Source organism: Lissotriton helveticus, chromosome 8 (genome assembly GCF_964261635.1).
Source record: "Lissotriton helveticus chromosome 8, aLisHel1.1, whole genome shotgun sequence".
NCBI classification, from domain to species: Eukaryota; Metazoa; Chordata; class Amphibia; order Caudata; family Salamandridae; genus Lissotriton; species Lissotriton helveticus.
Window position 1 is genome coordinate 1281956257 of NC_136069.1, and position 72089 is coordinate 1282028345.

Consider the following 72089-nt stretch of genomic DNA (forward strand, 5'->3'; position numbering starts at 1 on the left):
GACCATCTCAGACTAAATTTAAATGATGAACAAATTAGATCGGATAAGAGAGCATATTTCCCCATTATGCATTTTGGGTGTGCGTACCCAAAGACGAGCCTTGAGACCTAAAGTTCTCTGTTTGAATAGCTTCAACAGAGAAAATCTTGTTGCTGCCATTGCAGGATGCTGGGCTCTGTTCCTACATCCTAAAACATATGAAGGAGACATAAGGAGACATGGCTAGCATCAGAAATCAAAATATATTTAAAAAAAGTAGATTATGCTGCCCGGTCTGCACACCCACAGCAAGGGCTCTTGAGTACTTGTTGGACCTCTCATGGGGCTTGCAAACATGGGACTGGGCCCGCAAACCTCACCGGAGGTCCAATAAGGGCCAGGGAGTACGTATTGGTTCCCAAACGCAAATCTCCTAGAAAAAAAGATAGCAAGCTTACATTTGGCTGCTCAAAGTCCATTAACAGCATAGGTTAGCTATCCCTGGCATGTTGAATGTCTGTAGCAGCTTGAGTGCAGGACTTGGCCCTGTGGCGAGACCCTGTGACCACACACTGTTATGTGCTGTGAAAGCCAGGTATGCTGGGGGTTGTTCAGCCATGGGGCTTTGGCAAACTTCCAGATGGCTCACACCCATCTTGCAAGTCCAAAGGAAATTCAGAGAAGTGTGAGACTGCAGACGGTTGAGCTCCAGGTCCTGTGCCCAAATGTTGAATTTTAAATAAGATTAAAAAAACGAACTTCACGGAAGAAAGCAAGTTAAATAACCAAAGTTAAGGCACATTTGTGGTTATAAACCAAAACTGAAAAAACACTGAGATTTGGATATCATGAAATATTATTTAGTAGTTGGTGTATGTGCTGTTGTTTGACTATGCTACGCTTTTAGATGTGATTACTTAAATATTGTGAGGTCATAAACGTCACAGTTGGTCTGTGAGTTATGGAGCCAACCATAACTTGAGAATTTCATTTATTTTCATTTTGAATTCATACCCACGTTATTTCTGTTCTTTGTGACTTTCAAAGTATATTGCTGAGTTTCTTTTAAAACATAAAACTTACTTTATGGTCTTATAACCAAAGCTAACAATAACTTAACTATGTTTTTTTTTTTTAGTGATACACACAGGTACAGACAGGTACACACATGCACACACATGGGCATGACATAGTTGAAGCGGCTTGTGGGGGCATGGGCGATGCATGTCGTGGCACAGGTTCTAGTTGATTTACCGAACCTCAGCAAATGTCAGTGGTTTTTGTATTTGTTTTGTAGTCATTTCTGCACTTTGATTGTGTTTTTCATTGTGAATACATATGTACCTATATAGATATTGTGTGTTTAATGATGCTTGAATTTTGTATTTCTAGTATGAGATGATCTGCACTACTCAGGCTTTAAGTGGGATGGAAACTCTGTGGGATCTTTCATAGGGGCGTGGCCGCTGTAATTAAGGGATCTTGGAGGCGGGTTTCTGCAAACCTGTGGGCTCGGGTGATTGAATCGCATGCACGCCGAAAATTGAAGAAGGATTCAAAACTTCTAATAAACGACAATGCCATTAATTATTCTGGTCTAAGCTGTCTATCGTTTTTAACACCATCTACTCTTGGAGTGCTTTATTCACCATATTGAGATTGTTAGTCCTGAGGAGAACTCCGCATTGAGGAGTTCGAAACGCGTCGACTGGTTGTGTGGTCATTTTGTCAAAAATTGAAATTATTTCTTTAAATAGGTCCAATTAAAAAAGATGCAAATATCTCATTTAAAAAAGGAAAAAACGTTGAAATGTGAAAATTGTACATATGTATATTTGAAGAAATTGATATATATACTTTTGTCTTTTTTTGACATTAGACCTTTAGGATTTGTACTGTTTGTGTTGGATGAATGGTTTGGCCAGTGTGCAAGTTTGGATGTGTTTAAAAGCTGTTGGGAAATCGTTTCTGTATATTATGATTCACTTGTAAATATGTTATTGTACTAGTTTTTTGTATATACACCAAAAATTGGTTACTAATGAAAATATAGAAAAAAAAATTCCACTAGTGTTTAAATAAATAAATAAACTAGTGACGTAAACTAAAAAACGGACCTTTATGTTTCTTTCGTACAGGTTATATTTAAAATTGATTGAACAATATCCAGTATTGGCATTTGTTTTGTTGTTTAGTAATTAAGGGTGTGGCATAAAACACTTAAGAAAAAATCTGTATTTAGCATAATGTGCAGCCCCACTGGTATTTTGCTGCTTCTGTCCATTCATCCAGACATATAACACAACAAGTAACATTACACCTACAACAAGCCAGGACAATTGGCTTTGTCAATGGTTGTAAGTTGCATAAGATAAATAAGCAACAACTATCACTTGGTTGTATATAAATATTGAAAATGTGACTCGCTCTTGTAGGCGAGGTTGTGGCATAAGGCTAGAGCAGCCGACCTTAGTGCTGTGAAAACAGGTTCGAGCATGACGTCCTGTGATTCAAAAAATGAATATGTCCTTGTGTAATGTAACTTATGCTCATGTAAAACGTTCCAAATTTGCGTTATATAAAACTGAAAAACAAGTCTCTTTGAAGTTACATCAAAGGCATTGACGGGTTGTACTATTGCAGAGTTAAGGTTTTAGTTTTTTTTTACCCTGAGGGAAAAATGGAGAGACCGATAGGGACCCATCTGGGCACCTGCTTTTAAAAAGCAGGACCCGGCCCACTTAAAGCCCTCGCGCTACTCACAGTAGCATACGCCATTTTCTCAAATTCTAACTTCTCTCTGTCTCTCTCTCGTTTTCTCTGTTATCCCATACCCGTTTCCCTCATATAGGCCACTTGCATCATTATTACAAGTAGCGATTACCTAATTGCAATTTTTTCCGAATCGCCACTAATCCTAATGTATGAAACTGTTTTCAGTTTCATTAGCTATTCTTAATGGGTCGCAAATAGACCTGCCTCATGCATATTAATGAGGTAGGTCGCAATTTGAGAGCCTTTAGGAATCTACGCAATCACAGGGATGGTGGCCTGCTGAGGTCAGCAGACCACCATGTCTGTGATTCCTTATAAATAAAGCAATATTTGTTTTGTAAAGCAGCCCATTTTCCTTAAAGGAAAACGGGATGCCTTAGAAAAAGAAAAATTAAAAGGTTTCCTTTCCTTTTTTTTTAAGAGCAGGCAGTGTTCCGTGGGACCACTGCCTGCCCTTAAAAAATGCTTTTACAAACATTCAATAAGCGGAAGGGATCCCTTCGGCACTTCCCATTTGCGAACGGGTTACCACCTACTTGAAGTAGGTGGTAAAATGCGAATGTTTTGCAACCGCATTTTGGTCACAAAACATTCCTGCATACCGATGCGATTCGGTATTAGGAAGGGACACCTTAACCGCATGCGCGCTAGCGGTTTTCCCGCTGCGCGCTGCGATTTGAAAAACCCCGCGTTACGTGACAAAGTCAGCTCGTCATCCGCGTAGCGCAGGTTACGCCCATGACCAGCTGACCTTGTCATGAGCGCTGAAGGGGTTAAACACGCCCCTTCCTCATAGCGAATCTCAAACCCATTTTGCGATTCTTATCGAATCGCAAAATATGGTTTTCTGCATCAGAAAAGCATTTTTTTGCATTCGCAAACAGGCCGATTTTTTTAATCGGCCTGTTTGCGAACAGAAAATTGTTTGATGCATGTGCCCCATAATCTTACATTACTTTTTGTGTTGACTCTGATATTTGTTGTGGTTAAAGACGATCTCCTCGTGCAACCAGACTGTTTTTAACCTTATTCCATTCCATGTTTTGGAAAACTGGCTGGTGAGGTGAAGCAGGAATGTGTTAAGAGTACAGACTTAAAGAGAGTAATTTATCTTCACTAGGCAGACACTTTAATGTCCTCTTTCTGCCCAGTTCAAAGATAGCCTCATTGAATTATAAAGTCGAGCCAAGATGATCTCTTTCTTAACTGTGATGTACATTTTACTTCAGGCCTGCCCTTCCTCTCTTGAATATGTGCCAAGGAGGCTGGGTGAAGCAAGGAAGTCTGTTCTTTGTATGTCACACTTTAATACCTCGATCTCTAACGTAGCGTTATCGGCTCATGCCTTTACTTACAAAGTCAATTTTACAAATATGTGTTTAGCAATCAGACTTAATAAAGATGGGTGGGATTTGCAGGCCTCTTTGTCTTATTCCAAGATAAGTGTTACTACTCGAAATAACTGGGGCTTGTTTGAAACAATGTCGCAAATGCCCCATTTTGATTTAGCATTCTGCACATTGAAGTTGGCAGGCCTGCATGATAATTTACTTTCTCCCTGTAATTAAACTCACAATTAACAAAACGGTAATTGTCATGTAGATAGCTGCTGGAGAAATGATTTAACAAAGCTGCGAGACACTGGGCTGAAACGGAGCTGATGGGCTGCCCTGGAAATCTGAATAACAATCAGTCACAGGCTCAGCAAGGTCCTAAACGTGTCTCGTTGGGGTCCACGCTTTGTGGGCCAGAAACTCGATCAAATAATAACCGGGTTTCCATGCTTCTGTTAAATTATTCAAAAACATCTGCATATTAATGCTCCGATTCACAAAGATTTTCTACGCTCAAGTATTACTTTCAAATGAAACAATGTGTAACTTTCAGATACAATATTCTCTGGTGATTCACAGAGCCACCGCGGTCTATGTTACGCTTGCAGGGAGGTGGCATCAATACCTATATGGGTTTTGCAACATGGCCATGATTCACAAAGCTTCTTCAAGGTGAAGGTGCAAATTCCACTTGGAAAAGGTCACAAAGTCTGCATGCAAAGAAACTCTATAGAGTCAGGATCCTATCTGTTTTGAAGGCAGAGATAATTAACAAGAATTCCATTGTTTTAGATGTTGCATTGGCCAATACCTTCTGATTTTACTAAAATTATATGTATAATATAGTATAAGACTTTCATCAAGTCCTTTTCATCTATTGATCTCTCATTGTGTAATTCACATTTATTGGGAGCCCACTACAACATACAGCATGGGGCAATGTGTCAGCTCACATCAGCCATTGGCTGATTTCACTGTAACTAGAATTCTGCCCTTCCACAAGGAGCACTCCTACACACAAGAATATTTCCTTAAGTGCTAATGACTATGGCAATGCATGCTTTTTAAAAGCCAAAAATATGTATGCTTTTAACCAATGTTTTTTTTCCTTTAATTGCAATAATAAAATTTAGCAAAAACCGTGACCAAACAAAACAAGTCTTGAAAAAGCCAAAAGGCGGGTGGCCAACGCAAGACCTTTTGGCATTCCTAATGCTTGTTTCAACCACAATAGTATGAACGAAGGAGTGTACCTTTTCATATTTGAACCTCTGGCCTTCAGGTTACAAGCAGCTCTATAAAACAGATTAAGTCATTTGAACATGAAGCTCAATCACCAACAGATTGTTTGAGTGGTGAAATTAGTAACTTAAGTATGATACTGCTGCATTTGGTTCATTTGTAAATTACAGGTCACGTGTGGGCTACCCTAAGTTAAATGGGTATGCCTAGACATCTTTTCTATGCTCACTGTGTCACTGGACAAAAGCTGCACCACTCTTGTTTTTTTAAGTTGAAAGTTTATTGAAAATTAATGAAAGAGAATACAGAAAACAAAACATCATATATAAAAAAAATGACAATATAAGTGAATATATAAACTTCATTAAATAAATAACCATTATTGATAATGAAAGGGGGATAAGAAGGGGGAAGTAATGAGGAAGGAAAAAAGAAAAAGGGGAGGGAAGGGGAGTACACATTTATAATGAAAATAATGAAAAGGAGAAAATATCTAAAACTTAGTCTCTATCAATATAAAAAGACATTTGCGAATACAAGTAACCATGGGAATTCAAACCAGTGAAAGGAGTAACATTCGAAATAAACTGAGATCTAGAAATAAAGATAACGAGTGCTTCAAGGAGGTTTTCTAACTTCATCAGTAGTATCAGCTGTTTTAGCAATGGCTGAAGCAGTACGAGTTAAGTAAGAGGACAAAGGGAGCCATAAAAGTTCTCTTTTAATCGCTAAAGCTATGGGTTTGACATGACTAGCATCAAGTCTGTGATGAAAGCAAGTAGCATTCCACCATGCTCTAAAAGTAACTTTGTCAGCTTGTTTCCAATTGGAAGTTATTAAATGGAGGACTATTGCTAACAACACATCAATTAGTGAGGGACTGGAAGCAGGGTGTGGCCAAGAAGGAGATAAGGAGCCTAAAAAGATGATAGAAGGAGAAAAAGATAATTGAGTTTCAAAAATGTTATTAATTTGGGACCAAATTAGTGACCAAAAAAGGGTAATGGAGGGGCAATCAAAAAGCATGTGTTTTAAGTCCGCTGAGGGGTGTGAACAGGACCAGCAGGATGAGGAAGTGCCTACAGAAAAGGAGGCTCGTTTCGCAGGTGTGAATAGTAGGCGTTTGTAAATAAATTAAAGTGTTTGGGAAGTATTAGCTGCTCTGAAGGTTTTATGAATCTTTATCCATAGTTTATCCAAAAAGGGGATAGACCAACATTCTGCCAGATCCTTTTCCCGAGCCAATTCAGCTTTCTCCTTGCCTCTATCAGAATAGAGAACAAGTTTTGTAGATATAGACGAAGCTGAGGGACTGGTAGATAATAAAGGAAAAATATTGGAACATCAGGAACGAAGAGTGGGAGTAGAGGGTAAGGAAAGAAGATATTGTGAGAGAACTGAATGAAGTAAATCATATTGAACTCTACACGAATAGGGCAAAGAAAATGTTGATCGAAGATCAGAGAAGGATAAAGGGACTTTATCAGATACTAATTGTGAAATCCATAGCAGTCCTTTGAGTCTCCAGGTTTTCCAATAAATGGTACGACCTTTAATACATTAAAGGTGGTTACGCCATATGGGTTGTTGATCCAAAGAGGAAAATGAGGGATAAGTTGACGGCATAAGTGGTAGCAGAATTTTACGGGTATGAGAGATGACATGAAGACGAAAGGGAGAAATATTATTAGTGAAAGTAAGAGCTTCTTTAAAATTGAAGGGAGCCAGAAAGTGTTTTTCTATATTCAACCAGATAGGAGGATAAACACATTGAACAAGAGAAAGCCAACGTGAAGATTGTTTAAGAGAGAAAGCATAATGATATGATTTAAAGTCAGGAAATTTAAGGCCTCCAGAGGTCTTGTCAGCTTTCAAAGTAGACAGAGCTATTCGAGGAGGTTCGTTTTTCCAAAGGAGTTTGTTTAGAATAGAGTCGATTTTCTTAAAATGAAATCCAGGAGTATGTACTGGAATCATGGATAAAAGATAGAGAATCAAAGGAGAAAGCATCATCTTAATAGAATCTAGCCATCCCCACCAGTAGAGGAAAAGAGGATGCCATCGGTCAATAGAATCAGGTAAGGATTTATTAATATAATCAAAGTTTTCCTTTAGAGCTTCAGAGATATTTGGAGAGAACCGTTTTCCAAGAGAAACCGGAAGAAATAAAATCTTGTTTTAGACAATGTATATTTAAGGGAAGAACCTCACATATGTCTAAATTGACACGATATCCAGATAATTGGGAAAAATATCAACTTGGGATAGAAAAGCAGGGAGGGATGTGGATGGATTTGTACAGTATAAAAGAATATCATCAATGTATATGGACATTTTAACATGGTAGTGTCCAGTTGAAAGCCAGTAATCCTAGCATCTAACCGAATTTTCGTTAAAAAGGGTTCTAAAGCTATTATAAATAAAAGTGGAGATAGAGGACACCCTTGACGAACCCCTCTAAAAAGCTAAAAATAATCAGAAGATGCTCTAGGACTAGAGTAAAGTAATGAAATAAGAGAAATCAATTTAATAGGAAATCCTATCCACTTTAGCGATTGGAACATAAAATCCCAACCGATCCTATCAAACGCTTTTTCAGCGTCAAGGACAATTGCAGCAATAGGGTTATCAAGAGAGGGAGCTTTACTCAGAATATTAAAAAACACTCTAGAGTTATCGGAAGATAAATGGCCTTTAACAAAACCAGATTGTTCCGGGCCAATAAGGGAAGACAAAAAGGGGTCAATACGAAGGGCAACATTTTTTGCGAAGATTGTATAGTCTAAATTAACTAGGGAAATCGTACGATAATTTTTGCATAAAGTGGGATCTTTATTTTCTTTAGGAATTAAACAGATCATGGCCTCTTGAAAGGTTCCTGATGAAGACCCATCTTTTATAAAGGTATTATAAAGTGATAAGAGCTGGAGGAGTATCAAAGAAGCGAAATGAGTGTAAAATTCAATAGTAAATCCATCAGGACCTGTAGGTTTCCCTCTTTTAACACCGATACAACATGGGTGAGTTCAGAAAGAGAGATATCAGACTCTAAAGGAGTAAAGTTGGTGTCGTGAGAGGGAGGAGAAGAAATCATCTGAAGATAGTTGTTTCTCTGGCGTGTAAAGATTCTTGTAGAATGAAACAAATTCATTCAAATTATCATTATCCTTTTTTTTTTTTACTTTATTTAGCATTTTTGTGTAAGACAAAGCAATGCACTGAACCCAAATAATAGACAGCTTGGTTACAGTCATGTGGCATTTCGATATCAATTAACTTTGTTGCACGGCAGGAAATTCAAAATGAGAAGTAACATACATACAATACTGTAGAGGCCCAATTTGAGCGATGATACACTTATCTCTCCCATAAAAACATCCGTCCCCTCCACCCAACTGTCTTTTCTCAAAATAGAGATGGACCAAAACCGTAGGCAGTGGGTGCGCCATACAATTGAATCAGAAATACTGCGTTAGTGTCAATTTAGCCCACTCCAATTGGGACAATACCCTGCTCATGTTGTGTGGGGGTCCTGTTGTTGTGCTATGAGGAAGGCCTTAAAGGGGCCCCAGATGTCTCTAGGTCTGGAAGTGGGATGGATTGTGTTGGCATATTGATCACTTCTCAGAGAGCAGGAGGCTAAACTTTGGATCCAGCCCCAGCCATAGGCACCCTCCAAAGCTGCACCTGTCTGATGAGGCTCAAAAGTGCAAAACCAGCCTGGAACTTCTTTTGTTTCCGTCTAGAGGGGAACGGATCTTGCAGGTCGGCAAGGACTTTCCCTCTTGGAGCAGGACCAAGTCTGATTTGCATATAGATTGTTTGGTGGAGGAAAACATGCATTAGAATATGGCCTGAATAATTGCTAGATGTGATATTCATATATGGGACTGAGGCTACCTGGCCAAACAAATATGTGCAGATAACCATGATTCAGGTTCAGGAGGACCATATGTGTCCCCCTTGTCTCCGCTCTATTTCCCCTTTGATTCCCTCACTCCTCTTTATTTCCACCCCATCTTCACACTTATCCCTGGTATACTTCCAGTCTCGTCTACAGTGTGCAGTGGTTAGGTTGACTACTAATCTGTATGGCTGTTGTCCTTCTACAAGCTCTATTATACTACTGACTGGAATTATTTAAAGGACTCATGAGATAAGTTTTTGTTTTTCTAAGTGAGATGGGTATGCGCAGGCATGGGACAAGGGTACCATGGCACTGTGTAATTGAACGAAAGGATGACCTCCCTGCTTGTGCTCCCATCTATGTGATGTTTCCCAGGTGGAGTTCTGCTCTGCATTTAATAGTGGTTCGGTGTTTCAGCACCTAGATTTCCTGCATGTGAGAACGCGGAACACATTACTATTGGTCCAAAAAACACACAGTTCTATATACAGGTTACATTTGACTGGTGAAAGGAGGGATCATTACATTATGCCACTGATCACAGGTATGCACAATGACTTTGAAGTGTTAATTTGAATGAAACAGAAGTTTTTTGGTCTGGTTCGAGAGGCAGACCAACTCATCGTCATGTCATTGAAAGCATTTATAATGTGAAGCTATTGGACAGGGCCAGATGGTCAACAATACCAAAAGCTGCAGAAAGGCGAATGAGTTATGTTATGTTATCTTATCTTATGCAGATTTACAGAGTGAACTGTCACCAGGGAGGGTATCCTGGCCCTGAGCAGGTGTGAGTTTAGGCACACCGATGGCCTAGTAGAACTACTTAAAATCCAGATCTTCAGCTTCTTGTGGAATTCAAAGAAGTGAGGAGGAGGCTCCTATGTGTAGAGGCAAGTCGATCCATGCTTTATGAGCACTGTAGGAGAAGGTTTGCACAGCGTATAAGGTTTTCCATATGCCTGGGATTTGTACAAGTAGGTGTCTGGAAGGTTTTGAAAGAAGATGTGATTGTTGAGGTATGCTGGGCCAGTATTATGTAGTGCCTTGAAAGTATGGGAGAAGAGTTTTATTTGTGCTCATTTGTGAATGGGGAGACAGTGGAGCTCCTTCAAGTGTGGTGTGATGTAAGTGCATTGTGGGAGGTTGAGAGTGATGCTTTCTGCTGAGTTCTAAATGGTCTGCATATTTCTGGTTAGTTTTATGCTGATTTCGGAATAGAGGGTGTTCCCTTAGTCCAGCATGCTTGAGACCATGTAGCGCATGACAGTTTTCTTGGTGCTGATTGAGAGCCATTTGAAAATCTTTCTTAGCATCTTCATGGTATGAAAGCATGAGGAGGTGAGTGCATTGACTTGGGTTGTCATGCTGAGTTTGCTGTCTATGATGATCCAGAGGATCTTGGGGTAGATGGTGGGGGGCAGTTCTAGCTCTTCTGAGCACCACGTGGAGTCCCAGGCTGATGTGCTCTTTCAGAAGATCACAATTTCTGTCTTGTCAGTGGTCAGCTTTTGACAGTTGGTCTTGATCCAGTGGGCAATTTTGGTGATGCAGGCATTGAACTTGATCTGGTTACTGAGTGCCTTTTCCATGAGAGAGAGAATGAGTTACGTGTCATCAGCGTTGGAGAGGACATTGATATCATGAGAGCTGTTGATGCTGGCTAGAGAGATAATGCATGTGCTGAAGAGGGCTGGGCTCAGGGAGGATCCTTGCAGAACTCTGCAGACTAGGTCACAGACATCCAAGATGTACGGTGTACAGTTGATTGACTTGGTCCTTCCAGTCAGGAAGGAGAAGAACTATTGGAGTCCATGTCTTTGGATTCTGATGTCATGCAGATGTTGCATGAGGATAGAGTTGGAGACTGTGTCAAATACGTGAAATGGGTTGTCTTTGACAGTGATGCCAAGGACATCGTTAATCACCATTGGTTGTTGTTTCTGTGCTGCACTGTATCCTGAATTCTGATTGGTAGTTCTATACTGTAAAAGGGTGTTGCGCTTTATTTTATTATATAGTTGATTCATGACTGCTCTCTCTATGTTCTTTCTTTCTAAGGGAGGAGGTGCTACTTTGGAAGATCCGGTTTTGAGAGTGTTAGCAGAGGGTGTTCGCGATGATGCTTTGTGTGAGTATTGACGATGTTCAGAAATAGTTTTAGTGATTCTCCTATGATAAACTTCACAATTAATGATGCAATGGTTGTATCCTGGAAGGAAGTGCTCTTGAGGGAGTCAAAGAAGCTTACACTGTATGCACTGGTGAAGGTGGTAATGTCTATACATATGCAAATATTGCATGATGGTATAGAAGCAATGGCAATATCATCAATTTGTTTTCTGATCTTCTCTAGTTTTTCCTTGAAAGAACTGTGTATGGCATTGTAACTCTGTTTGTAATGTTCTTTTGGGGACCCCATGTATGGTTGGCACACTGCATGAAGACTTTCAGGTGAACTTTGCTTATATTTGTGGTTGGGTTATTTGAGTTAGTTTAGTCAGTTGTTTTGATTTCTGAGATGAGTTTGCTATCTGCTCTATGGAGTGCTTTTAGAGCTTCATGGTGATCAAGGAGCCTTTACAGTTGCCAGTTTTTCTCTTGCCTTCATATGACACATTTACTTTCTTGGTATAGCAGGGGCTGAGAGCTTAAGTTAAAATGAGCAGCTCAGCCCGGATGCTTGAGTTTCCATATTGATTTGGAGTGTGCGTTTGAGGTTTTGAAGCTGGTTTGGTCAAGTCCCAGTGCATTCTGTCCATGGCTGCCTAAGAGTTCCAAGCTGTCACATTCTCTCAACACCTTTTAACTTCAGATATTCAACATGCACAGGGACAATAGAATATAAAGACAAGGTGGTATAAAATGGGGAACATTTGGAATATGAAGAATAAAGAAATGAAAAGAGACCCAGCAATGCAAATCTGTTGGGAAGAAACTGTGAGTAACTTTATGGCTGTTTCGAATATATATACATTTCATACTTGTTTTCTCCTTGGCCCTAGTCCTGTCTGTGGAGTCTAGCCTCTCTCAACCCTTGTTGTGTGGGTTTATAGAATATCTCAAGTCGTAACTCATACTTTAAACCAAGGGGTCTATTTAGAATAGTCGCGCAGTTCAGCGCAGCAAGTCATCTTGCTGCGCTGCACTATATGACAGGGAAAGGTTAGAAATGTGCAGTATTTATGGCAATGCGACGCATTCCTGCCTTTTCCCCTGTGCAGGCACCCTTACACCATGGTGCAAAGGTGCCTATGTTGCATGCAGGACAGTTTTAGTGTAGGAAGGGACATCTTCCCACAAAAAAACAATCCTGAGAGGCATATTCCTCTTTTTATGTGTTCTGCATAATGCAGCACATCTAGAAAGAGGAAGTAACAAGGACAAATAAAGATATTTCTCCTTTTTACCCTTGACCTGAGTAGCCGTATCTTTTTGGTGCATTATCCAGGTCCACCAGTTCTAGTAAATCTAGGAATGTATCCAAAACCATAAGAGTTGTCTGGGAACACTCTTGCAATGCCCATGAAACACCTTCTCAGGGCACAGTAAGGCATTGCAGCGACTTGCGCTTTTTTGCCTTATTCCAGCTTTATGGAGTCACTCAGGACCACGCAAAGTGGTTGCAAATGTGTTCTCTATAGATGGAGCGTTAACTGTGGGGGTCAGTTACTGGATTTGTGACCACCAAGCCTTGACAGTGGTAAGCACAACAAAAAGCTTTGGGAACTTCACTGGATCCAGGGGAGTAATGTAGTGTGCCGAAACTTCAGGCAGGTGAGACTACAACTCCCATAATGCACTGGACCACCTGGATTTAGGTGATCCCTCAGAGGGCCCGATGACCAGTTATTCTTTCAATCCAGTGACTGCTTTTACCTGTAGTTTGCAGGGAACTAGGGTCTCTGGACCAGGGGAGACCGAGAGTTTTTCTGGCTTCTGCAAGTGTCTCTCTCTTCGGGAGTGTCTAGTTTTAGCAAGGGACAAGGGTGTTCACTCAGTTCCAAGTCTGTTATCTCACGGACAAATTATCCCTCTTTTGCTTTGTGCTGGTGGGCAAAGTCCTGTTGCCAGTGACACAGGAATGCTCTTGGTTCTTCTCTGATGTAAGTTCTGGTGCCAGAGCAGACACTTAAATACTAGATTTAGGGGAGTTAGGGATTTGGGAGATAGTAGCCCCTGAGGTGACCACATGCGGTGGTGTAGGTCACCCTTTCTACCCAGAACCCACTATTTTTGCCCTGTTAAAGATGGTAGAATTCAATTTTAGGTGTACAGACCAGGCTATCCACCTTAGAGGGTGGCCAGCCTTCCTGGGCGTGTACACATTCTTCATTGCTAATTGTGCAAATTGCCTGGGTGCAAGGGCCCCTGGGGCAAGGGGAGGGCTGTTTCATCTCAGAGGGACAGCCCAGGTATTATCAAAGGAGGTGCAGCCTTTGGAGCTCACCGCTCTAATGTGCTAATTCACTAGCCTGCTAGGGAGGAGGGATGTGTGCCCTCCTTACTGCGCAACCTTTGTTTCTGACTCCTGGGAGTGATCATACTGCCTGGCAGGAGTTCAGAATCTTATCTTGACGGCACCAGGTGCAGGAATGCATGGGCTGGTCAGCTAGAGCACAGTAAAGCTGGAGGCAACTAGGGGGCAACCTCTACAGTGCCCTCTGGGTGTATGCCATGTCACCCAGCGCATGAGAATCATATCACGGTTGAGAAGGCACGTTTTTTATATCAAACATGACATATTTTTGTGGTACCATAATGAGGCTGCCAGTCGCAAGAGTGCCCGGTTGGCAGCCCATGTTATCCTATGAACTGCTAACACATATAGTAGTTTCCAAAGGGGAATGCCACAATAGAGACATATAGGCTTGCACTTATATGTCCACACCTTTAATATTATGCACAGTACCTCCTGGGCAGATGAGGTCTACCTTAGGGATGCCTTACATACGTGAATGGCAGTATAGGTGACTGTGCAGGACAAGGTGAAGACATAGTCGAGTTTGAGCAGTTTGCACTGCTCCTGCAGTCTGCAGTGGCAGGCCTGCTGTCAGTAGCTTGCTTGGGTCACCCAGGGTGGCACAAAACCGTACTGCAGCTCTGGGGACCCTTTACCACCAATGCCCTGGGTACCCCATGTACCACACATTAGGTACTTATAAGGGGGTAAAGCCTTTCCCAATTTGGGATCACCAAGTTTAACATAACCATTTTAGGAGAGAGCACAGGCCCTGGCATCTGGGCAGCAGACTCCAGTGCACTATCAGAGTCATAACCATCAGCATGTGGAGCACAAAGTTGGGGATGACCATACCAAAACATGCACTTTCTACAACGATCAACAATATCAAATTTTCGTATGAGACACAAAGGTGTTTGTGTATTCACATAGGTCTTGATAAAACAACACACATGTAGACACTCCTCAAATTCAGGATACCAGGTGGGGCATACATTTTTTTAAAACATTCTATTGCAGAGCTGTTGGCATTCCGAAAAGGTACGTTTCCTGTGTTGCAGAAAGCTTATTGTAGACAGTCTCGCTTTGAATGCAAAGGTTACAGAGTAGGCACTCTAGTTTATCTAGAGTCTTGCACAGAATAAAGCACAGCATTCTATTTTTCTTAGATCGCCAAAGAAGCAGTATTCATCTGTGAGTCCAGATGTGCCAGACTGGCTCTCTCCTCATTGTGTGTCATTATCCTCTTTGCAAAGCATGCATCTGTCGCACATGTGTATGACGTATTTGCCATTTGAAGTCTTGCCTGACCATGGTCTTATATTTACAAGACATCTGGGCAAATGCTAGTGGAGTACACAGAGGCTGTGCGTCAACTCCTAGTACACAGCAGCATTAGTTACATTTATATTGTGTACTGCTCCTCCCATTGACATTGTAAATGTTGTTCAACCTGAATGCAGTTGAGATTCGTAAGAGCTTGACTGCTGATACATTTCCCTTTACATTTAAAGCATAAAGAGATACATAATTGTACGCAATTGATGGGTCTGTATGTTGGATCCTGTTGGAAACTTGATCACTGGTTGAGGGGAGTGAAGCTCTACTCAAGCAGCAGCCATAATTTCCAATCAGGTGTTGGCGGAGTTCTGGAAAACAATTACTGAAAATGTGCTCTCTTGCAATCATTTCATCCAGCCCTTTGTAATCATTAACAAAACTGCCCTTCACCTAACCATCTACAGCCTTGCAAAAGGAGTTCACAAAATCTACCGAGGACTGCTGGGGCAGCTTCTGGTTATCCCTAAAAATGTGTCTGTATTTTTCTGGGGGGAGGCCATACGTTCTGGCAAGGGTGTTCTTCATGGGGGAGGGGGGACTACCTCATCCTGTCTCCTTTCTCCTGGGCCAGTGGAGCAATAATCTCATCACTTGGAATGTGCCTCCAGAGACTAGCTCCCAATCCTCCGTAGGCACCTTTTTCAACTCCAGAGCAACTCACAGGATTTTTGTTTTTAATTGCTAATGTTATAAATGCAAATTTGACCTGAATCTTTCAGATTGCTTCACATGAGCACAAGTTGCTTTACAGATGGACACATTTATTTTTTAGGCAAAGGGAGATGAAGTGATTTGCCCAGAATCACAGGATGCTTGAGCCTCCCGCCAGAATCTAACCTGGTTTCCCAGCTTCAAAGTTGGCCGCCCTAGCCGTTAAGCTGCACCCTCCCCGCAAGATTCAAACCATTTGCCGATGTCATCTCTCACAACAATGTAAGGCACCAGATCCTTCGGGATGTGGACCCTCTTGTCTCCAGAGGGCACTATGGGAATGCTGCCACCATTACTGCTGAACTCTGCATGTTTTTTTGGGAATGTTCAGCTCTCTGAGGCTCCTTTCATAAGCTAGTCACTCCAAAGCAAGCTTTCCTTCATCTTGAGCTTGGTAATCTGCAGCTGAAACTCCCTCTGCAATTTCCTGTCTACCAGCTCTTCTGGGGACGGGCCTTGTGAAGACACACTCTGCACTCGAGCAGGGAGTTCATATTCCGGGGATGGGTCACCCCACTGCCCTGACTGCTGGATCTCAGGACTGGTATCCTGGTCCTGCTGCTGCTCCTCCATATCATCCTCCTCATTTCCATCTTTTGTTGCTGGCTGCAACTGGTTAGCCTCCGCCCAGGCCCTCACTGAGGCCTCCAACTTCTTGGTGCCTTTCTTGGTTGGAAGTCTCATTTCCTTACAGAATTGTTTGAACTCAACCACAGTCTAGCTTGCTGGGTTGATTAGCTCAAATTCTATTATTGGAGGTATGGTCACAGACAGTCAAGTGAAATTAGAGTGGATTTGGAAAAAGCAAGGAGAGCCAATGAAGGAGAATCCCAAAAACTTGAACATTTATCAAATTAGCTATCTAGGGTTTTATTATAACACAAAATCACTGTATGACACTGCACAAATAGAAGTCCGAATCCCACCACTGTTGGAAATTGGTTTGCTGGTTGAGGGGTTGAACCCCTACACAAGCATCAACCGCAAGGGTGAAGTCACAAGCAAACCCCAAATTAATCTGTGCTTAACCTTCTGGTAGCTTGGCACAAAGCAGTCAGGTTTACCTTAGAGACAATGTGTAAAGTAATTATGCAGCATTTCAAACAGTAATAAAGTGAAAACACAACACAAGAAAAATTCCACAACAATTTAGAATAATAAAGTAAAATGTTATAAACTATTTGACACCAAAACAACGAAAATACAATCAGTAGAACCTGAGATATACCAAGTTTATGTGAAATGTGTGCCAAAAAGCAGAAAGCACCAACTGTGGTTATCTGTTTAGGCCGAACTCAATGGGGGGCATGCCGACTACAGGGACCCGATTAGGTCCAACTTTTTAAATACACTGCACCCTGCCCTCTGAGCTGTTTATGGCCTACCCTGGGGATGACTCGTATGTATGAAAAAGGAAAGTTTAGGCCTGGCAGAAAGTTTATTTTCCCAGATAGAAATGGCAGTTCAAAACTACAAACACATGCTGCAATGGCAGGATTGAGGCATGTTTAAAAGGCTACTTAATTGGGTGGCACAATCAGTGCTTCAGGCCTACTAGTGACAATTAATTTACAGGCCCTGGGTACAGGTAGTACAACTTTTACTAGAGAATTACAAGTACATTAAATATGCCAATTGGGTGTAAGTCAATTTTAATATTCTTAAAGGAGAGAGCACAAGCTCTTTAGCACTGTTTAGCAGTGGTAAAGTGAATGGGGTCCTAAAGCCAATGAAAATGGGTTCAGAGAACAGGAGGCTAAAGGCAAAACGTTTGGGGGTGACCCTACACAAAAGGGCCAAGCCCAGCAGATCCACTTAGCCAGTAGATAGTAATTTTTCATCATCCCTTGTATCATCATCTATTTCATGCCTTTGGCCACAGATACCTGAGAGTGGTGAGCTCTAATGATTTTATTATAAGCAAGGCTTCCAGTTTTCCGCCTTTACTGATTTTTACAGATAAATACAGAAAAAAACAATCTATTTTCTGTCTGTAAATATTTTTAAAAGCATAAAAATACAGAAAATTATGCTTCTTGTGAGTGACTCTCTTTGTTGTCCTTCATGAATTCCAGACCAACTGCTAAGCAGATAGACACCATGGAGATTTAAAAACAGGATGAGATTCCCTTGTATACATATATCCATATATTTGTATATAATGCTAATATTTACTTCCCGGTGTAGTGTTTTGTTATATTTAGCTGCTTAATTTGCTAAAATGCAACAGGCATCAAATGTGTGCATGTTTATCAGTTAAATAAATGTGGAAATATACCATTTTATGACCGCATTTATTCTCAAAACATAAAATAAATATGGATAAATACCAATAAAAGGGCCCAAAAATAAATATGGATAAATACAAACGGAAATGTTAAAAAATAAATACCATAAAACAGGGAGCCCTTCTTAAAAGGTATTCTTGCAGATGATTTCTAGGCTAATTGTTGCTGTTCTGAAGCCTGATACTGGGAGTGATTTTTTGGAATGGAGTAGGACATTTTGATGGATATTCCAGGGTAATCTACCATGTTCTGGAGCACACGTGGGTAGAGAGTATTAAGGGCATTGTGGAGAAGACAAGCTTAGGGGCATTCCCTCTGAAGTGAGTCAGAAATAATGTGTTGTCTGATGTCACTTGTGGTGAGAAGGTTCATGGTTTTGCTTTCTTTATTCTTCAGGAAGATAGAAGTCACATATTAAGTCATAATAGAGTAGAAGAATGATGCTGTAGTGTTTCTGTTGGATAGTTCAGTAGTGAAGGCTGAACTGTGGTAGGTAAATACAAAAACATATGACAACAGGAATTCAAGACAATGGGAAGTGAAAGGTGTGTAGTTAAAATTGCACAAATGGAGACCATTGTGATGGTTCATGACCATGTGAAATTACCGATTACTGCAAATCCTCTTTCTCTCTTGTTTGGATGATCTATATGTTAGACCTCTTTCTGAATATTCAAGGATGTCAATGATGTATGTAAAGGTTATATAGCATAAGGTCATCATGTTAAAGAACACATCCAGAGAATGGGCCATGTCTTATAAAACAAAGGTGGCACAACTCAATGATTACATTAACCACCATATATTACACACACTCTAACCAGATTCCTGTACCAATGCATGACTTCAAGGGTGTCAGACGATCAACAGAAATTATAATTCTTACTTCCAGGGTCCTTGTTTCAATTGGTTCAACTATTTTCTCACTCACAAACAGAAAACAATAGGCCCAAATGCATTCAACTAAATACCCCTCTCCCCATCAATTATTGTCTCCACTACAACACCAGTAATTTTCAACCTATGCATAGAATCCCTTATTGGACAAGAACGACAGATGGCTAAATGTCAAAAATATTGCATGACTTAAATATTATAGCCAAAATAGTATTTAAAAACATATCGTCCCATTGGGTGTATATATATAATTATTAACTTTAAGGAAATATCGTAAATGGTAATTAAGATACAATATATTAGTCAGACAGTATTTAGTGCCCAATATTTTAGTGTCCAACCAAAACATTACCATTATCCAAACAACACAGAGTGTTGCAGAAAGTGACCAAACTAGTCATTACATACAGGAGTAATTGAAGATCATTCAGTACTGGAAATTTGCAATATACCTAACTCATAAACAGATCAAAATTAAGTTTGCACTCATAAGTGAAGGCAAGCCCAAGATCGTATAGAGGAATGGATTAATAATTTGCAACTTAAACTTAAAGTCTTCTCAACTGGTCTGTCTGCCAGCACACATATGTAGGCTTCGGCTAGACTCTCCTTCAATCAAAATATTAAAAAACGAAGCCTCAGACCAACTCAGCCTTCTTCAGAGGATCCAATCCTTCCTGCAAGCCTGCATTGCCCACACAACAGCACAAGTCTAGTGCTCGCTCACATTGACAAGGCGCTGACCTGCTCATTGGATTCTGGGATTCTGCCCTCACCTGCTCGCAACTATACCTAGACAGCCAAGTGGCTGTTCATCAATAAATATAATCTTTGACAATATCAACTAGACTGTCAAGAACATATAATCGCAACCCGACACAGCAAGCTTTTATTGAGGCCACATAAACATTAGACTGATTCCAGGTGCATGGCTGGGCATTGGCCCTGAAGAACGCTCCTTTAAGTTATGGTATGCCACAAAAACATGTTGGCCCATGAGAAGGGTGACTGCCACCCTGCAGGTGGTATGTTTTATTCTTGTGACAAGGATGTTCTAATATATATTACCGCATACTTCATACACATTTTTGATTGTGTTTATTAGCAATAAAGATTGAGACCCCTCATACAGATGTATAGTTAGCTAGATTATATTAGGTTGCAGATGGCAGCTCCAAAGTGGGGTGGTTATTTTGAACATTCATGTCTAGTGTAAAGAGGCTCAAGGGTGTATAATAACCCTTTAAACTCAGTATTTTCTTTTTATTTGACCTAGTGATAAAATCTGGAGAGGTATGGGTTTGAGACATCATCAGAAAGTCTCTTGGACACACCATCTATACACCAGGTGAAAGACATGTAGTCACCTTGAATCTCTGTTCATCGTTGTTCCTCCTTCTCACTCTTGTCTCCCTTCTTCAACCTTTTCCACCTAGGAGTAAAGGAAAGCAAAGTATACATCCACAGAAGGTGTTTTCTCTTTGAGACTATACCAAAATTCTTTGGAACCGTGGTAGACAGCGACTGATTCCCTGATTGCTATTTTACCAAACGTCAGCCTGATTTCGGAAGGAGACTTTCATGTCCTCCCATTCCTCTCAAGATGTACAATAACAGCTGAGTCCTTACTCAAAATACTAAGGGCCATATTGAGGGCCAAGTCACGCAGTGCAGCACAAGAAGTCACCTCGCTCTACTTCCCTGTTTGACCAAGAAAGGGCAGGAATAGGCTGTATTTAAGTCACCTTACGTGGTGCAAGAACAACACAAAGGAGCTCATAAATGTATGCCCCTAGTTCCCTAGATGCTAGTTGGTAAACAGTAACCAGTGGGTACGTTAGGTGTCCCTGGTCAAGTGGGTGTACCCACAGGATTAAAAAAAAAACTCCAACAAGCCATTCAAGAGAGACTCTACTGTAACTGTTGGTGCCCCCTCCTAACCTACTGTGCATGGTGTGTTCTTTCCAAGCACAGTAGGGCCCACCCCCATTTTAAAACTGGTTTCAGATCCAGTTGTAGTTGTAACTGATCCCTCTGAAACTATGCCCGGTCCATCTATAGAAAGAATCAGGAGATCAGTGGTACACCTGATCATTGAAACATTTCTTTGGTTGCCTAAAACCAGCATATTTTATGTTTGGGAATACCAGTTCATTTTATGTGGAATGTGTTTATTTGTAGTTTAATATAGCGTGAACTCGACCCGAAATTATCAGAGCACTTTATATGAGCCCCTGTTGTGTTACGGATGTACCCATTCATTTTGTTAGGCACGCTGAGATTAAGGTCCTAATTACGACTTTTGGTGGCGTGGGGCGAGTGACACGCCACAGCCGCACCCCTGCACTGCCAAGAGTCGCTCCCGCCTGCTATATTACAACTTAAAAGTGGTCCAGTGGACAGGCGGCGTGGCGGTCCCACGACACTGCCTCTTTCAAAGGCGGCAGTGCCTTTCAAAAAGACACCGCAATGAAAATGCCACACATGGTTCCTGCAAGGCATGGACTGTTAAGTCCATGTTGTGCAGGAACTGGTGTACAGGGGAGACATGTTGTGCTCCCCTGTGTGTATCCACATGGCGTAAGCCACCAGGGGACCCTGTTGAGATAGCCGGCCAAACCGTCATGCGCACTTATTGCAGTGCACTACCACTCCCTTCGGTGCCTATCATCCCCTAAGTCCTGCCCCAAGACTCAGCCTGGAAACAAAATAAAATGATAATAAACCAGGGATTATTATCATTTTATTTCCATTTTTTTAACGCTGCTGGAAGGGGGGAGGCACTCCTCCACCATAGCAAAGGAGCTGCAGCAGATGCAGCAGAATAACTGGCCTGTCCAGACTTGCTTGTCGCTGATAAATGAGAGCATGGTCTTTTTGAATGGGAGCAGTTTAGTAAAATAAAAGCTCTGTTTCACCACTGTAACCATAACTTTCTGACCATCATGGTTCGTCCTATTTTTCCCCAGGTTTTTCGTCATAATCGCCTAGTTCGGTAGGGAAGTAAACCTACAGGCTACACATGAGTCCATTTACTGGAAATACCAAAAATGTGCCCCAAATCAGAGACTTATGTTCGAAGAGATATATCACTGAATATGAAAAGGATGTAGCCTTAGGGCTAGAGAGTCGACCTCAAAGCTGGGGAACCGGGTTTGAGTTTTGGCAACGCCGCTCAACATCCTGTGATTCTGGGCATGTCACCAAGGGGCATATTATCAAGAAACGGCATTAAAATTATCGCCGCTTTAGCACCAGGAAACTGCCGCTAAAGCGGCGATAATGGGCTTGATAATATGCCCTTGTGAATTCCCATAGAAGCCCATGTACTGGTGTGAACATGGGCTTCTATTGGAATTCTCAAGGGCATATTATCAAGCCCATTATCGCCACTAACTGCCGCTTAAACTGCGATAATTTTAACGCCGTTCTTGATAATATGCCCCTTAATCTCCCCGTGCCTAACAAAAATGAATGTGTACATGTGTAATACAACTGGTGCTCATGTTCAGCACTCTGATACCTGATATGTTTGGGTCTAGTTCGAGCTATATAAAACTCAAAAAAAATATTTGTGATTTGAGGTTTTAAGTAATAGATGGTCCGGTATTCTTGTTGTGTTCAATTAACATATTTTTTAAACAAATATTGAAAGAGGGAAAAAAAACCTGCAGCCTGAAAGTCTTGTCGGCGCAGATCCTTTGAAATGGCAGGGTGCACTGAATGCCTGCACTATTCACACACTCCTAACATGCATGCAATTACCTCGGGGGTCGGAAGAGGGATTGTAAGGCCTCAGGAGCTTAGATAATGACAAAAAAAATAAATTGCACCGATTACCCGTGTGCGTTTCCAAGAGACGTATTATTTAAAACCTATGTGCACCGTCAAGACTGAACGACAGAGGAATGTCCACTTTATGAAATTGCTATTAACGGATGACCTAGAGTTGACGGCTAGGTTAATTATAGGTTTTTAAAAGAAGTATCATTCTCGCTTAATAACAGTGCCAAGATCTTAAATATTGAAGCAAGCCGCATTTTTCTGGGACAATTGCATTTGAATGAAGAATGACAGGACTCTGATCTGTGCTGACCCGCGCGCCTCCTGCTGTGTAATCCCTAGCAACAACGTTGCTAAGGCAATTCGGCAACACGTGACCAAGAGAGTATACAGACACGAAATCTGATGTCATAGGCTTGCCACATAAAAGATTCCTTAGTTCCTTCTGAACCGGATTGACAAATTAATCATTCAAAGCTAATGTAGCTTTGCAATTCTGCAGTTTATTATAATACACGGTGGTATTGCGGCCCAAATTACCCCTGGTTCATGGCGATCAAGGCGCTATGCTAGTGCTACCTAAAATGCAAGCGAATTGTTAGTTCAAGTTACCACTTAAATTATCGGCACTGCATGACGACTATCAGAAGGTGGGGTCTCTCTCTCTCACCAGTACAGTTCGACTCAGTCTAACTTGCTTGAATTTTGCACTGAACAGCCGGTAAAACAGAGGCTAACAATACAGAAACCAATCACGAATCCTAATGCACTTTTGGTGAGGGCGAAGACCAAGCTTTCTTAATGAGAGCACCAATATAACAGAGATTGGAGAGAAGATAGAGCTAGCTAAGGGGGAAGCAGTAATGCTGGTTCGCTATGTTGTTCGTAGACAAAAACTCAGCAACCCATTGCTGGGTGCTAAATCTTATTCAGAGGGATTTGTGAGCAACAATTATCTTTAAATTACTGCCTCTCTCTACTTATGAGGAAAAATGTGCTGCAACACTTCGGCCTATGTGGTGGATTGTTGCAGTTGTTAAACAAGCATTCCACCTACAAAGCTCTCCGTGACGAAGGACCAGCATACCTGAACCACCACCTCGCGTTCCACGTACCCTCCAGACTGCCCTGCTTCACCCAACTCGCCCTTGTCTCCGACCCCAGGATCCACAAGACCAGAACCGAAGGAAGATTCTTCTCCTACCTCGAAATGGAACATCCTGCCCCTCCACCAGAGGCAATCCGTGTCGCTGACCTAAATCAAGAAGGACCTCAAGACCTGGCTTTTCAAATGATCCTACACTTAGGAGGTTCCGCAGCACCCTCACCCACCCCCCAGTGCCTCGAGACCCTCACAAGCGAGTAGCCGTGCTTTATAAGCCCCTGACTTATTGATTGAAGCATTGGTAAAAGTCAATAGGTCTCACTTTTTCTGTGCAGCATGGCTAAAGTTTTACACATGGAGAGGAGTTCTCCTAAAAAGCTCTGAACCCGGCATCAACATCATGTGCCCTAGTTTGGCCCAGCCAGCAATTAATCCGTGAAACGAACATCAACACTGTGTATGGTCTGGTGCAACACTACTGCAACTGAGTGTAAATATTGAAGAAATCTGAGTGAAAACTTGCCTTAGTTGCGGGGGGTGTCTGCCGATACTGCCCTTCAGATGGTCCAGCTGATGATCCGAACAGTGAAACTATGGCTCAGCCTGCACCGACTGCTCCTGTCGGCAGTACCTGACACATCCCTGGTACCACTGCCCTGTTGAGTCATGCACCCAGTGACGGTGGAGTATACGGAAGCCAGGTGAGCGACCCACAGTGCTTTGAGTGTTTAACCAGCTGAATATCATGGGAACTCAACACCCGTTGCTGTTTGAGGCACCCGATACCACCTTGTGTCCTAGTCCTGCTCACGCTGGTGGCGCTGACCTCCTTAATGCTGGACAGGCTATTTGGCATCTATTGCAGCTGTATTGAGGCATTCCAACTGCCTCCCGGTGTCGGGCATAGCCTGCAGAAAGGTAAGGACTGATGAAAAAAGATGCATCGGAGGTGAAGCTTTTATGGCTCACTGGCTGGGAAGGACCTACTCCGACCTCATTGGTCTCCATGTGCCTCAGCCCCCACATCCACAAAGACACAGGACCTCCATCTACCACAGACGAGAGCACGGTAATGGCGAGGCGCCTCCTGAGGCAATCATTGGCGCTACTGCTGCCTACGCTGCTTTGTCACTCGAGTGCCTGACAGCGAGAGCCCTATTCTACTATGACTTGAGGCACCGGGAGAAGGGAGCCCTGCCCGATGCACAGGAGCGTGTCTTTTTGGGGCTGCACATGCTCAGCCCCGGTCCTCCTCCCTAAAAGAGGTGAGGTGATAAGACTGACAAGGCATGCGCTCCAATATCGGTTTGGGTAACGATGGGTTAATCCAGATACTGTAATTTGGTGTACAGTGTTACAGTGGTGCCTGGATTTATGCAGAGATACCAGGAGCCTGTCTAGATCCAGGGGCCATGTTTGTTACAGAATAATAGGCACCTCCCATCTCCTTCCCCGAAGGATGAGATAACAAAAGAGGACTAGAGCACTATCAAAATTTTAAAAAGGACTTTCCGAAGACTCACACAGCCAGACAAGTGTAATAAAGAAAAGATTAACAAGTGCCAACCATCTGATATGAAGGTTCCCATTATCTCTATATATATATATAAATGAATGTTTGTCTGTCTGTCTGTCTGTTTGTCCTTTATGCATTACTACACCATTCATCCGATCGCCATAAAACTTTGAGAAGTTGTTGAGTACACTGCCGCGAAGGTTTCTGGCATATGCATTACTACACCATGCATCTGACCGTCATGAAACTTTGGGAAGGTGTTGAGTACACTCCCGCGACGGTTTCTGGCATACATTTTTTTTAAAAATATCGCCCCCCCCAGGGCCCTCATAATCTTTCGAATACTGATGTACCCACCAGACGGAAAAACAACAAATGGTGTATCCACAAGCACTCGAATAAATAAATAGAATTACAGCACCATTCATCCGATCGCCATGAAACTTTGGGAAGTTGTTGAGTACACTCCCGCGAAGGTTTCTGCCATAAACATTTTTTAAATATCGGCCCCCCCAGGGTCTTCATAATCTTTCGAATACTGATGTACGCACCAGACGGAAAAACAATAAATCGTGTATCCACAAGCACTCCAATAAATAAATAGAATTATAACACCATTCATCTGATCGCCATGAAACTTTGGGAAGTTGTTGAGTACGCTCCTGCGAAGGTTTCTGCCATAAAATGTTTTTAAATATCGGCCCCCAGGGCCCTCATAATCTTTCAAATACTGATGTATGCACAAGACGGAAAAACAAAGAATCGTGTATCCACAAGCAATCGAATAAATAAATAGAATTAAAACACCATTCATCCGATCGCCAGGAAACTTTGGGAAGTTGTTGAGTATACTCCTGTGAAGGTTTCTAACATACATTTTTTTTTAAATATAGGCCCCCAGGGCCCTCATAATCTTTTGAATACTGATGTACGCACCAGACGGAAAAACAAAAAATTGTGTATCCACAAGCACTTGAATAAATAAATAGAATTAAAACAACACTTGGACAGATTAAAATTAATAAGTTTCAATAAAAATGACACAATGTAAATTGAATGTTATCATGCCGAGTTTCCTTGAATTTCCTTTCTTCGGAGATCGCAGCAACGCGCAACGGGTAAGCTATTACAGTATAAAAAGTTCAACAACATAGGACTTCAAGGGACAGCTGTTTACTCTCCCAGATAGACTTAAACTCATTATATCTATCAAGCTACCACCATTTACCTACCAGATGACACCTTTCCTGGCAAGCAGATTCTATTACACAAATGCCCCCCTACCCCTCTCCAAATACAACATTGTCTGGATATTGCAAACCCATAGGAATCACCGGACATAATCTAACCGGATCTCCCTGCCACTAGTTTTTGCTGTTAAGCCGCTTTTGCATATTATACACAGCACCCCACCCCATCTGGACAGTAACTCGATTGCAAAGAAGAAGCCAAGGTGGCTTCCCCTTAACCCTTTAACAGCACACTAGAGAGGTCTGCCCCAACTCATGGAGCGTAACATTTCCCAAAAATCTCTCAAATAATGTGAAAAAGAATTACAAACACAACCTATTCAAACAACAGAAAAAAGCTAATAGCTGATACCTATGAGAGCACAAGCAAGGGCACCATGAAAACTGACTTCATTTTCTACTCTAATCGCTCCGCAAAATGGAGGAACATCTTCCTCCTATACCTAAAAATTACAAAAAGATCAAACTTCCCTATGGAACTAAACTCACCATTGCCCCCTTCCAATGCCTTAGTGGGGAACATACTAACTCAAGCAGCTGGCCATCACCTCAGCACCTTTGACCCACACTACGCATCTCCTCTAGCATTATTATTACATGTTGATTCTGGTCCCCATCGCCCCTTCTCCACCGTTTCGTTAACCCTGAACCTATTAGCCCCCAGTACTCCACTACCACACTATGTACCATTGCCGCCCCCAAAACACACCCTAGTCAAGAAAGGACTAGTCCATCCTCCACTGTGCCCATGCTAATGGCCACACTGAACACACATATCCTTAGCACACACTTTGGGCTTGATAGCACCAACGCCAACTAAAGATCTTACACCACTGAGCCCCCTTCAAACACAACCCTGACTCTCTTTGTTGGACCCACCCAGCACAAACAAACCCACCACACTTCTGACTTTGATGACACTGCACGATCAACACCCAATTACATTTGCAACATATCCTTCACACCGTAGATGACATCACTGGCCACTTAAGCACAGCGATGACTATGTTCTTGATCAAGTGGATCCTCTCAAACTAAAGTAATCTAGAAAAATCCAATCTAGATCCTGGTTCAACTTAGACTTTAACAACAAGAGGAGACAACTATGAAAAAACAAAAGGATGTGGAGACAGAACCGATCACCGGCACACCTCTCACTCCAAAGATCAGTAGGACTCTCCTACAAGAAATACATATTAAGGGAGCTATCCACTTTCCTTCGCAACCAACTAGACCATGTGAAAAACAGACCAAGGGAGTTCTTCAACATAATAAAACAACAAACTACCCTTACCTCCCGGCATGAAACAACAGCCACCAACGAAAGCTGTGAAGAAATAGCCAGCATCCTCATGGACAAAGTTGCAAAAATTGAGCCATCTTGTTGTGTCAGGCCACCTGGGCCAACCTCGAACACTGCTTTGATCCTTGTCTGCGGGCGGCGATCGCAATGGGAAACTACATTTACCATTAGTATGCGGACTGGAGGCGTGTGACGTCATCACGCCAGGTTACAAGTTGATGCCGGAACTCCAGAGCGGTGCCGTTGATTCCGAATAAGAAGCCGAAGGAGACTGGTAGGGGTGTTCGCACCAACCTTTTGTTATCTTTAAGTTGGTGGAGGTGCGTTGATCTCCACTGCCTGACATATTCTAACCAAGTCTTCCTAGTTGCGTAAGGGGCAGTCCCGTTGGCCGAATCCCCTTGGATTCTTGCGGGGCTGCTGCGGTCATACCTGGTCTAGTACGGTTCCGTAGTAGTGTATTGTGGAACCTCCTTGTGGTTCGGAATTGTCTGTTCCGATCACTTCCTGTGGACTCTGGGCTCGCTGCAAATTGCCTTCTGATATTAAGAAGGACCTTGTGTTGATCGTCTCCTGTAAGCAGCATTGAGTGCACGCTGCTAAAGCCTATCGAAGAGAAACATATACTTTCTGCGATTCCTTGTGGTGGTCAGTCCTGATTACACTCTTCTAATTAGTGGCAGACCTGAGCGCAAGCTGCCATTAGTATTATGAGGTATTATGTTCTTTGATGATATATTGGAACTTACCAAGTGAACTTTGTAAAGAGAATACCTCCTCACGGCTGAGAGGAATTCCGATTATCTATTACCCTGAGTTCTGATGAATCCCCGAGAGGATTAGGCGTGATCAAGATTGTGTGGTCTTGTTCCTCAACTCAGCCTTGTTTTGAGCATCACGGAGCTCTGCTTCCATTTCATTCGTCGGTGTGGTTTAACCAGGAGTGCTGAAGCTTTGTGTATGGATGATGCTTTAACCTTACCCACACTTTTATTTTTAAACAGCAGGGGCTAATTGAGCTATCACCTGGCAGGCTCCGTTCTTCAACCCCTCCCCTGCTGAAGTGTTCCTAGCTAACCTATTGGTACGTCTGAACCTTTACATGTGTATGTGTTCAAGTAACAGAAGGGGTGGATATCTAACTCACTGTTAATCTCATAAGCTCTTTTGACTACACTCTGCAGGATTCCATATTGCCAGGCACTGTAGAATATTTTTCTTTTACAGGTATTAATATTTCTTACTACGTAACGAAACTGTGATATATACATGTGTATCTACGAATGTCTAGGCGGGACATAGTGTATGTTTTTGTCTCATAGTGCCCTGTTCTCGTTGCAGATCTCCCTCCCTGCTGTCCCCTTCCTTTCCTTCCCTCGCTTGACCACTCCTTCGTGTCTGTTGTTTAACCCAGACCTAGGGGCTGTCAAGAGGTGGAAACCCTTTGAGCATCGTACGATTCTGAGGACGCCGGGACCTGACACATCTCTTATCCTTAACACAACTCTGACACCCCAGCCTGCCTGCTCCACTGACACACAGGTCTCCATGGAAATTACCCCCCACTAACTAAAGATCTGAGTGACACAATAAAAACTAAAGACAATAACAATCGCCTAGAACTGAAAAGCGATGCTAAGTGGACAGACTTTGATCCCATGACAGAAGGAGTAGTCTTCAAAATAATCATAAACTTGAAGCCCGCATCCCATTCTGCCGATCCCCTACCCTCCACCCTCGTACAGACCTTAAACCATATCATCTCCCCATTCTGGACTAAAATCATCAATGCCTCTCCATCATCAGGCCATGTTCCTGACACCCTCCAACTAGGCTAAGACACACCCATTCTCGATACACCAGGGGCGGACTCTAATGACCTCAATAATCTAAGACCGATCACCAACCTCCCTTTCCTAGCTAAAACGATGGAGAAGTGTGTCCTCTTACAACTCAACCAACACATAAAGGTATTCAACCTCCACTACACATTCCAACAAAGATTCAGGAAAGGCTGTAGCACAGAAACTGATATGCTGAATATATCAGATGACATTCACAGATCCTGAGATGAAGGTGGCTCCTGCCTTCTAATGCTACTCGACTAATCATAGCCTTTTGATACAGTTAGTCATCTAGCTTTACTTGAAACATCTAAGAAACATACCGGTATCAATTGCATAGTCCTGAGATGGGTCACGTCCTATCAGCAATATCACTGTCAACAAATAAAAATCGCCAGTTGTCGCTCAAAACCTGCACCAGTCTCAAAAGGTGTACCCCAAGGCTTAATTCTCTTTCCAGCCCTATTTAATCTCTTTATGGAACCATTCACAGTAATGTTGAACCAAGCAGGGGTAAAATATCAATTATATGCTGATGATACTCAACTGTACTACAAAATAGAATCACCCAGTGACATCCGGTACCGAAATGCCACACTAATTAAGATACAAACATGACTAAATACCAACCCCTTAAACTGAACCCCAACAAGACTGAACTACTACTCCTCTCCCAAAAAATATAAACATTTGTCCATCCAATAATGGCTCAAGAATTACTTGGGTGCCCAAAACTGTTCTGTATCCCTTTTTAACTCTGTAAAGTCCTTGGGTATCACCCTGGACAAAAATATGTCAATGAAGGAGGACATCAACACCTCAGCTAAAGGAGAGCTCCACACACTAAAAAATCTCAAGAAATACAAACCGTTCATTCCCCCTGACGAGCTTAAGACATTAGTGGTATCACTAGTTCTCTCAAAACTTGACTGTTGCTAAACCATCCTCACTGAATCTCCTAAAAGTCACCTTACGCCCCTAAGAGCAGTTCTTAATGCAGCTGCCTGTCTCCTCACAGGAACTAAACATTTTGATCATGTCTCACCTGCCCTCAATAAACTTGATTGACTTCCCATTGAAGGAAGATGCATCTTCAAGACTGCTTGTATTACCACAAAGCCCTTCACACAAAAAAAATCAAATACCTAGAAACCAAACTTAAGAGCAGCAAAAGACTGGGGGCTGTGAAGCTCCAACTCTCTTCTTCTCATACCTCCTAATCTGAAGAAGAAATCATCCTAGGCACATTCTTTCTCAGGAAATGCTCTTGGGATCTAGAACTCACTCCCTAAGGCTCTCTGCTCCAACCCCTCTTTTTCTTGCTTCAAACACAACCTCATATCTCTACTGCGTAACAACTACTTCAACACGGGCACAAGCTGAACTATATTTCCCAAAGATCTAACCAACATTGACAGTATCGATCAAGACAGTCACAAGAATTTTTCAATCTCTATTCTGCCTTCAACGATATTACCTTAATGTTATATTGTTCTATATTTCCGAGACTATTCTTACCACCTTAATGCTGTATTGTTTATTTATACTTTTTTCTCAGATGTTTGCGACCCCTTGGAATACCCACATATACTTCTAGTAAATGTATGCACATAACATGTAAAGCACTCTGATACCTTTGTGTCTTGCTCTAAAAAACTTAAAAAAATAGAATCAAATTTAGAATAATAAAAACAAAATAAAATCCTTTGATGCACCTGCCCATGTCATTTTGGTGAGTGCACCAAGCAGGTGCACGCCTACAAAATGACACATGCATTTTTCTTTCTTCTTAGTTACTGGTCCAAGTTTGGTCACTAACTAAAAATAAAATAATTGAACAAAAGTGTTTTTGTTTTTTTAAAACTGTGCAGGGGAGCAGAAGCAACACAGGGACGCGAAAGCAAAACAGGGGAAAGTGGGGGATGCCAAAGCAACACAGGACTCGTAGGCACCAAAGGGGAGGTTGGAAAGGGACGTAAAAGCAGCACAGGAGAGATAAGTAGCGCAAGGAAAGGAGGGGTGATACGGAAACTTTATAATCTTTGGATGGAGAAAAGCAATACGGAGGATGTGGGTGGGGAAAGCAAAAAAGAAGCAAGAGAAGGAGGGCATGTGTGGGGGAATCATCACAGGGGGCTCAGAGAAGCAATGGGGAGAAGCAAACTTATGAGTGCAACAGGGATGGGGCGTGGAGAAGCACATAGGCAATAACAACACAGGTAGTGGGGAGAGAAGTACGCGAGGGTGACAGCTAAAAAATGCACTCTGATGAAGCGCGTAACACAAAAGAAAAAGGTAGGACTTGAAAAGTAAGCAGTGGAAGCAGAGATACCAGCCAATTAAAGAAATTGCAAACATGGAATGCTCCACGGGACAGACAAACACAAGAATGATAATTGGGACACAAATACGAAGCAGCCAAACAAGAGTGATAGGAAAGGCAGGCAGTGGTAAGCAATGGGCAGGCCCCAAGCCCCGCTATGTTTTTGATAAACCTCAATATCTCTTGCTGCAGGCAGCCCATGCTCTGTCTAGTAGGCTCAACCTAAAAACAATTACACAAACCTTGCATGACTGGCATATTGGCAACATCTAACTGTGGAAATTTTCAGATTCAGATAAGTAATTTCTTTCAACATCTGAAAACCATTTGTCTCAAACACAAGTCCAAGTACAGTTTCTCAGTTTGTTATGAAAAGAATATATCCTGAGCTAAACAAGTACATCAATAAAAGCAAACAAATTGCAAAAGATGAATAATCTTCATATCTTCTTTTATTATTGATGTTATTCTTCAAAGGACACACTAGCCGCCGCCAACACGTGTTTCGTCTTGGTGTGATTAACTATAGACTTCTTCAGGGCTATAGCTAGGATTAAGCATGAGCGTAAAATCCGTTCCGCTCGTGGATTTTGCGGATTTTCGGCAAATTCGCAATCCGCGAACTCTCGCGAACTTGCCGAAAATTCGTAAAATCCGTGCGAAGCTGATTTTTTTGCTTGGTCGCACTTGCCAACTAGAATACTATACAATTTCGCAGGAGTAAACACTTGCGAACACGTAGATGCGGCGGGCAGCAACAATCTCGCAATTGCGAGATTGCAAAATTTGAAATTTCGCACAAGAAATCCACCAGCAGGCAGCATAAACCTTGAAAATTATGATTTTTATCAGAATAACTCCTCAGGTTGACATTTGCCTGCACTTTTTCTTTGCAAGGAGTCCATTTTGGGGGTGGGGGGGAGGTGGGAGGAAGGAAGTGCCCCACAGTGTCTCCAACTTCCTGTTCCTGTCCAGCAGGCTCCTCCCAGTGCTTTCTTCATGTGCTGGTCACTTTGATTTGGATCTTGACCTGGAAGGATTACTTTTTGTGGATGCTGCTGGATATTTGGATTTTTGCAAAACTGAAAGCAATCAGCAGGTGCAAAAGTTCAATCTTATCATTAGTAACCATTCCCTGTAGTGCTTCCTGAGGGGCCCCTTCAGAGTTCATTTGCCTACTTGCAACTATTCTATGACCCTGCTCTGAGCCTCACAGCAGGCTCAGAGAATAGCTACAAGTATACAACAAAGGTCCTGTTAAAAAAATGACACTGCAACAGAAAGCAATTACAGACAAAACTGAAAGCACTCAGCAGGTGCAAAAGTTCAATCTTATCATTAGTAACCATTCCCTGTAGTGCTTCCTGAGGGGCCCCGTCAGAGTTCATTTGCCTACTTGCAACTATAGGCCACAAAGGTCCTGTGAAAAAAAATTGCACTGCAACAGAAAGCAAATTACAGCTAAGGAAGCAGGTGCCAGCCAGACTGGAAGTTTAAATTCAGTGACACATTAATCAACCCCAAATTAATTCATGTCAGTTGAAGCAGGGCAGGTGTGCTTGCTTTTTTTCACCCCCATAATCTACAGTGATAAACCAACCAGAGGGTGGCAGTGATGTACCAGAGGGTGGCATAGGTGTACCAGAGGGTGGCAGTGGTGAAACAGAGGGTGCTGTGAACCTGTGATGATTAACCAGACGTAGAAACAACATAGTCGTGGCCGTTGCGAGCCGACAAGTAAGTTCGCAATTGCGAACTGGTACACAACCCTCGCGAACTGGCAGAAACCCTTGCGAACACAAAAAAAAAATCCGCAAATTCGCGAGAGTTCGCGGATTTTGCGGATTGCGAATCCGTAAATACGCAAGTTCGCGGATTGCCAATTCACAAAATTCGCCCATGCTTAGCTAGGATTCGTACGTTAGGATCACGCAGAGCTCTCCATAGTTCATGAGAGAATTAAAAAATAATTAGTTCTCCGAAGGCTCCTAATTCAGTGTAGACATTGAGTTTCCAATCTTTTCTCTGTAATCAGCCCCCGGTATCCTTAAAGTATAAGATCAAGAGGTGCATGAAAAGCGAGCCGTGGCGTGTAGCACGTGCTATTTCTCATTTACAAACAGGTACTCTGAGATAGTGAGCATCCACACTTCTCTTTTTCCCACAAACTTCCTGAAGAGGCTGTTTGAAAGCTCTCCAGAGGTGAAACGTGAACACTGATAGAGGTCTATGCAAAATATATAAATATGGCTAATTAAATCATCTACAGCGTGGAACTTTGGAATACACTTATAGTCCCAATTGCTAACACCTAACAGACTGCTCAAGCATTGTTCTTCCCCTTAGGTATATGAAAAATCTGGGTGGAAAACAGATATGTTCTTAATAATGAACCATTGTGAATTTATTTGCCCAGATGCAGAAAAATGTCACACAGGTATTTTTATTTGTAAGAGATTTATTAAACTGTAAACTGAGCTCAAAGGAGTTAGGGCACATTTTTCAAAGAGGGTATTTGTTGCGGTAGAATCTTCTCAAACATAACGTGATGCCCATAGAACAGAGAAATGGTTGATGACCACCAAAATTATTGTTTAAAAAATATTTTGGTCTAACAATGTTGTGTCAAATATTTTGGCAAGTCAAAAATATAGTGGCATAGAATAGAGAAGATAAGAATATTGTTTTTTAGGTATAGAAAATCATTGAAAAAATATTAGTGTAAATAATATTTTTTACTAAAATATTGTATTAAATATCAATATTAAACAAAATTGATACATGGGGGTCATTAAGATGATGGTGAGACTGCCATGAACAGGCTGTCAGTGGCGGTCTTACCGCCATCGGAAGGCCATTCCCCGCCCGCCACATTATGGTGGCTGGCGATTCCATTGCGGTCGGAAACTCTGACTGCCACGCATCCGACGTGCTCCTTGAGCCCGCCGGTGTGGCGTAGGGCCTCCCACTCCCTGCACTGGTAGCAGAGCCTACCAGGCACTGCAGTAGGGATTAGGATGTCCCTCCCCACCAACCTTTCCATGGCGTTTCACCAGCCATGAAAAGGCTGGCGGGGATGGACATGGGAGCCCATAGCGGGCCCCCCTTCACCCCAGGCAAATTTCTCTGGGTGTTTGGTCGCACCTATGGTGCTCCTCTCACATATCCCTGTACCATGTGGCAGGCACCGCATGGTCCCTGCCACAAAGTGCATGGATATGTAAAATGTCCCGTTTTCACATTGTAGTGGGTGCTGTAGCCAGTACCACCTGCAGCAATGTAAAGTATAGGCTTTGCGACCGCTGTGGTGGCGGTCGCATTATAATTGGCCCTGTGGGACTGCTGCCTTGTAGGCGGGCAGTGCCGGTCCCCGATACGATGGCGGACGGACTTCAGTCCATCCGCCATCATAATGAACCTCATAGTTGTTATATTATTTAAAGGTATTATTATTATTATTATAGTTATGTTGTATTGTTTAGCATAGTTTATGTTTTAATGTGTAACAATTTTTTATATTTAATTAGTAATGTATAATTTAGTAGCGATTTGTTGGGTTTGTATAGGTTGGGAAGTTATTTATAATATATATTTTTTTCTATGATAATTATTTATGTTAATTTAATATTTGTCATTTAATTATGTAGACTGTTTCATTTTGTTTGTACAGTTTCATTGCTAATGTATAATTTAGTAGCAGGTCCTTGATTTTTGTAGGGGAATGGGGAGAAGTTACTTATATTATGAATAGTTTTCATTTTAAATTAATTTTTATATTAATTAAATATTGACATTTTTAATTATCACTGGTAATTATTTATTTGGTTATTGTGATTTAAGTTATTTAAGTGTATTTTGTGATTTTAAATATGTAATATTAATTTTCCAAAGTGTAATTACTAATATATAATGTAGTAGTAGGTTGTTAGGTGGGAATGTATTGAATACCGTTATTTTTGTTTTTCTATTTGAAATGTGTTTTTCAGGTTAATTAAAATATGACTTTACAATTTATTATATAAATTACTTAATTGATTATTTGTGTCATTTACTTGTGTTTTTAATTATTTGTAAATTTGTAGATGTGAATTTAATGATATATTTAAACTGTTGCATGCGTCGGACGGCCCCCGGCCGTCTGACGTCACAGTAGGCGTGTGCGTTAGATGGCTGGGGGCCGTCCTATTTGCGCACACGTGGAATTCGTCCGCACGGCGAAGGAATTCTAGCCGCGCCAAAAGGGTTAAATACATTAAATATTTATTTTAATATTATTTGCTGTATTTAATTACTATTTCAATGTTAATAATTTTTTATTCATACATTGTTTTACATTTTTGGGGTGTTTTGTGTATAGTGGGGGCATAGTTCTTTTAAATGTACTAATTTTAGTTTTATTTTGTTGTGTTCTTGTTATTATTAAATGTCATTATTTCCCTTATACTTAATTGAATTTATTTGTAATGCATATATTTGTTAGTTTGAATAGGTTTTATTAAATTTGTTTAAATATGTTTTTTAGGAATTGGAATGGTATATCTAACAAATTTCCTACTGTTCCTTAGATTGGAGTGGAAATTGTAAATCTAACCCCTTCAGAGACCGGTCCCTGGAAGCGTGATTCTAGTCCAGGGAAGACATGGCTTGGCAGTTTTGGCTGGACTGTTCGCATGAGGCACAGGGTCAAGACTGATTTGCATATACCTGTGTCTGAACTGGGGCGGCGAAGTGAGCTAAAGAACGATGATGGATTCAACCCAGATCTGTGACTGGGGGTGAGTGTCTGAAAAGTTTCAGCGCTCCGTCCATCACCTCCTTGTGTTTGCTTTGTTTGCCCTAACTTGGCAGGGTATGCCCAGACGTGGGTCCCATGCTCACATTGCCACTAGATTCAAGCAAGCCTGGCTGATGAGGGCTTTGAGCCCGAAATCGATCTCAGGATGCTATTTCCCAGTCCAACATGGCTTAGCAGTTCGGTCTGGACTTTTCCTATGAGGCACTGCGTCAAGACTGATTTGTACATAGCTGTGTCTGAACTGGGGTGGCAAAGTGAGCTAAAGAACAATGATGGATTCAAACCGGATCTGTGACTGGGGGTGAGTGTCTGAAAAGTTTCAGCGCTCCTTCCATCATCTTCTTGTGTTTGCTTTGTTCGGGGTGAGTGTCTGAAAAGTTTCAGCGCTCCATCCATCCTCTTCTTGTGTTTGCTTTGTTTGCCCTAAGTTGGCAGGGTATGCCTAGACGTGAGTCCCTTGCTCACTTTGTCACTGGATTCAAGCTAGCCTGGCTGATGAGGGCTGTTAGCCTGAAACTGATCCCAGGATGCTTGTTTCCGGTCCAGGTAAGACATGGCTTGGCAGTTCGGGCTGGACTGTTCCCATGGGGCACAGGGTCAAGACTGATTTGCATATAGCTGTGTCTGATTTGGGGCGGCGAAGTGAGCTAAAAAACAATGATGGATTCAACCCAGATCTGTGACTGGGGTGAGTGTCTGAAAAGTTTCAGCGCTTCATCCATCTTCTCCTTGTGTTTGCTATGCTGATGGAATAGACATTCCTGCATAGATTCTGCAGAATTACAAAAAAGGGAAGCATGTTGCCAGTTCTGCATCTCAGCATACATTTTAATCAAATCCTAGATTTTTTGGTTGGTAGTGCCCATTTTTATATGTTTGGACACACATTTTAATTTTTAGCAAGTATAAAATTTGACATTTCAAGGATCACTACATTTAGGGCCTCAATACAATGTCAGGAGGACTCACATCCACCCGACACTGTTGTGGAATTGGGAGCGACCGACCTCCAGTCGGCGATCCCGACCACAGTATTAGGATGCGACTGCACCTGGTGCGGTCACACCCTCCCATTTCCCCATGGGAGCTTGTGATGCGGTCGTAAACCGGCTGCAGCACAAGCGCCCATAGAGAAATGGGAGTGTTTGTTAATCCCTGCTCTGCGAGGCAGGCTCCACACTGTGTATACCACGCGTTGCATGGATTGACAGAGGCCACCATATATGCCCCCAGGTCCCCAACCGGATGGCCCGTTGAAAGGAGCTAGGGGCCTCCAAAGTCGCTTTTCGACAGGCTTTTCATGTTGGTAAGCCCGACATGAAAAGCCTGTGGGACATCGTAATCCCGACGGCGGAAACGCCATCCTTAATGGATTACGTGATGGGTCTGACTGGCCGTCAGGCTCCTTGAGCCCGTCGGAAGCCAGCCGGAATGACCCGCCGGTTTCAGTTCTGACTGCCATATTTGTAATACGGCGGTCGTAATTTGAAACCGAAAGCTTCCGACTGCAGTCCATACGCTTTCCGGCCGTAATCAAAATCAGGGCCTTAATGTCAGTTAAACAATGTATTTTTATCATTTAAATGAAGGACAAAAACTTGTCCAGGGCTGCAAACACTTCCGTGTTCAATGTAGGGAAAGTGCAAGTACAATAAATAAAAACAGTTTCACCATCCCAAAAAATGATTCCTTCAGATTTAATCAAATAGAGCGCACTGCTCTGGCTTGTTATACATTTATTGAAAGTACTTTTCTCCAGCTCTGCAATAGACAACTGACCATCTACTGCAAACTGCATCGTCAAAGCCAATAGGTCGCCTCTTATTGAACAATGAAGAGGATGTGGCGTTAGACCCAAAGCTGTCAACTTTGGAAATGGGAAACCAGTTTCCAGTCTTGAGTTTGTTTCAACATCTTGTGTTTTCTGGCAAATTTCTTAATCTCTCCGTGCTTCAAAAAAAAAAAATGAAGATGACCTTGTGTAATGCAACTGGTGCTCATGTAAAGCACTCCAGTACCTTAAGGTCGAGTTTGCAATATTTATAGAACTGGAAAACACACTATGCTAATTCTGTGCAGCATCTGCAAAAAGCAAAATGCATCATGCCGATGGTGTGTACCATCAGCAAAAAAAAAATGCAAAAAGCATAATAACGTGCCTGATTCTGGTAATGGCATAATTCCATATCTCTGTGCCTACTAATGATGTATGTGCATGCATTCAATTTTTCTTTTTCCAGTTTCGGCAGGCTCACCAAGAGAAAAAAGTTAAATAAAAAAATACTTATTTGAAGGACCTCGAGGATTGGACAGCAGTGGAGCAGTGGGGTGCGTGGAGAAAGAAATTTGGAGTGGGTGGTGGATGAGGACTTTCCCGACGAACTTCATTGGTCATAACCCCGTAATCATACTCCTAGTGAATGAATTTAGATTATACAGTTTTTACGATTTGTGAACAGCCATTATCATTTTCATTTACGACGTTGCTGCTCACTTGCTGCAAATTTGTACAACAGTTTACTGTCACACTAATATCCTATTACTTACCGGTAATCTTCATTACTCCGGGTCCCGTTGTCCTCGTCCCCTTCATTAATAAACCAATGAGATATGTCCATCTCACGACAGAAAAAAAGAAAGAAGGAATGCTGGTACGCCCCTCCCTCTCCCTTATAGGGAGTACATAAGGGTACAGTACCCAGCATGCCTCCTGAACCCCCAAGCCCAAGATGAGGGCCGGAAAGTCCGGGAGGGAAGGAGGGATGTAATGAAGGGGATGAGGACAACGGGACCCGGAGTAATGAAGATTACCGGTAAGTAATAGGACATTACCCCCAGGTCCCTCCTGTCCTCGTCCCCTTCATTAATAAACCAATGAGAATACCCAAGCAGCAACCGGCCATCATCAAACAACAAACCACCAGGACACAGCAGAACAGCAAAACCCAGCAATTTATTGCAAACAACAGCACAGCACAAAAGAAAAACAAGGGGAATCAGGAACACACAGCCCGAAGAACCCCCAAACCAAAGTTAGTGTCATTCCCCAGAACATTCTGAATACGGTAATGCCTAACAAAGGTATTAGCAGAAGCCCAAGTGGTGGCCCTACAAATTTCAGAAAGGGACACCCCACGAACCTCCGCCCAGGAGGCAGCCATCCCCCTAGTAGAACGCCCCTGAACCCCAGCCGGGGGAGGGGAACCATAAAGGGAATAGGCCAGAACAATAACCTGCTTCAACCAACGCCCAATGGAAGAAGACGAAGCACGGTTACCCCTGGAGCCAGCACCAAAAGAGACAAACAGGGAGTCAGAAAGCCGAAATGCACGGGTCCGATCAACATAGACCCTCAAAGCCCGGCAAACATCAAGCAGAGACCAGGGAAGATCACCGACGTCCACCTGATCAGAAACCAAAGCCGGAAGGACCAGCTCCTGAGAACGATGAAACTGGGAGGAGACCTTGGGCACGAAAGAGGGATCCAACCGAAGAACAACCCCATCCTCAGAAAAGGATAGAAAAGGCTCCCTAGCCAACAAGGCACCCAATTCCCCCAGGCGACGAGCCGAGGTGATAGCCACCAGAACAACCACCTTCAAGGTGACAAACTTCATATCCACCTCATCCAACGGCTCAAAGGGAGCAGCCACCAAAACTTTCAAAACCAAGGGAAGATCCAAGAGAGGAAAGGAAGGACGCACCACAGGGCGGGAGAACGCAAAACTGCGCAACAAGCGAGAAACCAACCCATCATCATCAGGAAGGTTACCCCAAGGCGCCCTAAAAGCCCTGATAGCAGCCCATTGAGCCCGGAGAGTAGAGACAGACAAACGCTTCTCGAACCCATCCCAAAGGAACTTTAGAACATCCGGCAAAGGACAAACCAAAGGGGACAAGGCCAGGCCAAGACACCAACGCTCAAAGTTACCCCAATGCCTCCCATAAGATTAAAGGGTAGAAGGCTTCCGAGACCGCTGAATAGCCAAGGCTAAATGCTCCGGGAGACCCCTATGCCTCCACCCCTGCCTCTCAACCGCCAAACCGACAGCCGAAGCCGCCGGAGGGGCAACATCGGAGAGGACCGCAAGGGAGACGGAAGGAAGGGGAAGAACCATGGACCCTGAACAGCCAACAGGCGGAGAGTGGGAAACCAAGACCTGCGGGGCCAGAAAGGTACCACCACCACCACCTCCAGATCCTCCACCAACAGGCGAGCCAGGAATCGAGGAATCAGAACCAGAGGGGGAAAGGCGTACAACAGGTGAGCCGGCCACGGAAGGGACAGGGCATCCACCCCCCAAGACCCCTCCTGAGGAGCCGGGAGAAGAATCGGGGAAGCTGCGCATTGAGCCGGGAAGCAAAGAGGTCCAGAAAGGGAAGACCAAACCTCCCGCACACCAGAAGAAAGGCCGCCGGTGTCAAGGCCAACTCCAGGGAGACAGGAAAAAAACGACTGAGGGCATCCGCCACCCCATTGTCCACCCCCCGGACATGAACAGCCGCCAGGGACAAAAGATGGCCCTCCGCCCAGCAAAACAAGGGGGACACCACCGCGTTCAGGGACCGAGAACGGATACCTCCCTGGTGTTTTAAGTAGGCCACCGTCACCGAGTTGTCCGACCGAACCAACACATGCTGGTCCAACAGAAGGAGCCGAAACCCCTGGACAGCCCGACACACAGCAGACAACTCCCGCCAGTTCGAAGACTGACGACCCTCCAAGAGGGACCACCGTCCCTGAAGGCACTCCGACCCCAAAGTCGCCCCCCAGCCCAAAGCGCTGGCATCCGTCGTAAGGACCACCGGAGGAGGACACTGCAGAGGCAAGCCCCTGTCCAGACTGGACGGCAGAGTCCACCAGCGCAGGGCCGGAAGGATTGACAGAGACACAGGAACCAGAATGGACAAGTCCCCCGACAAGGGATTCCACCGGGCCAACAGGTAGGACCAAAGAGGACGAAGATGGAAACGCGCCCAAGGCACCGTGAACACAGTCGCCGCCATCAACCCCAGAAGGCGCAACCAAAGACGGACCGGAAAGGACCGACCCAACAGAAACCGCCGAGCCAGCGCACACAGGGTCACGGCCCGGGCCACGGGCAGGAGCACACGATTCAAATCCGTGCGGAAACGGGCCCCTGTGAACTGCAAGTCCTGAGAGGGGAGAAGCTGACACTTGGGGATGTTGATCAGGAACCCATGGTCCCGCAAGGCCGCACACACCAACCTCTGATCCACCAACAACTGCTCCGCGGAGGGGGCATGCAGGAGCCAGTCGTCCAAATAAGGATAAACCAACATCCCCTGGAGGCGCAAGAAGGCCACCAAGGGAGCCACCACCTTGGTGAACACCCTCGGAGCCGATGTCAGGCCGAAAGGTAGAACAACAAACTGGTAATGGACCCCCAGAAGACAAAAGCGAAGGTAGGGACTGGAGAGAGGATGCACAGGCACGTGAAAATACGCATCCTGAAGATCCAGAGTGCACATGTAATGACCCTGGAGAACCAAGGGAACAATCCTCTGAAGAGTCTCCATCTTGAACGGAACCCGCAGCACAAATTTGTTCAGGGCCTTGAGATCCAGAACAAGGCGAAACCCCCCAGTCACCTTGGGCACCAGAAAAATGATGGAGTAAAACCCCTGGCCCCGCTCTCCCGAAGGAACCACCCGAACCGCCCCCTTGTCCAATAGTGACTGAACCCCCCGAGAAAGTTCCGCACGTTTGGACGGGCAGGATGGCCAAGGAGTCGGACGGACCCCCGAGACAGGTGGCAGGCTGGAGAACTCCACACGGTAACCCAAGCGGATCACGTCCAGGACCCACAAGTCCGAACAGGAGGACATCCAGGCTGGAAGAAACAACCGAAGCCGACCACCGACCAAGGATCCGACCTCGGACCCCAGATAGTCAGGAGCGAGGCTTCGCAGGCGGGGACTTCGCCTTCTTGTCCTGTCCCCGACCAGGCTGGAAACGGCCACGACCCCGGGAAAACTTCCTGCGAGAAGAGGGCCGAAAAAAGGGCTTAGGCTTAGAAAAAGCAGGAGCAGCCGAGGGCATCTTGAAAGAAGAGGAATGTTTCTTCTCCTTAAAAAGACGATGAAGCTTCCCCTCCAATTCCGCCCCAAACAACATGGAACCCTGAAATGGCAGACGTAGGGCAGCAGTCTTCTGGGCAGAATCGGTCTTCCAATCCTTGAGGACCACATTCCGATGAGCCGCTGTACAAGCACCCCCAGACAGAGCAGAGGCACGAACCACATCAAATGAAATGTCAGACAAAAACTCCACCTGACGTTCGATGTGTGCCAGAATGTCAGCGCAGTCAGTGGTATTATCCATAGAGCCATACAAAGTCTTTAAGTCAGACAGAAGAGACTGCGCCACATAGGTCCCATAAATACCCGCCCTCAGGGCCAAATGGGAGCCAGAATAAACCTTACGAAGAGAGGCGTCAACCCTCTTATCCACAGGGTCACGCACCACAGCATCCTCGGCCAAAGAAGTGCGACCAACCAGACTAGCCACCACAGAATCCACAGGGACCGAGTCCGGCAAGTCCTTCTCCATATCCTGAAGTGGATACAGCTTTGCCATGAAGCGGGGCAGCAGAATGCGATCGGGATCCTTCCATTCCCGATCCAAAACCTCCCGCACACAAGGATGCACAGGCATAACTGCAGGAGCAGAATACTGGAACTGGCGAAGTAGAGAACCACCAGACGTACCAGGGACAACATCCGCAGGAAACCCCATATTCTCCTTGACATGGCACAGCAAATCCGGTAACATGTCCTTGTCAACATTCTTTCCCTTGACCAAATCAGCGTCCAAACCACCATCCTCAGAGCCAGAGGGCAAAGAAGAGGAGGGAGAAGGAGGAGGCACACCCCTGGACCGCGATTTGGACGAAGCCTTAGAACCCCCAGGCTTGGAACCACCCATCTCAAGCAAGATCTTCTGGATGAGAGCCTTCAACTTCGCATCACCCCTCGAGCGATGCCTGGAGCGACTGGGAGTAGGAGAAGAGGAGGAGGAGGAAGCTGAGGAAGCGGAGGACTCCTCGACATGCCTGCGTTTTCGTGAATGCTTCCCCATATTGAGAAAGCCCCAGCAAGTAGGACAAACCAGCAGGCAGAAAAGCAAAAAATGAGGAGCCCAGGCAGCAGCAGGAGAAACAGCAACAAATCGCCTGCAGAAGCACAAAACAAGCACAGCGACCGCGAACCATAAGCAAACGGACGAAATGCAAGGAAGAAAGAACATTCAGCTCTTTAAATGCCCCCAAACCGCTACGCGGTACTTACATCAGGAACCGGCAAACAAGCCTCTCACCGCCCGCAGCCGGGAACCTCAAACGCCTGACTTCCGCTCTCCAATCCAGGAAGTCAGGCAAGGGCCGGAAGGAAGCGCCCCAGCAACCATGGAGGCGCCGCACCTCCCGAGAATGGCCGCGTCTCGCACAGCCCGGCAGCACAGAGACGCGGCCCGACACTGCCTCCATGCCCCCAGAGCCGCACCTCGCCAGAACAGACCACGAGGTCCAACGATCAGGGACAGAGGCGGCAGACAGCGTCACGGGAGACTCCCCAAGCCCGGCAGGAGGAGTCAGCCCGGAAGATCCAGCACCCACCCGAGGCCAAGCCACAGGTGAGACTCCAGGAGCCCACCGGCTCCTGGACCAAAAAACAGAAAAATGTCGATAGACAGAAAAAAGAACAGGAGGCATGCTGGGTACTGTACCCTTATGTACTCCCTATAAGGGAGAGGGAGTGGCGTACCAGCATTCCTTCTTTCTTTTTTTCTGTCGTGAGATGGACATATCTCATTGGTTTATTAATGAAGGGGACGAGGACAGGAGGGACCTGGGGGTAATGCTTTATTCAATACCCATTGTACTTTGTAATTATAAATCATTGGAGACATGTTTGAGAGGTAGATTCTCACTATTGTTTAAACAGGATGTTATAGTATTTTGTTATACGTGATTCTAGAATGTGGGTCCTCATCATATACATTAATTTACAGATTCCCCTGATGAAGTGCCTGATGGCACGAAATGCATTGGGACCTTGCGAGAATATGAAATAACGGATATAAATTGAATGTGATGTACAACATGACAATTTGAAACTTTAGAAGATGGAATAAATATACCAGTTATAACCCAAATTGGATGATGTTTATTGATTGAATACAATGATTGGATTATATTTACCAGATTGAAAATATCGCATAAGCGATTTCTACTTCAAGCTGCGCCCAGAGGGTCATCCCTCAATTCGCAGGGACGCAGTGGTGATTATTTAACTTGAACACCTCAAGGAGTACGAGGTGATACCTCTGCGGCATGCTACACCAGAACTAAATTGGAATCAATAGGCTGTGCACAGTCGCAAATCCTTTTTTCTTTTTTAAAGAAAAAATGTGGGCGCACTCGGATAAATTTTTGTTTTGCTTTTAAAAAGAAACAAACATTATTTGCCGCTAAAATGCCGCTAAATCGCTATATCCTGGGGGTGCTTGACTTAAGACTAGCCAACACAACGAAACACTAAAACAATGAACAACGGCTAAGATTTATTAAACATCAGACAGTGCAGCACTGCATGAATTTATACAGTGCCTTGATGCTTAACCAGGAATACACTGAGCAGCACCAAATTTACAAAACTTGAATATCCTTGATGAAATCAGTCGTGCTTGATCTAAACATCCTGTTTAGCATCGTGTCACAAAGGCGAGATTCGTACTTGTGCCGTACGCTGCCGTACAAAATTCTTTGTGGAGACAACTGCCCATAAGTGTAAATTGGAAATAAGTGTAAATTATCCATATCACAACTGGAAATATGCGCTATTCTGCTTGTCCATTGTAGCATCAGGTTTCTTTTCCCCCTGGGATTCTGTGCAACGTCAGTTTGCACACTTTAGTATGTTATGTTATATCAATTTGTATGGCACAACTTATCACCCATGAGGATATCCAGGCCCTGGAGCAGGAAGGTAGGTGCATTTACACTCTTCCTGGCATATTGTGCCTCCTTTGGAATAAAATTAGCAAGGCTTAAGCTCCACTCAGTGGCATTTGAAGCTATGCATATGTCAGTGTTTGGTGAATAAAACTTTTTTTTCCAGAAAATGCTGATCTGTTCCACCATTTGCCCTAAGTTACATTGTAAAAGGCAGTGATAGCCATGTCAATAGTATATTTGCGCATCAGTCATTTGAGGGCACTCCCAGTCTGCATGAAGTGGTGAATAGAAAGAGAATGTACTACAGTGCCATAACAATGATGGTGAGAACTATACAAATTGTGCTGACATAGTATTGCTCATGTAGATCACATGGCTCATACCATAACGTGTATTTGTAAAGCACACGTTGGCACTCAATAACAGATGTTTGTTATTACGCAACTCAATGGTACTCATTTTTTCAATCTCAGATGGATGAAAGGCTGAGTGGACCGGCCAGGGATTGGACCTGTGTCCATGAGGTGGAACACAGGAACCTGCAGTTAACGCATTAGTCCACTGAGCCACCAGAGCTGGCTAGGTGTCATAAAGTAGGTTCAGAACCACATACATGAATTCCACTAAAAACCATCATAGATGCACCAACATCCGGGACACTTGATCACAGCTTGATCCGGGAGCTCAAGGATTCTTAGCCAACACAATCATGGCTGCCCTCACTATCAACCAGACTGTCCATACAAGAAATGGAGCCAGACTGACTGGGTTGAGTGGCCTGTGGTGCCCACTGTGTTTGTTTCTGGTCTTTAGACATGAGTCGCGTTGATCTCCAGACTCCTCTGTGCTTAATGTTTCATCTCCCTTGGCCACCAGGTCCACGCCCAACAAAACAAGGCATTGTGTACTGACCTCGCAGTATCTGCAGCCTCTGTGTGCTGAGATTCCCTGATTGTGGTGCTGTGTAAGCCAAACAGAAATAGCTGTTGTGCTACCGTGGACATTCACAGGCGGCTTCTTTCCGTGCCATGACTTTAGGTGATAGTCATTAGCAATAAAAACTCTGGATCAATTTTTCTTCATGTTTATTTACTGGCTGTACACTGCCGGAACAATACACATTTACAAGACTCGGTGATCCAGCTGCGAGCCCATGAGGGCGAGCTTTGCTCATGCAAAATAATGAAAGCAGTCTGTTGCAAGGCTGCGTGCGTGGAATTCCTCTGACGCACTATCCCATTGAACATCTATCGGTCATGCTGTGCTCCCTTTAAGCTGGGTTTGAAGTGAGGAGCAACATAACACATTCAGCTCTGGCAGGTATGGTAAACAGCCTTTTCACAGAACATTGGATGCGCGCACAATAAAAAGCAAGGAATCAAGCGTATGTAAAATGTAATAAAAAACTGCTGTGCACGGTGTTGTGTTGGGGGCATTCCGCAGCAGTGCACTGATGGTTTGCTTTAACACGTATACACTTAAATGCTGCCACAATAGAGCAAAAATCCCTTTCAGGTCTCTTCTCTGCTTTTACCCCTGTTTATTTCTCTTCTAATATTTGCATCCTTCTCTCAGCCGGGTCTGCTGGTTCAGTGGACTAATGCATCCACTGTAGGGGCTTGTGTTCGACCTCATGGTCACAGGTTCTAATCCCATCAGATCCACTCAGCCATTCATCCTTCTGAGGTCGATAACATGAGTACCATTGAGTTGGGTAACAATAAACATCTGTTATTCAGCGCCAAGATGCCCGTCAGGGGTGAAGGTGCGCTTTACAAATACACATTATGTGTTATTCATCTCCACCACTCTTTTTCAGGTTCTAAACCCTCCTCTTTCCCACCTCTTCCTCGCATCCCCTCGCTCACTCTTTCTTTCTGGACAGAAGTGCACAACGTTGTAAATAACAGGAAGTAAAGAGTGTTTTGTCTCTTGCCCAGCAGCCATCTGTCCATGTAATGCAACAGAAAATGCATACATTATTTTGAATGCACAGAGACACCCAGGGCCAGATTTACTCATTTTTCACGCAACACAAAGCGGAAACCAAATTTGCTGGGCTGCGTTGTAGAAAGTGGAAATTACAGTTCAGAGACGCATCTACTAATACTGGCCTGCTGCTGAAGCCATCTCTCCGATGGGCACAAACTGGCTGCCTTCGGCAATGTACAGCTTCACTAAATGGTGCAGAAGTGAGTGTGCGCTGTCCTGCACTGGAAGTGTATTTGTACTGGAGGCATACCCTTCCAGTAGATATTGCAATATCTATATGAACTCAGAAAAATCCCACACATTGGGGTTTTATTTATAAGCCGACTGCACCGCCTGTGCGTCCCTTTTTGTGACGTTCAGGGGCACAGGAGCCTGCTCCATATTTACCAGGCAGCACTAAGTCACTTTTTTGGCTTAATGCTGCCTTGCAAATATTGTTCCCTTTAACACCACTTTCTGCGTTACAGGGGCGTTCAATGGGTGTTGCTGGGGGCATTCCCAGCAACATCCATGGCTTTTTGACACCGGCCCCAGATTTACGAGAAATAGGAACTCTGAGGCATCGTTGAAAACGTACGCCTCCCCTGGCACAACGAGGAGAAATTTCTTTATTTCTCCTCATTCTGCAGCACACATAGAAAAAGGAAAAAGCCTCTTCTGATTGTTTTTGTGCGTTCCTGCACAAAAAATATCATCCCGCAATGCAGGCACCCTTGCACCATGGTGCAAAGGTGCCTGCGTTAGCGCACAGCAGACCATTGTGCACCAGCACAGGGGAAAAACACAGGAATGCGCCATATTTGATAGATACAGTGTATTTCTGCCCTTTTCTTTTGCCATGGTGCAGCACTGCAGGAAGGCCTGCGGCACTACTCTACATCAAAAAACTTAGAAATGAGGCCCTGGATGTGTGCTGTGCACTGCAAGGTACATGCAATCCCTGTTTTTGTGGGGGGACTAAACACATTTCTCCTTGTTAATGCCTGCTTCAAGATATCGTTTCTTTACGACGCAAAGCCCAGTTGGAATATCTTAGTAGATAGGACTTTGCATCAAAACCTATGGCTCATTCCACTGATCTGCCCTAGTAACACCCCAGGTATGCCCTCTTTACACAAAGGGACCTAAAACAGCACATAGATGCTTTATCGCTAAGAAAGGAGTAACTTTTGAGTGCAAACCAACTTTTGCATTGGAGAGTAGATTCCCTTATGAGACTTTGCACCACTTTGCCCTAATAGAAAGCTTTAGTAAATCTGGGCCCTATAATCCATTAGTGTGCCCTGGGTAATAAACTATGGAGTTCCCTCTCAGAGGTGGAAGAATGAATGACCATAGCACCACTGTTCATTCTATCTTCTATGCATTGCTGAGCAAATGGGTGATGTAAATGGTCCTAGTGATTAGGAAATAATTGGCACTGAAGGGGTTAAAACACAACTCACAGGAAGAGGGGAACTATGCCCAGTGGGCCAGAAGAGGCAGCAAGAGCAGTGGCATCTCTACACCTGCTCATGCATAGTTATCATCAATATGATCCCTGCTTTTCAGCTGCATGTGCACCCACATACTAGAGTCCACTATGGATCTTGTTCATCTCTTGATTAAAGAACTAATTCCTTACAAAACAATCAAACTCACACTATGTATGTGTATGTATGTATGAAAAGGTGCTGATAAAGTACAAACTTAGGTACAAAGCAAAGAAGAACTCTACAGCAGTGGGAAAAACCTGAAGTTTAGTAATTGAGATATATAAAGTGAGGCAATGAATGAGGGCAATTCCAGAGGCTTATGGCAAAAGTAATGATTTATGGGAGGGGGTCAACACCAGACAACTTCATGAGTTTTATGCCAAATCATTGGCACAAATCATCCAGGGTCAAGGATGTATCTTTCACCACCTCTCCTTTTAACTATGTACTTGAATTGCAACTCACAGAGAGTGAATCAAGTGAAAATTAAGAGTTGTTTCTGTTATCTAGGAATAATCAAAGCACCCACATTTGGATGAAATTCACATATAGATTGCACCTAGAAATAAACATACAGAGCAGTCATACGCTATGCAGAAAACATGCTTATATACACCCCAGAAACCCTGAAAACAAACCTTGACAGCACACTACTTTTTGGGGACAGAAGTGTTTGGACTGCACATCAGTGAACAACAACTCGGGTTCATAGACAGTTCTGGAGAGGAGCAATGAAGGTACCAACAACTGCTTAATATGGCCACCTTGAAGCAAAGCATGGCATCACTTTCCTGAATATCACCTGTTGCAAGATAGCAGTGTGTTATGTAGCCAAACATAGCCCTGGAAACAAACCATCTGCTGGACAAATGTTGGTATGAATTGTCAAACATATTCTCAGAAACAAACCATCTGACAGATAAATGTTGGTATGAATTGCTATCAGACATAGACATGAGAACAAAATGTCAGGATGTGTAGTACCTAAACATCCCACCCAGGCTGGAGATACATGCAGAGAAAAGACAAAAAAAATAATCACATGTAATATGAAGGAATGCAGGGAAGCCTGGGAATAGAATGTGAACATTCTAACATACATTGAGTAAGTACAGTCCTTTTCTCTCACTATGTAGCCGTAAGCAGAGGAAATCAAAGTCTAGTGGAAAGGTATATTTTTATTATGACCAAGTTCCATAACATCAACACAAATGGCCATAAGAAGAGATTACCATTAAAGATATGTAGACCATGCACTCTACCTCTTCAACCACTCTAGAGTCGAAAGGAATCAATTTTTCTACAAAAACTTTAATCTTCCAGTCAAATCTACTTGGAAATCACAGTACACCTTCTAAGCAATGCTACTTCGCCGTGGCTAGACTCCTAAGCCAAGAGATCGCAGAATGAAAGAGAAGACTTATAAGCTAAGCATCATGGGATGGCAGTGCTTCAGCTGGAACTCAACAAACAGCGAAGTGTAACAGGTCATCTAAGTTCCAAAAGAATTCACCTGAATTAATGTAGGATAGAGCAAAAACTGTTGACTAGAAGAGCAGTAAGTCTAACCCCTCCTCAGAACCACAAAGGTGGCTTTGGATGAATAGGGCTGAGGTGGTGTTTGGCCCAGGGAACTGTGGACTGCTTACATTCTCTTACAACCTCATGTATAATCTCCCTTACATCTTTATTAAGTCCTTGTAAGTTCAACTAGGAACAGCAACAATAAAAAGGCCTTGTTCAAAGACAGCAAATGATTCAGCAATGGACCAAGGATCAGGTGACCTGACTCGTTATCAAACAAGTGGAATTGCTGGTCTTCTGCACGCATTTGTACTTTTCCTTTGAGCTAGTTTCCCCTATTTTCTCCTCCCACACCTTTTTACATACCCATCCTGACTCCACCAGCATTTTAGCTCTCTTCCAATAAACTTTTCCTTTCATTTATAACCACACACTGAATTAATGTTTCTGTTATTTATCGCATCCAAAGGACAGCACATTCAAATGCCAAATAACTAACTGAAAAGGAAAGGAAAGAAATGAAAAAGACACATTATATTTAAAAAAAACAGAGGGACCGTCCTCTGACACCCAGAAGGCTGAACATATATCTGTCTGCACACAACATTCTAAATGAAAAATAAAAATGTACTTTAAATGTCATCACTTGCAATAACAGCACAGAAAAACACCATAGTGACTATTGTTGAGAGTCTTAATTACCAAGAATAATAGCTTTTATGTACGTTCAAATGCCTTGAGAAGAGCCTGAGAGAGAGCCTGAAGAGAAACTTGTTATCCTTATTCCCAAATGAAACAAGATAGACTGCTTAAAGCACTAATAAACAAGACAAGAGGCATGCTATAACCACTTCCTCCAAGTCACTCTCACAATCCTGCTCATCATCCACCACAGTAGGGTACTATTGCACCCTGTAGAGCAAACTGCACTCTTGTGTGGGTTGTGTGGAACCTGCTTATTAAATCACGTAAGGCTGCAAACATTGCTTCTCCCCAGTCTGAGACTTTATTACCCTTTTAGCAATTCAAAGTATGCCAAACAGCAAATGACCTTTGGCCAGCATGTGTTCTTTTGATGAGTATGACGGTGTTCCTTTCCCTATAGCCCAGCTGCTTCTTTCAGATTACTGGGTGTTCCTCTACACACACTGACACTCACAGCACATTGTTGAGAAAAGGGTAGGACCACTCCCAATATGCAGGGAAATAGGAGTGTATTATATTCTGTTATTATAGCGGTTTGCTACCCCTTGATCCACCTGAGTGGAATGAGAGGGACAAGGACCTGAGTACTTCCTAGTCCCCTGGGGGCTTATTTACAAGCCCCTTGATCCACCTAAGTGGAATGAGAGTGGCAAGGACCTGAGTACTTCCCAGTCCCTTGGGGGTTAATTTACAAGCCCCTTGCGCCACACATGCATCACTCTTTCCCATATAAACAGAGGTGCATCGGCGGCGCAAGGGGCTTGTAAATATGCCCCTTAGTATGAATTAAGGGTGATGTAACAACAGGTGGTGAACTGGAGTGGGCTGATCAGGCCTAGTCGTGGATGTGTAAACGTGCTGAATGCTCCAAGCACAGTATTTCCAAATAAACACAACAAACAGAGTTTTCCACATAATCTTTGGACATTAAGGGGCTTATGTATCTCCCTTTTAAATAATAATAAGTGATCCCCATGTAGGCCCTGTGGCCCACCAGGTAGGGTGTATGGTATTTAAAACTAGGGCATGTAGAAATGTAATAATAACATCCCTACAGTGACTAACAACTAAAAAACTCATTTTCACTGAGGCAGGCCCAGCTGTCTTATGTAGAAAACGAGGGTACAGATTAAAATCCTAATACTGGTTCTCAGAAATAGCACTAGTTAAAACAAAATTCAGCAATAATTTTTAATGAGTATTAGAAATCCAATTCAAAGATGATGGTGGATTTTAATGGCTATTAAATAAACATAACTTTTAAAAAGTTACCTTTGCCCTGAATGACGTTCTTGGAGGCTAATTTGTATTTGCTCTGCAACTTCTCCCATCCAGTAATTAGCATTTGAATAGGTGTGACATTCCTCAAAAAAGATGTACAATAAGTCGCTGTGGCCTGTCCTGAAGGCTACAAGATAAGACACTGAAATAACGCAAACAAACAAGGTGGAGGCATCACCATCATCTTCAAGGAAACCATCAGTCGCACCATCACCAACGATGACTCCACGCCTCTCAAGGAACACCTTACCTTCCTCATTCAATCTGACACAAATTCCACGATAAGGGCACCCTCACCTACAAACCCCCGGGACCCCAACCGACATTCTGCAATGCCACCCCCAACCTCATAGCCCCCTAGCAATCGACTCTCACCACTGTGTCTCACTCTGTGACCTCAGCTTCCACCTCGACGACCCCAACTACGTCCACTCCACCACCATCCTGGAGAACCTGAATAACATTGGTCTCATCAAACTGGTCACCGACCCCATGCACAAAGTCCAGAACTGCACAGCCTGGATCACCGACAGGGCCAACAGAGTCGCCCCCCTGAAAGCTACAAAATCAAACCAGACCACCAAACATGTTAGCTAGTACACCCCAGAATTCAGAACTACCAAGCGCAAATGCTACCAACTGGAGAAACAATGGTGCACCACTAAGAACTCCACCAACAGAGCAGCTCACAAAACAGCTCTCAGCAACTATTACCGGCACATCAAGTTAGATAAGAAAGCAGCCATTACCACCTGCATTGACTCCTCAGCCAACCACATAGAGGAACTCGTCAAAAAAGTCAAAGAATTCTCAAACCCGACAGCCACAGAGAACACCATCCACCGGTCCCAAGAACTCTGCAACACCCTCTCAGACTTCTTCCACAGCAAGATCACAAACATCTACAACAAGTTCAACCTCCAACCCGCCACCCTCAAAACCAACAACCTCAACCAATCAGCAAATATTTCACAAACCATTACTACGTGGTCTCCATTCACCGCCCTGACCACCTCAGCCATCATGTCTTCCATCCACTCTGCGGCACCCACCGACCCCTGCCCCCACCACCTCTACAACCACACAATGAACCCAATCTGCCGCAACTCACCAACATCCTCAACACCTTCATCTCCACAGCAACCTTCCCACACAGGTGGAAACACCCATGCGTCAGACCCCTCCTAAAGAAAGCCTCCGCCGATCCCAGTGATCTAAAAAATTATCATTCGATCTCCCTGCTTCCCTACCCAGCCAAAGTACTTGAGAAAATCATCAACCAGCAGCTCACTGATTTCCTGGAACAAAACTATCTACTGGATGCCTCACAATCAGGATTCCGTGCCAACGACAGCACTGAGACCACATTGATTGCAGATGACATCAGAACACTCCACAACCATGGAAAAACTGTGGCCCTGATCCTCCTCAACCTCTTCGTGGCATTCAATACCATCTCCCACAATACCCTCATCAACAGACTCTACAACATAGCCACACAGCATGATGCCCTCAAGTGAATCGCTTCCTTCTTTACAGGATGCACACTGAGCATCTAACTACTTCCCTTCACCTCTGCATCCAAAGACATCGGTGTATCAACAGGATTATCCCTCAGCCGCACCCTGTTCAATATCTACATGACATCCCCTTGCAGATGTCGTCAGATCACACGGACTCAACATATTCTCCTAAGGAAATGACATAGGGGTCCTCTCGATCACCAATGACCCCTCCAACACCAAAACAAACGGGAAACAACCTTTACAACACAACTTTTACAACGCACTACCATTACAACGAAACTTTTACAATGCAACATCCATTACAACGCATGCATTTACGATGCAACCATTACAACACATGACACTACAACGCACACCACTACAACGCATGTCATTACAACGCAGTCATTACAACGCATACCATTACAACGTATAGCACTACAACACATAGTACCCTTACACTATCCTACACTTACCCTACTGTTCCACCCCCTGGAGTTAGAATAGTAATTTGTACCCTTATACTATCCAACACTTACCCTACTGTTGCACCCCCTGGAGTTAGAATAGTAATTTTTACCCCTACACTATCCAACACTTACCCTACTGTTGCACCCCCTGGAGTTAGAATAGTAATTTTTACCCCTACACTATCCAACACTTACCCTACTGTTGCACCCCCTGGAGTTCGAATAGTAATTATTACCCCTACACTATCCAATACTTACCTTACATGCAAAGTAATGTTATGCGTTGTAATGGTATGCGTTGTAAAGGTAGTATGCGATGTAATGGAATGCGTTGTAAAGGTAGTTTTTAAAAATTAGTTGTAAATGCATACGCTGTAATGGAATGCGTTGTAATGGATGTTGCGTTGTAAAAAATGCGTTGTAAAGGTAGGCGTTGTAAAAGTATGCGTTGTAAGGTCATACATCCAAAACCAACTTCTGCAATGCCATGACCAATGTACCCAAATGGATGAGACAACTGCCTCCAACTGAACTCCAACAAAATTGAAGTACTGATCTTCAGGAAGATCACCTCTGCATGGGACCACAGCTGGCGGCTTGCAGAACTCACACCTACACCCACACCGACTAATCATGCATTCAACATCAACATGATTCTCTACAGCCAACTGATCATGAAACAACAAGTCAACATAGTTGCTTCCTCCTGCTTCCACACACTTTGCATGCTCTGTAGAATCTTCAGAGGAATCCCAACCAACACCAGAAAGACCATCACTCAGGCCCTTGTTGCCAGCCGCCTTGATTAAGGCAACACCCTTTACGCTGGCATCTCTTTCCAGCTCCTTTGAAGATTCCAGACCTTACAGAACTCTACAGCCAAACTCATCCTAGACCTCCCCAAATGAACACACATCGCCCCCATCGGAGAGACCTCCACTTGCTCCCCATCCAGAAGAGAGGCCAATTCAAGATCCTGACACACACCTTCAAATCCCTCCACGAACAAGGACCTGCCTACATCAACCATCAATGGACCTTCCACCAGCCCGCTAGACACCTACAGTCCTCTTCACTTCCACTCACACACACCCTCCGCATCTGTCACAGTGGCGGTTGCTCCTTCTTCTAAATCACTACTAAGACCTGGAACAACCTCCAGGTCCGTTACGGCCTTCCCCTCCAGTTCCGTACAGCCTCCTCACTGGCAGACTTCAGAAAGAGACTCAAGACCTATCTCTTTGATGGAGACACAATGCCCACATACCTCTAGGGATGACAGTGTTGCACTTTACAAATGCTGTTTGATTGATTTCTGACTTTGATTGACAGGTCAACCTGAATGAGCAGGGATGACTCCTTCGTGCTTATTAGAAGGATGGGGACTGTGAGCAACCTTTTTTTGATGTTACAGTGTCAAATCCTGCTAGAGGGTCATCTCCTGCTTGACAGGTCTGTTTGGTTTATATATAATATTGGGGGCTCACGTGAAAGTATGGGAACAGGATACCAAGTCAATTCTTGTGTGTCTACTCGCTGGTTGCTGGAAAACCCTACTTTTGCTCTACCAGAATTCTGTTTCAAGGTTTACTGTCAGTACAGTGGTTGAGCCACACTGGGGTTTCATGTTAACTATGGGAGGCCACTAGGATTCCCATAGTTCACTCCCCACACACACACCCAGCCCTCAGAGCCCAAGGTTAGTTTGGCTGAAGACGTTTGCATCTTGAAAATGTCCAAAGTGCCAATGTTTGCCCCATGAACCTTTAGAGCTTTGTTTAGTGAGCTCTCAGGAGTCATTTCCACCCACTAACTCATGCCAGGCATAAATGTGGCATGTCCAGGCACCCACTTCAGAACACTTTGTGGAGCTGAGGAAGAATGGATGAAGACTGGACATGCTATCTGTATCCTAAGAGGAGCCTTGAAGGACTGGGCCTGCTTCCTCTTGAACACAAAGAGTGGAATCCAAAAGTCATAAGGATGAACTAAAGTTACATTGACACAACAAGGTACAAAATGCCTTTTCTGCAACTGCCCTGCTGACATGTGGCAACTAGACCTGTACTGGGCCCTGCTGTTGGCATCTGCCTTACACACTGTCTATCTGTAAGTGCCTGCCCTGAGATCCTGGAGGGACTTGAGAAGTGTAATCCGGTGGTGGATTGGGGCTTAAAGGCCTAAAGCCAGAAGCTAAAACCTTTGACCAGGAAGAACTTGGTTGATATATCCAACCCGCGCTCAAGTGCTATCCTCCTCATATTGGGACTAGGTCCCGGTCTACCGCTACCATTCGACATGATTGCCACTTTGGACTTCTTGATGCTATTTCTAATTTAAACATTAAAAAATCATATCCCCAGTTCCCCTTATTGGATTTTTATCATTTTTAAGTCATTATGTATAATGCACTTTACTCTGTTTTTCTAATTAGGTGTGGGATTTTTATTGTTTTGCATTTTGACTACATTACTGTTTTAGTACTGCATACATACTTTACATATTGCCCTAAGTTAACCTTGTATGCTGCATGCCATTGCTACCAGGGTGATATGGTTGGGTTAATTTAGTGACTTTAAAGGTTCACCATGTCAAGGGTTGTGATTGTTCCTTGAAATGAGTAGTCAATCATGTCAAATAATAGTCCAATTTCTTACACATTCATACAGGGGTTTAACTCATACTGGCTCTACTGGGATATACATATATGCAAAAGGAGTATAGTAGTGGAATAAGGGTGGTACCTGAATCCACTATGTTTTTGCAACTGTTCCTGCACTGAGCAGTTCTATATCAAAGCTATGTCACAATATAACAGATGACATTACAGATGACTATACACATACATGTTACACAGAAGTTAATACTCCCCTTGTGAGTATTTAAGACTTATGAGCAATATATGTGTGAACTCTAGATGCTTGTTTGGCAACACTCTGATGTTAAAGCTTTAGTGTCTTGAATTGTTTTATGGCATTATGATTTCTTTCTGAGTGACTGCAGGTCCTGGGTCCTACTAATCTGTCACAAGTGTGAAACATACTTTAAAGTGATGTTGAGGAGGATGAGAGCTTCATGATTTATAAAACCACGTGATATTAGTTTTGTGCCAGTGGAAATATTCCGGCACAAGACTCACTAACCTGAGTAGGGAGAAATTCTGATTTGTTGGTAGCTTAAGGTTAACTTGTGTTAATGTAAAGACTGATATTGCTGCGCTTACCCATTTTGGATTTTGGACCACAGAGATCGCCGCCACAAGAAAACAAGACAGAATTTTTACCTGTAAGGACAAATGCCTTGAAAAAGCCCTAGGCTTGCTAGCCACATGGCGAAAGAAAAATGTATCAGCTGTTCTTTACTCTTCTTTCTTTTTGCAAAACAACTCAAATAAAGACAGACCTCAAATTTGCGAAGCATTTCGATTTGGGGATTTCTTGACACAGGACTTTAAGTGTATACATACTTGGCACAACTTGTCTTGCGCACAATTATTTCTCCTCATTGATGGCCTTGGGGTGGAGCCGCGGGACAGGTTCTGAGCTTCACCAGGAATTGGGTCCTGTCTGATTGTGCATGAATCCCAGCTTTTCCCCCCACTATGTAATAATATTACTGCACTGTTTACCTTGTTTCCACATTACACTTCACTAGATTTTAAGGGACACATTAGACAGATAATTTCAAATACATCTAGCAGAGCTTTGATATTCCATATAATAATGTATCAATGAAATTCCAACTGTAATCATCACCTTCCACTCAACTTAACAACATAGTCAGTCCTGTATAGATTTATATTTATGGACCAAGCCATTACAACAGAACACATTAGAAAGGGCTCCTGGTACTCCACGCCCACAACAGAGAACCAAAGTCATATAGATGGTAAAGCGTTGCCTCCCCAAACAGCACATCCTTCCGTGCACCAGGATACATCTCTGAACAATAACACACATTTTCTTCACCAAACCACAATAACAGTGGCACTGCATTACAGCAAACCTACATTTTCACTTGAGGCCCAGCTCAACAGACCTCTCATCTGGCTAAGAAGGGAGGCACTGCTGTAGCAGCTCTCTGCACTGAACTGAAAGTTTGCCAAGCAGGCACAATGTTTAAAGCACCCACTCAGAAAATGCTTTGCTTAGAGAAATCAAACTCTCAAAGGAGGAGTATACTTTTTCTAAAAAACTAAATGGCTCCAACGTGCCATGAGCTTTCTCACTGCACATGGGTGCCAGTCTGTATTTATCTCTGTCTTTCTCTTCCATGCATAGTAGACACAGGCAGGAAAAAATTGTTAATAGTTGTCTTACCCTCAGTAGGGTGGCCCTACCATTGGTCTTTTGGCAGGTGGGCCCTCAGGTCTGAGGTTTACACTCACAGAACCAGAGGAGCTGGACTGATGTAAATTTAGTGCAACTCTGAATAGAGCGGGGAGCTAAACGTTTGGCAGGGTGGTAACATCGCCAATTTGCAACAGTGTAACAATTCTCTGTGAGGCCCTAAAGTGAAGCCTTTATACTTGACTAAGAATATAGGGCCAGATGTACGACCCTTTCATTTAGCGCCTTGCGATTTGCGACACATAGTGAGCCGCAAATTGTGAGGAGTTAAATGAAATGTACAATAGTGTTTTTAGACTGTTTTGCAATTCCCAATGGGGTTGCAAATTGCGAGACTCATTAATATTAATGAGCTTCTCGCAATTTGCGAGCCCGTTGTGAATGCCAGCCCTCCCAGGGATGGTGGCCTACTGGGCTCAGCAGAACACCATGTCTAGGACTGCTTTTCAATAAAGCAGCTTTTTACGGGCTCGGCGACGTCACCACTTCGTCAGAAGTGGGGAGGAGCTGCGAGCCGTATTGTAGCGGCTTTTTCGTTCATGCTGGATGAATTCTTCTTTACTCGTGCATTTTCAGTGCGCTATTTTATTATCTGAATGTTGATTGGTCGTCGCGGTGCTGTTTTTTTAGTAGTCTTGATGCGATAGGGCATATGTAATGTTCGTCGGCCATTTTTAGCATTTTCTGTGCGGTTTCGCGCACATCAGACCATTAATTTTAATTAGGAGCTGTCAGAGTGCCCTTGTAATGCAATCCAGATGGTGGGAGCGCGTTCACCATTCTGCATTGCATGTATAGGGCGTGCGTTCGTTTGCAGCGTTTTTGGGGCTGAGAAATGTGGACGTCTATTGTATTGAACTTTTATGTGATTTATCATTGCTCGGAAAAATGTGTGTTTGCAAGGAAGTGTTCCCGATTACAAGGACATGGTGTTCGCTTATTTCCTTTGAAGCGCTGATCTGATATGTATTTCTCTTTAATAGCAACACGTACTTTGGATACCACCACCAGTACTACCACTACCAGTACCACCACCACCAGTACTACCACTACCAGTACCACCACCAGTACCACCACTACCAGTACTACCACCACCAGTACTACCACCACCAGTACTACCACTAGCAGTACCACCACCTCCAGTACTACCACTACTACCACTACCAGTACCACCACCACCAGTACTACCAGTAACACCACCACCAGTACTACCACTACCAGTACCACCACCACCAGTACTACCACTACCAGTACCACCACCACCACCAGTACTAACACCATCAGTACTACCAGTACTACCACCACCAGTACTACCACTACTACAGCCACCAGTACTACCACTACTACAGCCACCAGTACTACCACTACCACCACCACCAGTACAACCACCACCACCAGTACTACCAGTACCACCACCACCAGTACTACAACAACCAGTACTACCAGTACCACTACCACCACCACCAGTACCACCACCACCAGTACTACCACCACCAGTACTACCAGTACCACCAACACCACCAGTAACACCACTACCAGTACCACCACCACCACCAGTACTACCAGTACTACAGCCACCAGTACTACCACTACCACCACCACCAGTACTACCAGTACCACGACCACCAGTACTACCACTACCAGTACCACTACCACCACCAGTACTACCACCACCAGTACCACCACCAACAGTACTACCAGTACTACCACCACCAGTACTACCACCAGTACCACCACTACCAGTACTACCACCACCAGTACTACCACCACCAGTACTACCACTAGCAGTACCACCACCTCCAGTACTACCACTACTACCACTACCAGTACCACCACCACCAGTACTACCAGTAACACCACCACCAGTACTACCACTACCAGTACCACCACCACCAGTACTACCACTACCAGTACCACCACCACCACCAGTACTAACACCATCAGTACTACCAGTACTACCACCACCAGTACTACCACTACTACAGCCACCAGTACTACCACTACTACAGCCACCAGTACTACCACTACCACCACCACCAGTACAACCACCACCACCAGTACTACCAGTACCACCACCACCAGTACTACAACAACCAGTACTACCAGTACCACTACCACCACCACCAGTACCACCACCACCAGTACTACCACCACCAGTACTACCAGTACCACCAACACCACCAGTAACACCACTACCAGTACCACCACCACCACCAGTACTACCAGTACTACAGCCACCAGTACTACCACTACCACCACCACCAGTACTACCAGTACCACGACCACCAGTACTACCACTACCAGTACTACCACTACCAGTACCACTACCACCACCAGTACTACCACCACCAGTACCACCACCAACAGTACTACCAGTACTACCACCACCAGTACTACCAGTACCACCACCACCACCAGTACTACCACTACCAGTACCACAACCACCACCAGTACTACAGCCACCAGTACTACCACTACCACCACCATCAGTACTACCAGTACCACGACTACCAGTACTACCACTACCAGTACCACTACCACCACCAGTACTACCACCACCAGTACCACCACCACCAGTACTACAAGTACTACCACCATCAGTACTACCAGTACTACCACCACCAGTACTACCACTACCAGTACCACCACCACCAGTACTACCACTACCAGTACCACCACCACCACCAGTACTACCAGTACTACAGCCACCAGTACTACCACTACCACCAACCAGCACCAGTACTACCAGTACCACCACCACCAGTACTACCACAACCAGTACTACCAGTAACACTACCACCACCACCAGTACCACCACCACCAGTACTACCACCACCAGTACTACCAGTACCACCACCACCACCAGTACTACCACTACCAGTACCACCACCACCACCAGTACTACCAGTACTACAGCCACCAGTACAACCACTACCACCACCACCAGTACTACCAGTACCACGACCACCAGTACTACCACTACCAGTACTACCACTACCAGTACCACCACCTCCAGTACTACCACTACTACCACTACCAGTACCACCACCACCAGTACTACCAGTACCACCACCACCAGTACTACCACTACCAGTACCACCACCACCAGTACTACCACTACCAGTACCACCACCACCAGTACTACCACCATCAGTACTACCAGTAATACCATCACCAGTACTACCACTACCGGTACCACCACCACCAGTACTACCACTACCAGTACCACCACCACCACCAGTACTACCAGTACTACCACCATCAGTACTACCAGTACTACCACCACCAGTAATACCACTACTACAGCCACCAGTACTACCACTACTACAGCCACCAGTACTACAACTACCACCACCAACAGTACTACCACCACCACCAGTACTACCAGTACCACCACCACCAGTACTACCACTACCAGTACCACCACCACCAGTACTACCACTACCAGTACCACCACCACCACCACCAGTACTACCAGTACTACCACCATCAGTACTACCAGTACTACCACCACCAGTACTACCACTACTACAGCTACTAGTACTACCACTACTTTAGCCACCAGTACTACCACTACCACCACCACCACTACCACCACCACCAGTACTACCAGTACCACCACCACCAGTACTACCACTACTACCACTACCAGTACCACCACCACCAGTACTACCAGTAACACCACCACCAGTACTACCACTACCAGTACCACCACCACCAGTACTACCACTACCAGTACCACCACCACCACCAGTACTACCACCACCAGTACTACCACTACCAGTACCACCACCACAACCAGTACTACCAGTACTACAGCCACCAGTACTACCACTACCACCACCACCAGTACTACCAGTACCACGACCATCTGTACTACCACTACCAGTACTACCACTACCAGTACCACTACCACCACCAGTACTACCAGTACTACCACCACCAGTACTACCAGTACCACCACCACCACCAGTACTACCACTACCAGTACCACCACCACCACCAGTACTACCAGTACTACAGCCACCAGTACTACCACTACCACCACCACCAGTACTACCAGTACCACGACCACCAGTACTACCACTACCAGTACCACTACCACCACCAGTACTACCACCACCAGTACCACCACCACTAGTACTACCAGTACTACCACCATCAGTACTACCAGTACTACCACCACCAGTACTACCACTACCAGTACCACCACCACCAGTACTACCACTACCAGTACCACCACCACCACCAGTACTACCAGTACTACAGCCACCAGTACTACCACAACCAGTACTACCAGTACCACTACCACCACCACCAGTACCACCACCACCAGTACTACCAGTACCACCACCACCAGTACTACCACAACCAGTACTACCAGTACCACTACCACCACCACCAGTACCACCACCACCAGAACTACCACCACCAGTACTACCAGTACCACCACCACCACCAGTACTACCACTACCAGTACCACCACCACCACCAGTACTACCAGTGCTACAGCCACCAGTACTACCACTACCACCACCACCAGTACTACCAGTACCACGACCACCAGTACTACCACTACCAGTACTACCACTACCAGTACCACCACCTCCAGTACTACCACTACTACCACTACCAGTACCACCACCACCAGTACTACCAGTACCACCACCACCAGTACTACCACTACCAGTACCACCACCACCAGTACTACCACTACCAGTACCACCACCACCAGTACTACCAGTAAAACCACCATCAGTACTACCATCACCAGTACTACCAGTACCACCACCACCAGTACTACCACTACCAGTACCACCACCACCAGTACTACCAGTACTACCACCATCAGTACTACCAGTACTACCACCACCAGTAATACCACTACTACAGCCACCAGTACTACCACTACTACAGCCACCAGTACTACAACTACCACCACCAACAGTACTACCACCACCACCAGTACTACCAGTACCACCACCACCAGTACTACCACTACCAGTACCACCACCACCAGTACTACCACTACCAGTACCACCACCACCACCAGTACTACCAGTACTACCACCATCAGTACTACCAGTACTACCACTACTACAGCTACTAGTACTACCACTACTTTAGCCACCAGTACTACCACTACCACCACCACCACTACCACCACCACCAGTACTACGAGTACCACCACCACCACCAGTACTACCACTACTACCACTGCCAGTACCACCACCACCAGTAATACCAGTAACACCACCACCAGTACTACCACTACCAGTACCACCACCACCAGTACTACCACTACCAGTACCACCACCACCACCAGTACTAACACCATCAGTACTACCAGTACTAACACCACCAGTACTACCACTACTACAGCCACCAGTACTACCACTACTACAGCCACCAGTACTACCACTACCACCACCACCAGTACTACCACCACCACCAATACTATCTGTACCACCACCACCAGTACTACCAAAACCAGTACTACCAGTACCACTACCACCACCACCAGTACCACCACCACCAGTACTACCACCACCAGTACTACCAGTAGCACCACCACCACCAGTACTACCACTACCAGTACCACCACCACCACCAGTACTACCAGTACTACAGCCACCAGTACTACCACTACCACCACCACCAGTACTACCAGTACCACGACCACCAGTACTACCACCATCAGTACTACCAGTACTACCACCACCAGTAATACCACTACTACAGCCACCAGTACTACCACTACTACAGCCACCAGTACTACAACTACCACCACCAATAGTACTACCACCACCACCAGTACTACCAGTACCACCACCACCAGTACTACCATTACCAGTACCACCACCACCAGTACTACCACTACCAGTACCACCACCACCACCAGTACTACCAGTACTACCACCATCAGTACTACCAGTACTACCACCACCAGTACTACCACTACTACAGCTACTAGTACTACCACTACTTTAGCCACCAGTACTACCACTACCACCACCACCATTACCACCACCACCAGTACTACCAGTACCACCACCACCTGTACTACCACTAACAGTACCACCACCACCAGTACTACCACCACCACCAGTACCACCACCACCAGTACTACCACTACCAGTACTACAGCCAGCAGTACCACCACAACCAATACTACTGCTACCAGTACCACCACCAGCAATTCTAACACTACCAGTACCTCCACCACATATACTACCACTGCCAATACCACCACCACCACCAGCACTGACCACTACCGGTACCACCACCAGTACCACCACCACCAGTACCACCATCACCAGTACTACCACTACCAGTACTACGGCCAGCAGTACCACCACCACCAATGCTACTGCTACCAGTACCACCACCACCAGTACTACCGCTACTAGTACCACCACCACCAGTACCATGACTACCAGTACTACCACCACCAGTACTATCACTACCAGTACCACCACCTCCAGTACTACCACTACTACCACTACCAGTACCACCACCACCAGTACTACCAGTACCACCACAACCAGTACTACCACTACTAGTACCACCACCACCAGTACTACCACTTCCAGTATCACCACCACCACCAGTACTACCAGTACTACCACCATCAGTACTACCAGTACTACCACCACCAGTACTACCACTACTACAGCCACCAGTAGTACCACTACTACAGCCACCAGTACTACCACTACCACCACCACCAGTACTACCAGTACCACCACCACCAGTACTACCACTACCAGTACTACCACTACCAGTACTACCAGTACCACTACCACCACCACCAGTACCACCACTACCAGTACTACCACCACCAGTACTACCAGTACCACCACCACCACCAGTACTACCACTATCAGTACCACCACCACCACCAGTACTACCAGTACTACAGCCACCAGTACTACCACTAACACCACCACCAGTACTACCAGTACCACGACCACCAGTACTACCACTACCAGTACTACTAATACCAGTACCACTACCACCACCAGTACTACCACCACCAGTACCACCACCACCAGTACTACCACTACCAGTACTACGGGCAGCAGTACCACCACCACTAGCACTCCCACTACCGGTACCACCACCAGTACTACCAACAGCAGTACCACCACCACCAGTACTACCACTACCAGTACCACCACCAGTACCACCACTACCAGTACTACCACCACCAGTACTACCACCACCAGTACTACCACTACCAGTACCACCACCTCCAGTACTACCACTACTACCACTACCAGTACCACCACCACCAGCACTACCAGTAACACCACCACCAGTACTACCACTACCAGTACCACCACCACCAGTACTACCACTACCAGTACCACCACCACCATCACTACCAGTATCACCACCACCACCACCACCAGTACTACCAGTACTACAACCATCAGTACTACCAGTACTACCACCACCAGTACTACCACTACTACAGCCACAGTACTACCACTACTGCAGCCACCAGTACTACCACTACCACCACCACCAGTACTACCACCACCACCAGTACTACCAGTACCACCACCACCAGTACTACCACAACCAGTACTACCAGTAATACTACCACCACCACCAGTACCACCACCACCAGTACTACCACCACCAGTACTACCAGTACCACCACCACCACCAGTATTACCACTACCAGTACCACCACCACCACCAGTACTACCAGTACTATAGCCACCAGTACTACCACTACCACCACCACCAGTACTACCAGTGCCACGACCACCAGTACTACCACTACCAGTACTACCACTACCAGTACCACTACCACCACCAGTAATACCACCACCAGTACCACCACCACCAGTACTACCACTACCAGTACTACGGCCAGCAGTACCACCACCACTAGCACTACCACTACCGGTACCACCACCAGTACTACCACTACCAGTACCACCACCACCAGTACTACCACTACCAGTACCACCACCAGTACCACCACCAGTACCACCACTACCAGTACTACCACCACCAGTACTACCACCACCAGTACTACCATTACCAGTACCACCACCTCCAGTACTACCACTACTACCACTACCAGTACCACCACCACCAGTACTACCAGTAACACCACCACCAGTACTACCACTACCAGTACCACCACCACCAGCACCACCACTACCAGTACTACCACTACCAGTACTACCAGTACCACTACCACCACCACCAGTACCACCATCACCAGTACTACCACCACCAGTACTACCAGTACCACCACCACCACCAGTACTACCACTACCAGTACCACCACCACCACCAGTACTACCAGTACTACAGGCACCAGTACTACCACTACCACCACCACCAGTACTACCAGTACCACGACCACCAGTACTAACAATACCAGTACTACCACTACCAATACCACTACCACCACCAGTACTACCACCACCAGTATCACCACCACCAGTACTACCACTACCAGTACTACGGCCAGCAGTACCACCACCACCAATGCTACTGCTCACCACCAGCCATCAGTGCACAATTTCTACAGGCAGTCACGGCCATCAGTACATGCATCGATTGTTACACATCCACAATTAAGTATTGTAGCAATCTCAGTATGGTACACTTTAGTTTTAAACATATTCATGTAAAAACACAGCATGCCACCATTGCTACAATTACAATCTAACACACATAATTCCACTACACACCACATTAACACACTCCATAACACTTAGCAAAAATACATTACCATTTACAATGCCATTAGCTCAAACTCAAATAAATCCGAGCCCGATTGCATTTCTAATGCTTGTTATATTTAATGCAGCCCGTTTTCTTTAAAGGAAAATGGGATGCATTTAAAAAAGAAATAAAATGAAACGTTTTCCTTTCATTTTTTAAGGGCAGGCAGTGGTCCCTAGAGACCCCTTTCTTTTTGCAAATGCATTACCACCTACTTGAAGTAGGTGGTAAATGCAAGTATTTTGCGACCGCAATTGCCGTCGCAAAACTTTAGTACATTGTTTTGAGACTCGCTATTTGGAAGGGAATGCCCTTCATGCAGTCGGGTTTGCAAACCCATTTGCACATGCAAAAATGGGTTGTACACCTTGCCCATATTCAAGTATAAAGTTCCCTGACCTGTTCAGACACATTTTCTCCCCTTGCTTCCCAAATGTACACCATATCTGAACATTACTCTACAGAGATAAGCCTTTGCTAACCGAACACAATGAAATCAGACCACCTTGCCCCTTGTCTAGTCTTTAAGAACAGTACAGGACCATGCACATGGCAGAAATGCTCTTTACAAATGCTGGTAAGATACCATAGGCTAATTCTGGAGCAGGGAATTAAGCACACACCTTTTTGCAATACCTAGAAGATAGTTTAGAGTTTGTACATTAACAAAAGAAAATTTAATAAGTACATCGTAAATTAAATACATAGGCCTTTTACAGGACACTGAAAAAATGGATGTTAGATCATTATTAGCATCAAGGATACAAGCATAGCACTCACTGCAGGAACAAAGCTGGCACATGTCAACCTATCTTTTTGGAAAGAACAGAAAACAAACCGCTACAACAACAGTATCCGAGCAGTTTGTTTTCTCAAGATCAAAAGTCAGTCTCTTGGTGCGCAAATAAGACCTTCTGCTTGTTGATTCTCTCTTCTCCACCTAACATTCCTTTATGTCCTCAGTTCATCTGTATTTACGAATGATAAAAAGAAGATTTCAGAATACTGCACAGGGTTTCAGAAACAACAAACAAGCTTCCAGACTTTGTAATTGTTGCAAAGCTGGCCTCTGCAGCAAGTGTCCCCTAAAGCAATAAAAATAAATGTAACAAAGCTCCTTAATCCAGCCACAATATATTATGTGCAGTATCTCATATTGTTGGAGCTTCTGACATGGGAGAGAATAACTTCATCGTAATAATTCATTTATTGGAAATGGGATACAATCCGACTGTTTTTAGCACAACCATACAATCTTATGTACCACGAATGCAGAACATTTAGATCAAAGTGTGTCTGACTCACAATTACATGGGTGGCCATAAGACCTTTTCACATGTGCAAATGGCTCAATTTATTAGTGCAATGTTTTCACAATAGGTGAGCTCACACTGGCTAATCCATTAACTCATGATGGTGTAATATTTTACATAGGTAAAGTCCACTAATTTGGAGGGGAAAGAGCTTTCCAGGCAGGGTTTCCCTGGACAGTTTGGGAATGATCACACACCAACAGTTTGTGGGTTTTCATAAACTGTCCCCTAAACCATTCCCACCATGAGAATGATCAGACATTTGCTGCTGCTGAAGGCATGCTAAATCATTTTTTTTGGATGAGGAAAGAAACTGAATACTCCAAAATTGGTGGGGATGGTGGGGACAAGAATTTTCCAAAAGGGAAACGTAATTGCACAAGGATGACATTTCCAGCTGCACATTTGTGCACTATCTAAAATTGTGCATGCAGAAATGCCTTTGCGTTGTCACAAATGTATATTCACAAACTGTTTCTAGGTCCACAACTGAATCCAGAAAACACCTGTGAATATGCAAAATGAGTAAATATATACCCATGCAAGGTGGTAAACCTCTGGGTGTAGATGTATCCAACTTTTAGTGACTTAACCCAGAGGCAAAAAGCAACTAGGAGCAACATGGTAAGTTCTGCTCATAGCATCTGCCCCCAAAATGACTTGCATGTGTGAGTCTCACTATATCCAACAAAGGACATTTCCTAGTGTCTCATTCGGTTGGCAGACCACACACGTTAGCCTCTCCTCATGCTTAAGTCATCTATTTAGTTCCTTCTGATCTTTCTACGGTTTAGAACTTTGACATTTCCTTAGCAACATTTAGGTAATTTACAAATGCAGCATCAATCACTGAATAGGAGTGGTTGTCAATTGCTTTAAGATGTGGTTCAAAAACATTAGGGGACATATTCCCATAACTGTAGATCTGTGACAAAGTGAACAAATGTAATTGCTTCCACTCATGTTATGGTTGTTACTTGCTGTTTTTGGAAAAGAGATTTGCTTCTTCCAAATGCTCTTTTTGAATTTCCTAATTCCTCCTTTATATTAATGCCTTAGTTTTACGTCCCTCCTTTTTCACAACAATCAGTATCCACTGTGAAGCAGCCAGCTTTTGAGTGTTAGTTCACAGATTGAGTATCATTTTTCCTCAGTTTTCAGGTTTTCATTCGGTTCTTTTTCAGGATCACTCTTCAGCCAAAGGATGCCATCAGGAGAGGCCCATTCTTTTAAGGGCAGTGGGGGGAACTCGCCAGAAGACAACGAGATATAATTCATTATTTATTTAATTTTCCCTTGTCGTCGTCTGTTGAGTACCCTGCCACCCGCTCCACTGCCCCACTGCTCTTACTTGTACGGGCCGCTCCTGGAAGCCACAGAGTTTACTAGGGACTGTCTAGGTATCCCTGTTAGACCTCAGACTTCACGACCTTAAACGGAAAGCTTCAAACTTCATCATTGATTCTTTGACAGACAAACCTTAACTGGAGAACACCTGGATACCATTTTACTTAAACACACAAAGTGTGATGGGAGGAATACTTTCAACAGGGGAGGCTCCTCCACTAAGGCGGAGGAGCATCGCCCCACAGGAAATATTAAATGACAATAACAATGTTATTATCATTTTATTTTTCATTATTGCCTATGTAAAGGTGCCGATGGGATGGGGCTGCACTTCCTGCAGGGCAGGGGGAAGAGTGGTGGCATTCTCCTAAGAGCGCATGACTGTTTGGCTGGCCCACTTGAGCCGTCCACACAGTCATGCGCACTTGGCATGTCCTCCACCGAGCTGTTTTGTACAGCCTGGTGGAGATCATGCCCAGCCTCCCAGTTCCTCTCTGAATGCCAAACCACAATGCTCAGACCAATTACAACACTGCTGAAAGGCAGTATTGTGATTGGTCAGGCGAGTCCGGAGCCTGGGTGCTTCCTATTTCATTGCCCAAGAGGACGAGGACGGAGAAAAGGTGGCCGGTGCAAAGGTAAATGATTTTCTTTCTCCCCTTTTCATTTTTTCTTATGTAACCCCCCCCCCCCCCCCTCCACCTCCACCCCACTATTTCTGCCTAGTAGTAGCCGCTGTTGACTTTCAAACAGACTAATCCTCTGTCAATCATTCTAGGTAGCATTTCAAATCATCATTTTTATTCACTGTGCCACTGAGACAGAGGCTTGCCTTTTATAAATCAGTACTAGCCATGCACTTCATGTGAAAGTCCATTCCAAACTGGCAGCCGAGGCCTTTTCCAAGGGGAACACAAGCTCCCACCCACCAGTGAGGTACAGCTTGGATGCTTTTGCACAGTGAGAAAGGCACCCATTTCAAGGCATGCCCTGGCCACTTAGAGAATTACATCAAAATTGTCTCAAAACAATCACTTTAAGTAGAATTTCAACCCATTGTTTTTCGCCACTGTGTCACTCTATACAGAGGCCCACCTAATGCAAATCACCAGTGATCTTGCTCCCAATGGGAATAATCGATCCAATTATGAGGCCTAACAAAGCCAGAGCCAGTCTGGGGTTACTTGTGTTTTCTTCTAGCGGGGTCCTTGCCTGGCATTTTGGGATGGATTTTTCCCTATGAGGAGCAAGGCCGGTGCTTTTGGCATTAGGCCTCTGTCTAGAGTGACAAAATGGGCAAAAAAAGATGGTTTCTAATGCTACACAAAGAAACTGTCAGTCATTTAGACTGTTTTTAAGCCTTCCTCCCACCACCTTTTGTGTATCTACCATTTTACTTTGATAAAAAAACACAATAAGAATATATTCATTTCTGTTCTTTTGTCTACATTTATGGAGTTCCTTTCGATTATTTGTTTGCATAATCACTTTCCATTTATTTCCAGAAGATAGCAGAAGAGGCTTCTAACTACAATAATAAT